The following is a 60,948-nucleotide window of genomic DNA, read 5'->3' as shown; positions in this document are numbered from 1 at the left end:
TGATTTATTTTTATAAAAACAATTAATCTGCCTTCCCAATGGAAGCGAGATAGAAAATTCAAACGTTTATTTTAGATTTTTTTGTATTTCGACGAAGAACCATGCTGCATTGTTGTCAAAATGTTAGATTTGTGAGGGCACTCCTCCTTGCTTTCGCCCGATGATGTCACATATTTTGGCAGGGCCAATGTAAAATGACTCCCCGCGCACCCAATGACGTCTGTTGATTGATATATCCAATTGGTTAATTTGCATCCTCTTTTTATCATCAACAATTGGAGCTCTTGGATGTCAATCATATGTCTTTCTCCCTCAACTGACTAATCAGGAGATTTGTTTTTGAGTTGGAGTGGGCGTGCTTGTGCAGGAGAGGGCTGTCAATCGGAGTTGGTTTAGTTTGCACGTTTCCTCATGAAGTCGTGAACACGAAAGTCAAGACAAGGTAATTTTGTGAATTGCTTAATCTTTGTCTCACTGCAACTGAATGCAATACTGTGCATAATTTCGTGTGAATTTGTGCTTCAGACTATTCCTTTGCTATCAAGTATCATTAGTTGACTAGGTTTTGGCCGCACATCACCAAAGTTAATTTAGCTAGTAACGTTAGCGAGTAGCTAGCACCAGTGCAACGTTAGTTGCTTTTTGAAGTGTGTATCCCGCTCCTCCTAAAATGTACCTATAGAAATGACACGGGTTACGAGTGGAAAGATAACAGCTGATTCTGTCTACTGATCTATCAGCTGAGGTGAGGATAGCAACCACAGAATAAAGCAATAATTTAAACAAACGATAGATTATTCAATTAGCTACTCATATTTCTGCAGTAAACAAATATTATTTTGTAAATTTGAGTTTTAAAAGAGTTCTCATTAGGTTGGACAATCATGATTTAGAGAACACATACATCTGACACAGTAATGTGTCTTGTTTCCCTGCATGGGAATGAATTTCAAAGAATTTAGTTAGGGTGACAGTTGTTTAAAGTTGTAGCTACAGTAGTAATGTTTCTTTCCTATTTGAAGACGTCTAAAGAGATGAAACACCTGTATCAGTGCATGTTAGAAGTAATATGTATCTTGCAATTTAAGTTAAATGCAGTGTCTGCTCTATGTATATATGGATTAGATATTGTTGTAGTTGAACACTATTCTATTGGTTCGAGTGCTTGTGGTATCCGCTGTTGCTTTCTAAAGCTGAGTTCATATCAGAAGCAACTTTTTTTATGCAGTTAACATAATGTCGTCAAACATCAATGTTGAAAACAACAATTCTGGAGATGGGGGGGTGAAGCAAAATTGAGACTGCGAGCGTTCTGTGCTCTTGTGGCTGTAGTAAAAACTAAAACCTGCTAGTTTATTCAGATTATTTATTTTGAGCGTTTGAAGCATGTTATATAGTTAGTTACATGTTTGGTCAAATATTTCACCTCGTCTACGGCAATAAATTGAGAGTAAGAGTGTGGTACTCGGATAGTGAACAGTTGAGCTGCGCAGAGTTAAATTCAGTCACAGCTTGAGCGAGGTGAAGATAGTCGCGGCTAGACCCTGTTCATGCTTTGAATATGCCCAATTTTATATACTGTTGCATACCAAAACCGTCGGGTCGATGGTGAAAAGAAAGAGCACATCGTCTGCTGTCGAAGAGCATGAAAATGGGTAACCTTGTCTGATAAAGAAGCACTTTAAATAGAGGTCGATTGTATAGAAAAGGTTTTACATTGTCGTTTCAGCGGGCGCTAAACTCAGGGGCGCTCGCATTTGAATTTCGGATAAAAAATAAACCTATGTAAACTGTTAGAAGTTTAAGATGACTAACAAAAACACACGAACAAGGTATAGTAATATTTAGCTTTCAAAATGTAAATGAAAACATGCAGACAATGTTCGTGTGTCGATTGGACTGAGGGGATTTGAAACCAGCAGCGGCGGCCATGTTGAGAGAACGAACGTCGTCCTTTTAAAGTTGATTTGCGTTGTGATGTCTTTTAAATGTCAAACATTTGTATTGATTGTGTTTTGCCAGGATGACAGTTGTGCTTAAAGACGGTGTCGATGACACGAATAATTCGGGCAGAAAGCTTGACGGTTGTGACGAGGAGAGCGGAGATCAGGGGAGCGATGAGCGAAGTACAAAGAGAGACGGAATGGAAATCCATACTCTATCAACTACGGGCTGCACCAGTTCAGCACCGGTTATTACCACCTCCGTATCGAACCCGTCTGGACCTTGCTCGAGCCAACAGCCCCGGTCCTCGACAGCACGGAGTCACGACCAGCATCATTTTCTGAGATCCAGCGTTCGACCCCCAAGCAAACGAATCCGGAAGGATTCCATCGCCCCAACTATCAATGGTCACAACGGGGCGAAATCGAAAGGTATGATGTGAAAGTGTTTGTGCCAGGGGTCACCTGTTTTATGTGTTATAGGAGTACCCCATCCCTCTACTCCCCGTTTGTATTTGGCAAAAGTAGCTAGGTCCATCTATTGGTGGTGGTCAGTGTTCTGATTGCAGGATATTGTGTTTATGCTGCCCCTATCTATACAAAAGGGACACTTTAATTGTTTAGATAGCAGGAGCCTGGAAACCACTTAATTGCATTCAAGTTGTGAGGCCTTCCCATATTATTGCTTATGAGAGGGAGACTGATGTAGGATGTCAGCATTTTAAATATTTTATTGAATGCCCATTTTGCGGTATTGGTATACTACTCAACATAAAATAATTATAACTCAACATAATATTTTTTAGAAGCAGTGCTCACTCTGTTGTCCAGGATTGGGTTGTGTGTCTGTCTCTCCTGACTTGCACATTGAGGTGGCGGCCAGTGTTGCTCCAAGCCAGCCTCACATGTTGTTTTTGGAACTTTGCTCCACTCCTCATTGCAGACCTTACGATGATGTTGTGACACGCTGGCCTCAGTCTGACTGTTTGTGCTAAAACGGGCATTCTAACCAGTTCTTTTTATTTTTAAAGCTATTGGTCTCTTTCTCCTCTGTTGCTATAGGCGTAGGGACTAGAGGTTGGCCGATTTTAATCGGCATGGCAGTTTTCAAGTTTTCATAAGTCGGTAATCTGCATTTTTGGACACCGATTATGACCGATTACATTGCACTCCACGAGGAGACTGCGTGGCAGGCTTGACCACCTGTTACGCAAGTGCAGCAAGTTGCTAGCTAGCATTTAACTTATATATTAAAAAAAAGCAATCTTAACATAATCACTAGTTAACTACACATGGTTGATGATATTACTAGTTTAACTAGCTTGTCCTGCGTTGCAAATAATCAATGGGGTGCCTGTGCAACAGTATAACTTTACACCGTCCCCTCGCCCATACCCGGGTGCGAACCAGGGACCCTCTGCACACATCAACAACATTCACCCACGAAGCATCGTTACCCATCGCTCCACAAAAGCCACGGCCCTTGCAGAGCAAGGGGAACCACTACTTCAAGGTCTGAGCAAGTGACGTCACCGTTTGAAACGCTATTTAGCGCGCACCACCGCTAACTAGCTCGCCGTTTCACATCCGTTACACCTGTTAATTTATCATCGAATCACAGCCTACTTCAACTTCGCCAAAACGGGTGATTTTATTAACAAAAGCGCATTGTCGACAAAAGCACTGTCGTTGCACAAATGTACCTAACCATAAAGATCCATGTCTTTCTTAAAATCAATACACAGAAGTATATATTGTTTTAACCTGCATATTTAGTTGAAAGAAATTCATGTTAGGGGGCTATGTTAATGAGGGAAGTCGTCACTTGTCTTGCGTTCAGTGCAAGCAGAGTCGGTATACGCAGCAGTTTGGGCTGCCTGGCTTGTTGCGAACTGTGTGAAGACTATTTCTTCCAAACAAAGACTAATTCATTTGCCTGAATTTTACATAATTATGACATAACGTTTAAGGTTGTGCAATATAACAGCAATATTTAGACAAAGGGTTGCCACCCATTCTATAAAATACGGAACGGTTCTGTATGCCACTGAAAGAATAAACGTTTTGTTTTTGAAAGGACAGTTTCCGGATTTGACCATATTAATGACCTTATGTCTCGTATTTCTGTGTGTGTATATTATTATAATTAAGTCTATGATTTGATAGAGCAGTCTGACTGAGCAGTGGTAGGCAGCAGCAGGCTCGTAAGCATTAATTGAAACGACACTTTCCTGCGTTTGCCAACAGCTCTTCGCAATGCTTGAAGCACAGCGCTGTTTATGACTTCAAGCCCATCAACTCCCGAGATTAGGCTGGCAATATCTATAGTGCCGATAAGAACATCCAATAGTCAAAGGTGTATGAAACACAAATGGTAGAGAGAAATAGTCCCATAATAACTACAACCTAAAACTTCTTAACTGGGAATATTGAAGACTCATGCTAAAAGGAACCACCAGCTTTCATATGTTCTGAGCAAGGAACTTAAACGTTAGCTTTTTTACATGGCACATATTGCACTTTTGCTGTCTTCTCAAACACTGTTTTTGCATAATTTAAACTAAATTGAACATGTTTAATTATTTATGAGACTAAATAGATTTTTATTTATGTATTATATTAAGTTAAAATAAGTTAATTCCGTATGGTTGTAATTGTCATTATTACAAATGTAAATAAATCGCCCGATTAATCAGTATCAGCGTTGAAAAATCATAATCGGTCGAACTCTAGTAGGGACAAGTTACTTAAGCAATGTAAACAACCCCCCCCGCCGCCATCTGCTTCTTCTGCCCCTCTACTCAACGTGAGCATTTGGTATGATATTTAGGTTGTTGACACTTGCTTTTCTCTTGTTCATTCTCCTACCTTCTTTCACTCACACAACTCACTCTCGCATGTACATTCAATCACTCACGGTCTCTAAAACACTCATACACTTAACAAAAATATAAAAGCAACGTGTTGGTTACATGAGCTGAAATAAAATCCCACATGTTCCATATGCACAAAAATCTTCTCAAATGTTGTGCACAAAGTTGTTTACATTCCTGTTACTGAGCATTTCTCCTTTGCCAAGATAATCCATCCACTTTACAGGAGTGGTTTATAAAGAAGCTGATTATACAGGTGCATCTTGTGCAGGGGAAAATAAAACGCCACCAGGACAGCTGATGAAACTGTGGGTTTGCACAACTGAATATTTTCTGCACAAGCCATCTCAGGGAAGCTTCTCTTGCGTACACGTCGTCCTCACCAGGGTCTTGACCTGACTGCAATTCGGCGTCGTAACAGACTTCAGTGGGCAAATGCTCCCTTCGATGGCCACTGGCATGCTGGAGAAGTGCCCCTCACGGATTAATCCCGGTTTCAACTGTACTGGGCAGTTATGTGGACGAGCGGTTTGCTGATTTGAGTGGAGGTGTTGTTACACGTGGTCTGCCACTGCGAGGACGACCAGCTGTCCGTCCTGTCTCCCTGTAGCTCTGCGTCTCACAGTACGGACATAGCAATTTATTGCCCTGGCCACATCTGCAGTCCTCATGCCTCCTTGCAGCATGCCTAAGGCATGTTCACACAGATGTGCAGGGACCCTGGGCATCTTTCTTTTGGTTGTTTTTCAGAATCAGTAGAAATGCCTCTAGTGTCCTACGTTTTCATAACTGTGACCTTAATTGCCTACCGTCTGTAAGCTGTTAGTCTTAACGACCGTTCCACAGGTGCATGTTCATTAATTGTTTATGGTTCATTGAACAAGCATGGGAAACAGTGTTTAAACCCTTTACAATGAAGATCTTAAGTTTTGGGATTTTTGCGAATTATCTTTGAAAGACCGGGTCGTGAAAAAGGGATGTATCTTTTGCTGAGTTTATTTGGTGCTTGTGACAAATCAAATTTTATTTGTTGCGGTTTATATTTTTTGTTCAGTGTACTTTTCCTCACCCTCTCTCTCACACAGGTTCAGAGAATGGTCCCTTTCACCAGGTATCGGCTGGTCAGTCCGGCTCCACGTCGGGCTCTACGGGGCCCTCAGGCAAGGCTGCCCCTCGAGGCCAAGGACCCGGGGACAAGGAGAAGCCAGTGGGCAGCCAGAAGAGACCCAGGAGACAGTGGGAGTCCTGGAGTGCAGAGGACAAGAACAGCTTCTTCGAAGGGCTCTATGAGGTAAGTCAACTTGTTGAGTAGTACGAAATATAAGTGTAGGTGCAGTGGAAGCGCCTGTGCATCTGAAGACAATGTCTGAAAAATACAGCTAATGTTTTCTTTCCAAAGAGCTTTTTTTTTTATGAGCTACTTCATAAAAATAACACTTATTTTATTTTTAGTGCCTTTCCTGGACTCATTCAAATATAGTGTTTAATAATAGCTAGATAGGAACTTTACGTTAAGTAATATTGTGGGGCGTGCTTTAGTATTTTTGTAAGAAGTTAAAACCGTTTTACTTTACTATTTGAAGCAAAGCATCTACATAGTCTTAAGTTACATTTAGTAAAATATTTGGTCTGATTACTTTGATATACTACTAAACTAATTCAGAATTACATTGATTAGGCATATGCATCCTACCTTTGAAGCATCTCTCCTGCGCCATCCAAATGTGCATAACATGGTACCTTGGCTATCTAACTTAGCCAGGTAACATTACTAAACAAGGTAATTGTTATCAAACCACAAGTGAACTCAGGAAAAAAAAGATGCATCCCTTTTTCAGCACCCTGTCTTTCACAGATAATTCGTAAAAATCCAAATAACTTCAGATCTCCATTGTAAAGGGTTTAAACACTGTTTCCCATGCTTGTTCAATGAACCATAAACAATGAATGAACATGCACCTGTGGAACGGTCGTCAACACACTAACAGCTTACCGGCGGTAGGCAATTAAGGTTACAGTTATGAGAACTTAAGACACTAGAGGCATTTCTACTGACTCTGAAAAACACCAAAAGAAAGATGCCTAGGGTCCCTGCTCATCTGCGTGAACGTGCCTTAGGCATGCTGCAAGGAGGCATGAGGACTGCAGATGTGGCCAGGGCAATAAATTGCCATGTCCGTACTGTGAGACGCCTAAGACAGTGCTACAGGAAGACAGAACGGACAGCTGATTGTCCTCGCAGTGGCAGACCACGTGTAACAACACCTGCACAGGATCGGTACAGCTGAACACCACACCTGCGGAACAGGTACAGGATAGCTACAACTGCCCGAGTTACACCAGGAATGCGCAATCCTTCCATCAGTGCTCAGACTGTCCGCAATAGACTGAGAGAGGCTGGACTGAGGGTTTGTAGGCCTGTTGTAAGGCAGGTCCTCACCAGACATCACCGACAACAACGTCGCCTTTGGGCACAAACCCACCGTCGCTGGACCAGACAGGACTGGCAAAATGTGCTCTTCACTGAGTTTTGTCTCACCAGGGGTTGGATTCACATTTATCGTTGAAGGAATGAGTGTTACACCGAGGCCTGTACTCTGGAGCTCGATCGATTTGGAGGTGGAGGATCCGTCATGGTCTGGTGCAGTGTGTCACAGCATCATCGGACTGAGTTTATCATTGCAGGCAATCTCAACACTGTGCGTTACAGGGATGACATCCTCCTCCCTCCTGGTACCCTTCCTGCAGGCTCATCCTGACATGACCCTCCATCATGACAATGTCACCAGCCATACTGCTCGTTCTGTGCATGATTTCCTGCAAGACAGGAATGTCAGTGTTCTGCCATGGCCAGTGAAGAGCCTGGATCTCAATCCCATTGAGCATGTCTGGGACCTGGCAGTTGCCTTGGTAGAAGAGTGGAGTAATATCTCACAGCAAGAATTGGCAAATCTGGTGCAGTCCCATGAGGAGGAGATGCACTGCAGTACTTAATGCAGCTGGTGGACACACCAGATACTGACTTTTGATTTTGACCCCCCGTTCAGGGATGCATTATTCCATTTCTGTTAGTTACATGTCTGTGGAACTTGTTCAGTTGTTGAATCTTGTTATATTCATACAGATATTTACACATTAAGTTTGCTGAAAATAAATGCAGTTGACAGTGAGGACTTTTAGTTTTTTGTTTTTTTTGCTTAGTTTAGTTGAACCTTACTTTGGAATGTGGGGCTTTGAAATGTTAACTCATTTCATCAGAAATAACTCTACTTTGACTTCTTCACTTTTATGCACTCTCCCGCTTGAATACAAACCCTAATAATAGAGTACAGAAGACGGGCATTGTTGAGGTTTTAAATAAATTACAACTTAATTTTTTCACAACCTATTAGGACGACAGTAGGATGTTCATGACGTCCTCTGGGTTGGCATGGGCTACTTTGTAGTTAATGCTGCAATAAGTAACTTTTTGGGTGACTTCACAAAATTCACAAATGTGAGTTATTGAGCTGTAATTCTCAATGAAAGCAAGTCTAAGTAGGATATCTGTTCTGTGTGCTATTTCTATGCTTCCCATTCTTAAGTTTAGTTTTTGCATATTTTACTTTTGTTTGTGTTCACCAGCTGAAAATGCAATATTTCTTGGAATGGAAAATATTTCATAGCAGTTTTTGATAGGACAATTTTTATTTAACTAGGCAAGTCATTTTAAGAACATATTCTTATTTACAATGACGACCTACTCTGGCTAAACCCGGACGGCGCTGGTCCAATTTTGCGCTGCCCTATGGGACTTCCAATCATGGCCGGATGTGATACAGCCTGGATTCGTACCAAGAGACTGTAGTGACGCCTCTTGCACTGAGATGCAGTGCCTTAGACCGCTGCGCCACTCGGGTGCCCAATGATTATCTACACTGCATGCTTGTTTTGTCACTAACTGAAATTAGGCAAACTATTTTGATTTTTAGCAACCAGGAAATGGAAGAGCGATTTTCTTCATTGTGAAACATTTAGGGGAACGTCTTTCGATCTCTACCAAAAGAAGGTTATCATTATCATCATTGCTAACAGCTACACAAAGTGTAGACATACGTGCACACACAGACGAGTATTCCTGTGCTGTTTTAGAAAGTTGCAGGAAAATAAGTATCACTTATGCTGACTGACTGTACTGAATAGGCTACTCAGCTCTCATTTGAATTAAAATGTCTAAACTAAAGTTGTTGTGTGTGAGAACTGAAAAGTTTACATGGATATAAAATATTTTATACCTGTTTCCTCCTGCATCTTCACAAGGTCCTTTGCTGCTGTTCTGGGATTGATTTGCACTTTTCGCACCTAAGTACGTTCATCTCTAGGAGACAGAACGTGTCTCTTCCTGAGTGGTATGACTGCTGCGTGGTCCCATGGTGTTTCTTCTTGCATACTGTTGTTTGTACAAATTAACGTGGTACCTTCAGGCATTTGGAAATTGCTCCCAAGGATGAACCAGACTTGTGGAGGTCTACAATTTTTCTTGGGTGATTTATTTTGTTTTTCCCATGATGTCAAGCAAAGAGGCACTGAGTTTGAAGGTAGGCCTTGAAATACATTCACATGTACGCCTCCAATTGACTCCAAATGATGTCAATTAGCCTATCAGAAGTTTCTAAAGGCGTGACATTTTTTTTTTGAATTTTCCAAGCTGTTTAAAGGCACAGTCAATTTAGTGTGTGTAAACTTCGGACCCACTGGAATTGTGATAGTGACAATCTGTCTGTTAGCATTTTGTTGGAAAAATTACTTGTCATGCACAAAGTAGATGTTCTAATCGACTTGCCAAAACTATCATTTTTTTAAATGTTATAAGTGCCTTAATTTTGCCGGACCACAGGAAGAGAAGCTGCTGCTTTCCAGGTGACTACCTCATGAAGCTGGTTGAGAGAATGTCAGGAGTGCAAGGCTGTCATCGAGGCAAAGGGTGGCTACTTTGAAGAATGTCAAATATATTTTGATTTTACAGTGTTGGGTTACGACATGATTCCATATGTGTTATTTCATAGTTTTGATGTCGTCACTATTATTCTACAATGTAGAAAATTGTAAATAAAATAATATAAAAATAATAGCTAAACCTTTGAATGAGTAGGTGTGTCTGAACTTTTGACTGGTACTGTACTTCCAATCATTTTTTTCAACTCGTACCGGGGGACCTTCAGATGATTCTTGTGAGGCCTGTGGGCTTCTTAGAGCAGAATGTACGTGTTCGTGAGAGTCTTGTCTTTCCATAGAGGGGTCATAACCTTTTGGATGCTACAGATGATTTTGTGAGAAGACTGGTTTTTGGGATGCCTCATGGTCTGAAAAACACCTCTCTCACCACAGATGCGGAAGTGTGACATCGACAGTTGCGTAGGATTGAGACATCCAATGCAAAAAAAACTGATGTCTCTACCTTAAACTGACAGAATTTTGTAGGGAATATTTTGCTATGCTAATCTGCAGGTGCTGGTCCTTGAAGGCATTCAAAATGCAGCTTCTGCTATCACTTTGTGGCTTCAATGGCAGGAAGAGGGGAGCTACGAGTGTACCAGGGCGTGTGGACTGAGTTGTAACTCATTTGAAAGCGGGTGAAGTTAAGGCCACCCGAGAGGGTGTGTATTCGTAGTGGATGCAGGGCAAAGAGTGGGAGATGTGTAGAAACCACCTTTCCGTGCTCAACGTGCTCGTGCCACTTTGCAGGATGAGGCTGCACTTCCAGGAGTTCCATGACATGTAGGCTAAAGGCGAACACTAAAGTGACGGTGTGAAATAAGAATTTCTCATACAACAGACATCTTTTCTCTGAACAATTATCTTATCTCTTCATCTGTCTCTTGTACTCGTAGCATTCACTGAATTGTTGTCAAAGTAAGCTATTTCTACATTTTGTGTCTGGCCTGGTATGTACCAACTATACGAATAGTTGTTTGCATTTTTACATTGACAACGGTTCTTACTTCTGTAACAATCAAATTGCCTACTTCGTGTGGGTTTTGAAATGCTTTTGGAATATTATCCTCTAGTCACGTTTTTGGATAATTTCTATGTACATATTTATAAGTATAATATACTTTGTTCATTTTGTGTGTAATTTTGTCAAGTTTACTACAATTTAAATACTCTAGGCTTTTTTTGATGTATTAGGTGTTTACACAATGGAAGATAAGGTGAGTCTTATTCCCATAGACTTTGCTGTGGTGTCATATTAAAGAGGAGGTTGTGCTCTTTTAAAACTGTTTGAAATGTGAGAATTAGCTTTATCTAGAAAATTCTCAGTGATCTATGCAAGCATTCTATTGAGGTCTGAAGAGTTAATTCAACAGTGGAAAGTTAGCTCATTTAGGTAATGTGGTTACTAAAACAGCTGTACCTCTTGATTGGTAGTAGATAATTCTGTTCTGATTCCAGATTTAAATAGCAGAGTAGTAGACCAAGATGTCATACCCTTAAGTTTTTGTCTAAAGTGCTGGGTAAGTGATCAACATTAGTTTACAAAAAGTTAGAATATGATGCGGTTACTTAAAGGGATACTTCGGGATTTTGGCAATGTGGTCCTTTATCTACTTCCCCAGAGTCAGATGAACTTGTGGATACTTTTTATGTCTGTGTCCAGTATTAAGGAAGTTGGAGGTAGTTTCACAAGCAAATTCGGATACCCATAGACTTCCAGTCATTACAATAACACTTATTAGCAATTGTGTGCCCCCTACTCCAACAACTTCGATATCTCTAGTGGTGTGTCTCGCTCTCTGTAGCATGGGAAGGACTTTGAGGCGATCCAGACAAACATAGCGTTGAAGCATAAGAAGAAGGGGAAGCCAGCCAGCATGGTGAAGAACAAAGAGCAAGTCCGACACTTCTACTACCGCACCTGGCACAAGATATCCAAGCACATCGACTTCGCCAATGGTAAGCTAGCTTATCTCTCTGTCTCGCTCTCTTCTCTCGTTATTTCTCAAATCGAAATCTCCACTCACCTCTTGCTTGTTAATTTACATGTTTTATTTAACCAGGTAGGCTAGTTCAGAACAAGTTCTCATTTGCAACTGCGACCTGGCCAAGATAAAGCGTAGCAATTCGACACATACAACAACAGAGTTACACATGGAATAAACAAAACATAGTCAATAATACAGTAAAACAAAATAAAAGTATATACAGTGAGTGCAAATGAGGTAAGTTAACAAAATAAATAGGCCATGGTGGCGAAGTAATTACAATATAGCAATTAAACACTGGAATGGTAGATGGGCAGAAGATGATTGTGCAAGTAGAGCTACTGGGGTGCAAAGGAGCTAAATAAATACCAGTATGGGGATGAGGTAGGTAGATAGCCCATCTGTAAACAGCCCATCTATGTGCAGTGATCTGTGAGCTGCTCTGACAGCTGGTACTTAAAACTAGTGAGGGAGATGTGAGTCTCCAGCTTCAGAGATTTTTCCAATTCGTTCCAGTCATGGGCAGCAGAGAACTGGAAGTAAAGACGACCAAAGGAGGAATTGGCTTTGGGGGTGACCAGTGAGATATACCTGCTGGAGCGCGTGCTGCTATGGTTACCAGTGAGCTGAGATAAGGCGGGACTTTACCTAGCAGAATCTTGGCGACGAGTATGAAGTGAGGGCCAACCAATGAGAGCGTACAGTTCGCAATGGTGGGTAGTGTATGGGGCTTTGGTGACAAAACGGATGGCACTGTGATAGACTGCATCCAGTTTGTTGAGTAGAGTGTTGGAGGCTATTTCATAGAGGACTTCACTGAAGTTGTGGATTAGTAGGATGGTCAGTTTTACGAGGGTATGTTTGGCAGCATGAGTGAATGATGCTTTGTTGCGAAATAGGAAGCCAATTCTAGATTTAATTTTGGATTGGAGATGCTTAATGTGAGTCTGGAAGGAGAGTTTAGTCTAACCAGACACCCAGGTATTTGTAGTTGTCCACGTATTCTAAGTCAGAGCTGTCCAGAGTAGTGATGCTGGACGGGCGAGCAGGTGCAGGCAGTGATCGATTGAATAGCATGCATTTAGTTTTACTTGCTTTTAAGAGCAGTTGGAGGCCACGGAAGGAGAGTTGTATGGCATTGAAGCTCGTCTGGAGGTTAGTTAACACAGTGTCCAAGGAGGGGCCAGAAGTATACAGAATGGTGTCGTCTGAGGTAGAGGTGTATCAGAGAATCACCAGCAGCAAGAGCGACATCAATGATATATATACAGAAAAGAGAGTCGGCCTGAGAATTGAACCCTGTGGCACACTATAGAGACTGCCAGAGGTCCGGGCAACAGGCCCTCTGATTTGACACACTGAACTCTATCAGAGAAGTAGTTGTAAACCAGGCGAGGCAATCATTTTGAGAAACCAAGGCTGTCGAGTCTGCCAATAAGAATGTTGTGATTGACAGAGTTGAAAGCCTTGGCCAGGTCGATGAATATGGCCGCACAGTAATGTCTCTTATCGATGGCGGTTATGATGTCGTTTAGAACCTTGAGTGTGGCTGAGGTGCACCCATGACCAGCTCTGAAACCAGATCGCATAGCGGAGAAGGTATGGTGGGATTCTAAATGGTCAGTAATCTGTTTAACTTCTTATGGCTGAGATCCCGTTACCGGGAGCAATATAACAACAACCAGTGATGGTACAGGGTAGAGGTCGACCGATTATGATTTTTCAACGCCGATACCAAATATTGGAGGACCCATATATATATATATTTTTTTAAGTGTGTATATGCACACATTTTTGTAATAATGAAAATTGCAACATTACTGAATGAACACTTATTTTAACTTAATATAATACATATGGGCTTTTGGATGGTGATTCCACAGGTTGGTGGTATTTTTTTTTATTTAGCTGTTGCTGACATCTTTATCACAAATAAGACACCTTGCTCCATGTAATAGTCCCACACTGGTGCTCTGCTTTTCTCTTCCATCTGTAAAACACACACACAGCTCTGAAGTGACAATGATACTGGAGAGTCTGCTTAGGAGACAAATACTCTCAACTGTTTGAATAAAAATAGAGTTTAAGTTACCTGTAATGAATGTTGAAAACAAACTGTAATTTCTATATGCAGGAAATCCTATTTTAATAATAATGGACATGGTAAGAATTGACGACCAAAGTGGGAGTCATAATTGCCATGACACCTAGCAAAATCTGAAAAGCGGTTCCTTCATTTATTACATAGGATATTTTTAGATTCACTTAAAATAAGGTCTGTTTCGTGTAGGCTTACACCACCGTGCCAATTTTATAACTGTAGATATCCATAGGACAAGGTAACTCTGATCAATATTGGCTAAATATAAGTGAAGATATTTTTTTGTAGAGTGAATTTATGAAAATATCTGGACAAACGTTAACTTTATCCGAGTGAGATTTACACAGGTGTCAAAACGCAGAGGCGGTTTATTTAAGCCTGCACGAAACACAGACCTTATTGGATGTAGATCAAGACATTCTCTATGGAAGACATGGACGGTAAAATAACGAAGGAACCCCTTTCAAGTTCAGCTGCAAGTTATTACAGGAATTATAACGCGTCGACTATTTCTCTCTAAACCATATACCTTTGACTATTACGAGCCTGCTGCTGCCTACCACCCCCTCAGTCAGACTGCTCTATCAAAAATCAAATCATAGACTTAACTATAATAAACACACAGAAATACGAGCCTTAGGTCAAATCCGGAAACTAACTTCAAACAAAACGTTTATTCCGTTCCGTATTTGATCTAACGGGTGTCATCCATGAGTCTAAATATTCCTGTTACATTGCACAACCTTCAATGTTATGTCATAATTACGTAATATTCTGGCTAATTAGTTCGCAAAGAGCCAGGCGGCCCAAACTGTTGCATATACCCTGACACAATTTCACCTGGATAATATTGCCTGCTAAACTGGATTTCTTTTAGCTAAATATGCAGGTTTAAAAATATATACTTGTGTATTGATTTTAAGAAAGGCATTTATGTTAATGGTAAGTACACACTGGAGCAACGACAGTCATTGATTGATTGTTTTTTATAAGATAAGTTTAATGCTAGCTATCAATTTACTTTGGCTTACTGCTTTTGCGTAACAGGATGGCTCCTCGTGAGGCAGGTGGTTAGAGCGTTTGACTAGTTAACTGTAAGGTTGCAAGAATGGATCCCCGAGCTGACAAGGTAAAAATCAAACTGACTTGCCTAGTTAATAAAATATTTTTAAAAGGTGTAAAAAAAAAAATTAAATTAACGGCAAAATCGGCGCCCAAAAATACCGATTTCCGATTTGTTATGAAAACTTGAAATCAGCCTTAATTAATGGGTCAACCTCTAGTACAGGGCGCCATATTCAAAAGAACAGAAATCTCATAATTCAAATTCCTCAAACATACATGTATCTTATATCGTTATCAAGGTAGTCTTGTTGTTAATCCCACCACAGTGTCCGATTTCAAATAGGATTTACGGAGAAAGCACCACAAACGATTATGTTAGGTCACTTCACTAAAATACACAGCCAATTTTACCAGCTAAAGAGAGAGTGAAAAAGCACATATTGAGATAAAATCAATCAGTAACCTTTCATCATCTTCATCAGATGACACTCATAGGACTTCATGTTACACAATAATGCATGTTTTGTTTGATAAAGTTCATATTTATATCAGAAAATCTGAGTTTACATTTGGCGTATTAGATTCACTAGTTCCAAAAACATCCAGTGATTTTGCATAGCCACATCATTCAACAGAAATACTCATCATAAATGTAGATGATAATACAATTTATACACATGGAATTATAGATATACCTCTCTTTAATGCAACCGCTGTGTCAGATTTTTAAAAAAACTTTACGGAGAAAGAAACGCATGCAATAATCTGAGACGGTGCTCAGAAGTAAAAAACACCACAGCCGCAAAGATGGCGTCAACATAAATGAGAAATTACATGATAAATATTCCCTTACCTTTGATTATCTACATCAGAAAGCACTCCAGGAATCCCATGTCCACAATAAATGTTTGTTTTGTTTGATAATATCCTTTATTTATGTCCAAATACCTCCTTTTGTTAGCGCGTTTGGTATACATATCCAAACGCTAATTCTGGTCAGCGTTATATCGGACAAAAAGTGATATTACTGGTTGACGAAACATTTAAAACTAAGTACAGAATCAATCATTAAGATGTGTTTAACATATAGCTTCAATAAAGTTCCAACCGGAGTACTCCTTCTTGTCTTCATGAGCAATGGAACGCAAGTGACTACCATGAGGAATAAACATGATCAGAAAATGGCTGACTGCCTGACACCTGACTGATTCTGCTATCATTCACTCCCACAACATCATAGAAGTCTCATTATAATTTCTATTGATGGTTGACATCTAGTGGAACCCCTAGGCAGTGCAACATCATGTCTCAAGGGGATTTCATTGGGGACTCTGGTGAATAAAAACAAAGCTCAGATTTCTGACTTCCTGTTTTGATTTCTCAACTCAGGATTTTGCCTGCCAATATGAGTTCTGTTATACTCAGACATCAATCAAACAGTTTTAGAAACTTCAGTGTTTTCTATCCAATACTAATAATAAAATGCAAAAATTTGAAACTGAGACTGAGCAGGCAGTTTACTTTAGGCACCTTATTCATCCAAGCTACTCAATACTGCCCCCCCCCCCCCGCCCCCCAGCCATAAAAAGTTAACTTGGCTTTGAAACACAGGGTAGGGTAGGATAGATATAGGTCTGTGGCAGTTTGGGTCTAAAGTGTCACCCCCTTTGAAGGGGGATGACCGCGGCAGCTTTCCAATCTTTGGGAATCTCAGATGATACGAAAGAGGTTGAACAGGCTAGTAATAGGGGTTGCAACAATTTCGGCATATAATTTTAGAAAGAGAGGGTCCAGATTTTGCAGCTCTTTCAGAACATCTGCTATCTGGATTTGGGTAAAGGAGAAATGGTGGGAGCTTTGGCGGGTTGCTGTGGAGGTTGGTGGATTTATCGGTGGTGACAGTGTTTCCTAGCCTCGGAGCAGTGGGCTTCTGGGAGGAGGTGCTCTTATTCTCCATGGACTTTACAGTGTCCCAGAACTTTTTTGAGTTAGTACTACAGGATGCAAATTTCAGTTTGAAAAAGCTTGCCTTAGCTTTTCTAACTGCCTGTGTATATTTGTTCCTAACTTCCCTGAAAAGTTGCATAATCAGGGCCATTTGATGCTAATGCAGAACGCCACAAGATATTTTTGTGCTGGTCAAGGGCAGACCGGTCTGGAGTGAACCAAGGACTATATCTATTCCTAGTCCTACATTTTTTGAGAGGGGCATGCTTATTTAAGATGGTGAGGAAGGCAATTTTAAAGAATAGCCTGGCATCATCTACTGACGGGATGAAGTCAATGTCATTCCAGGATACCTTTGGTAGGACGTGAGTACATTGGAGGTAAATCTAGGCATTGAGTTATGAAGAGAGAGATATAGTCTCTCGAGATGTTTAAACCAGGTGATGTTATCGCATATGTAGGAGGTGGAACAACATGGTTGGTTAAGGCATATTGAGCAGGGCTAGAGGCTCCACAGTGAAATAAGACAGTAATCACTAACCAGGACAGTAATGGACAAGGCATATTGATATTAGAGAGAGGCATGCGTAGCCAAGTGAACGTATCGGTCCAGTGAGTGGTTGGGCTGGCTGGGGACACGGCGATTCAGACAGTTAGCAGGCTAACAAGCTAACAGTTAGTAGGCCGGGGCTAAACAAGCTAGCAGTTAGTAGGCCGGGTTGGCAAGCAAGCAGTTAGCAGGGGCTAGCAGTTACAGATCGGGCAGGCAAGCTAGCAGTTTAAGTCTGTTTTTGCCTCTTTGTGCGATGATGTCGATAGACCAGTCGTGGAATTAGTAGGGTTCCAAGTAGCTCTAGGTAGCTAGCAGGCCTAGCTGGTTAGCAGAATGGGCCTTCAGCGGGCGTCGCGCCTGAGGGGCCTGTTGGAGTCCTCGGGCAGATTGTCGGTATTCCAGTCGTAGGGGATCTGCGGGGTTCCGTGCCCCGTACCGGCTGTAGAAGGGGTCCGGATATTGTATCCCAGGCTCGTTAGGCTCTGGTTAGTCACGTTGTTCGAACTGGCGAGAGCTTTCCGAGCTGAAGGGTTAGCTGATGACCGCTGGCAATGGTTTGCTGGTAGTTAGCTGGCTTGCTTCAGTTGAGGGATTCCAGATCGAAAGTAAATATAAATACTTCAGGGGAAAAAAGCAGATCCACGCCACATTGGGTGAGGCAGGTTGCAGGAGAGTATTTAGAAGTTGAGGTTTAGCAAAATATTTTAAAAGATTGGCAAAGAAAAATATGTAAAACGATATATACAAGGGACAGGACAAAGACGTCTGACTGCTACGCCATCTTGGATCATACGCTTGTTTAGTCTCTTTTTATGTTTCAGTTTGTTGACAAAAACATCAACCTTCAAAATCAGTGTGACACTTTGCAAGCAATCTGCTTTTTATGAAGACCAGTTGACATTCGCAAGTGAAACTTTGCCTGCAATCTGCATTAATTTCTTCTTTTGAATACTATTACGTTTCACACACACACACACACACACACACACACTCATAAGCGACTCATTAAATGTGCAAGAGTTAAACTGTCTTTCAATCCTACCATCAGTGTGTGACCCATTTTAGGTTTGTGGGGCACCCAAGATCACTGGTGTGCTGTAGTTTTTGTTTTTGTACCATAACATGCCCATTTCCTCCTGTCACACAGTGTACTCCCGTGTGCTGAAGAAGTCCTCTCAGGAGCTGTACGGTCTCCTCTGCTACGCTGAGCTAAGGAAGAAGGTTGGAGGATGTAAGTCAAGCAGGGTCTGTGTGGGGTGGTGCGATGTGTTTGACACACCTCAGTCTGGCTCTGTTTCTGCTGCTGGGACTGGTTGGCCGCATGGGAGATGATTTAAGTGTTGCGCCGGGCCGGGGTCATGAAGGATGTTCTGTTATTAATGTCTGTGTTTGTCTTGTGTCCAAAGATGGCTGGCTTTTCTACCTCTGTTGGAGGTCATTACAGATGTTATGTTAATGTCTTTCTTCACAAAGCAAGAGCAAGGAGGTACGCACACAGCTTTTCTAACTCTGTTGTTGTTTATAGTGATGGACGATAAGAACGTGGCCAAGCTTAACGAGCTCATCCAACAAGGGTAAGACTGAGATGAAAAAAATGATACCAATGTAATTTTTTTGAAATATACCTATTTTTCCCCCAAGACTTTAGGGTTATACGTGGTTGATTTGTATAAAAATAGTTTATACATTTGAAATAACCGTTATATACACCAGTTTATTATGTACACCAATTTAGTACCTGGTCTGTACCCCCTTTTGCCTCTAGAACAGCCTAAACCCTAAACTGTCGTGCATGAAAATCCCATGAGGGCTGCCGTCTCTGAGTTACTGGATCCGGCAAGCCTGGCACAGATGATCATACCACGCTCTTGCTTTGCCCATTCTAATGTTCAATCGAACAGTAACTGAATGCCTCTGTCTGCCTGCTTTATATTGCAAGCCACGGCCACGTGACTCACTGTCTGTAGGAGTGAGACATTTTCATGAACAGGGAGGTGTACCTAATAAACTGGCTGGAGTGTGGTTATATACTGAACAAATATATAAGCGCGACATGTAATGTGTTGGTCCCATCTTTCATGAGCTGAAATAAGGTTTGGCATATCAAGAAGCTCATAAAATGGCATGATCATTGCACAGGTGCACCTTGTTCTGGGGTCAATAAAAGGCCACTTTAAAATGTGCAGATTGGTCACAACACAATGCCACAGATGTCTCAAGTATAGGGAGCTTACAATTGGCATGCTGACAGCAGGAATGTCCAACAGAGCAGTTAGCAGAGAATTGAATGTTCATTTCTCTACCACAAGCTGCCTCCAACTTTGTTTTAGAGAATTTGGCAGTACATCCAACTGGCCTCACAACCGCAGACTACATGTAATCAAGACAGACCAGAGTCTCCACATTCTCCATTTGCGTGATTGCCTGAGACCAGCCAACCGGGTAGCTGATGAATCGGAGTAGTATTTCTGTCTGTAATAAAGCCATTTTGTGGAAAGAAACTTATTCTGATTGGCTGGGCCTGGCTCCCCAGTGGGTGGGCAGCTTATGGTAAAGAAATTAACATTAATGTTTTCTGGCAACTGCTCTGGTGGACATACCTGCAGTCAGCATGACAATTGCATGCTCCCTCTCAACTTGAGACTTGTATTGTCCCCAGCACAAGGTGCACTTGTTTAATCAGCTTCTTGATATTCCATAGTCAAAATTTTTTTTTTAAATAAGCTCTTTGTGCAAATGGAAAATTTCAGGACTTTTAACATTTATTTCAGCTCTTGAAACATGGGATCAACACTTTAGATTTAGACTTTTATTTTTTATTTTTGTCCAGTGTAGATAGTTGTGCAAGTGTTATTTGGGTGTAGTTTGTGTTTTGCGGTTCTCTCATGGTTCTGCTGAATTCTCCCAGGGCGACCACAGTGCGTTCTAAAGGCAGGAATCTGCGCATCAAAGCTCCCATGTGCCGTGCGCTCAAGAGGCTGTGTGACCCAGATGGTGAGTGTACACACAAACAGACACACAGTGACAGACACTCACACAGCGGGAAGAAGGGTATGAATGGGGATGTTGCGGAGTCATGCAGGAGGGGATGGATTTCCATGGTAGTACTCAGGAAAGGGGCGGTATGAGTAAGGGAGAGTAAGTGGTGATTATGATGCTGATCATCTCAGGACCAGAGAGAACAAATCTTATCCTCCTTTCCTTTAACTACCTCCCTTTCTATCTCGCTCACTCACTCTCTCTAGGAGTGAGTGATGAAGAGGACCAGAAGCCTGTGCGTCTACCTCTGAAGGTTGCTGTGGAGCTGCAGCCACGTAGCAACCACTCCTGGGCCCGTGTCCAGAGTCTGGCCCATAATCCTCGCCTCAGGTCAGTGTCAACTGACTAAAGACCATGTCCTTTCCAATGCCTTCGACACTGTTGACAATCACATTCTCATTCAAAGGTAGGCCTGGATCTGGCTTCTTGCAAGGGGTTTTAGCATTATGTCAGACAAGACACTGTTTTCGGATGGTGTTTAGTCTAGCTTCCTGGATATTACGAAAGGTGTACCGCAGGGTCAGTATTGGGATCTGTTCTCTACACTATTTAAATGAATAAATGTGTTAACTTGTAATATTGCCTCCCGGGTGGCACAGTGGTTAAGGGCATTGTACTGCAGCGCCAGCTGTGCCACCAGACACTCTGGGTTTGCGCCCAGGTTCTGTCGTAACCGGCTGTGACCGGGAGGTCCGTGGGGCGACGCACAATTGGCCTAGCATTGTCCGGGTTAGGGAGGGTTTGGCCGGTAGGGATATCCTTGTCTCGTCGCGCACCAGCGACTCCTGTGTCTGGCCGGGCTCAGTGCGCGCTAACCAACGTTGCCAGGTGCACGGTGTTTCCTCCGACACATTGGTGCGGCTGGCTCCCGGGTTGGATGCGCGCTGTGTTAAGAAGCAGTGCGGCTTGGTTGGGTTGTGTATCGGAGGATGCCTGACTTTCAACCTTCGTCTCTCCCGGGCCCGTACGGGAGTTGTAGCGATGAGACAAGATGGCAGCTACTAAACAATTGGATACCACGAAATTCACACCAAAAAATAAAAAAAACTTGTAATATTACAGATTAATATCTGTATGCAGACAATACTGTTATGCATTCCATTGCCCCAACTGTAGATGAGGTGTTGCGCTGCAATCTGACTTTGTTGCCTTACAACAAGCACTGGTTGGTTTAAAACCTCTATGTAATGTGGGCAAGGCTAAATGCATGTTCTTGAATTCTTGCAAAAATCTTTCAGATGGACTACATATTTATTCATTGAGTGTTTGTCCCATAGATGGGTTTCCCGCCTATAAATGTCTGGGCTTTTGGATTCATGTAAAAGTTTCTTGGTCACAAACACATGGTTAGCAGATGTTAATGTGAGTGAAGCGAAATGCTTGTGCTTTTAGTTCCGGCAGTGCAGTAATATCTAACAAGTAATCTAACAATTTCCCAAGAACTACCTAATACACACATCTAAAGGGGTGAATGAGAATATGTACATATAAATACAGTGGGGAGAACAAATATTTGATACACTGCCGATTTTGCAGGTTTTCCTACTTACAAAGCACGTAGAGGTCTGTAATTTTTATCATAGGTACACTTCAACTGTGAGAGATGGAATCTAAAACAAAAATCCAGAAAATCACATTGTATGATTTTTAAGTAATTAATTTGTATTTTATCCACATACTCAATCAAACAGACTCCAACCTCTCCACAATGATGTGGGGCATCAATGATCATGAGGAAGGTGAGGGATCAGCCCAGAACTACACGGCAGGACCTGGTCAATGACCTGAAGAGAGCTGGGACCACAGTCTCAAAGAAAACCATTATTAACACACTACGCCGTCATGGATTAAAATCCTGCAGCGCCTGCTCAAGCCAGCGCATGTCCAGGCCCGTCTGAAGTTTGTCAATGACCATCTAGATGATCCAGAAGAGGAATGGGAGAAGGTCATGTGGTCTGATGAGACAAAAATAGAGCTTTTTGGTCTAAACTCCACTCGCCGTGTTTAGAGGAAGAAGGATGAGTACAACCCCAAGAACACCATCCCAACCGTGAAGCATGGAGGTGAAAACATCATTCTTTGGGGATGCTTTTCTGCAACGGGGACAGGACGACTGCACCGTATTGAGCGGAGGATGGATGGGGCCATGTATCGCGAGATCTTGGCCAACAACCTCCTTCCCTCAGTAAGAGCATTGAAGATGGGTCGTGGCTGGGTCTTCCAGCATGACAACGACCCGAAACACACAGCCAGGGCAACTAAGGAGTGGCTCCGTAAGAAGCATCTCAAGGTCCTGGAGTGGCCTAGCTAGTCTCCAGACCTGAACCCAAAAGAAAATCTTTGGAGGGAGCTGAAAGTCCGTATTGCCCAGCGACAGCCCCGAAACCTTAAGGATCTGGAGAAGGTCTGTATGGAGGAGTGGGCCAAAATCCCTGCTGCAGTGTGCAAACCTGGTCAAGAACTACAGGAAACGTATGATCTCTTTAATTGCAAACATTACATTACATTACATTACATTTAAGTCATTTAGCAGACGCTCTTATCCAGAGCGACTTACAAATTGGTGCATTCACCTTATGACATCCAGTGGAACAGCCACTTTACAATAGTGCATCTAAATCTTTTAAGGGGGGGGGGGTGAGAAGGATTACTTTATCCTATCCTAGGTATTCCTTAAAGAGGTGGGGTTTCAGGTGTCTCCGGAAGGTGGTGATTGACTCCGCTGTCCTGGCGTCGTGAGGGAGTGTGTTCCACCATTGGGGAGCCAGAGCAGCGAACAGTTTTGACTGGGCTGAGCGGGAACTGTACTTCCTCAGTGGTAGGGAGGCGAGCAGGCCAGAGGTGGATGAACGCAGTGCCATTGTTTGGGTGTAGGGCCTGATCAGAGCCTGGAGGTACTGAGGTGCCGTTCCCCTCACAGCTCCGTAGGCAAGCACCATGGTCTTGTAGCGGATGCGAGCTTCAACTGGAAGCCAGTGGAGAGAGCGGAGGAGCGGGGTGACGTGAGAGAACTTGGGAAGGTTGAACACCAGACGGGCTGCGGCGTTCTGGATGAGTTGTAGGGTTTAATGGCACAGGCAGGGAGCCCAGCCAACAGCGAGTTGCAGTAATCCAGACGGGAGATGACAAGTGCCTGGATTAGGACCTGCGCCGCTTCCTGTGTGAGGCAGGGTCGTACTCTGCGGATGTTGTAGAGCATGAACCTACAGGAACGGGCCACCGCCTTGATGTTAGTTGAGAACGACAGGGTGTTGTCCAGGATCACGCCAAGGTTCTTAGCGCTCTGGGAGGAGGACACAATGGAGTTGTCAACCGTGATGGCGAGATCATGGAACGGGCAGTCCTTCCCCGGGAGGAAGAGCAGCTCCGTCTTGCCGAGGTTCAGCTTGAGGTGGTGATCCGTCATCCACACTGATATGTCTGCCAGACATGCAGAGATGCGATTCGCCACCTGGTCATCAGAAGGGGAAAGGAGAAGATTAATTGTGTGTCGTCTGCATAGCAATGATAGGAGAGACCATGTGAGGTTATGACAGAGCCAAGTGACTTGGTGTATAGCGAGAATAGGAGAGGGCCTAGAACAGAGCCCTGGGGGACACCAGTGGTGAGAGCGCGTGGTGAGGAGACAGATTCTCGCCACGCCACCTGGTAGGAGCGACCTGTCAGATAGGACGCAATCCAAGCGTGGGCCGCGCCGGAGATGCCCAACTCGGAGAGGGTGGAGAGGAGGATATGATGGTTCACAGTATCGAAGGCAGCCGATAGGTCTAGAAGGATGAGAGCAGAGGAGAGACAAAGGTTTCTGTACCAAATATTAAGTTCTGCTTTTCTGATGTATCAAATACTTATGTCATGCAAATTAATTACTTAAAAATCATACAATGTGATTTTCTGGATTTTTGTTTTAGATTCCGTATCTCACAGTTGAAGTGTACCTATGATAAAAATTACAGACCTACATGCTTTGTAAGTAGGAAACACTACTGATTTGTCAGGTTATCAAATACTTGTTCTCCCCACTGTATATGGATGAGTGATGGCCATGAGTAATGTAAGATATGTAAACATTATTAAAGTGGCATTGTTCAAAGTGACTAGTGATCCATTTATTAGTGGCCAGTGATTGGGTCACTTTAGTGATCGCAGTTAGTGATTGTTGTTTAGCAGATGTTTAAAAAAACATACTGATGAGCTAGTTAAAAGGCTAAGATTTAAAGTGGGATCATTTTTTTGAAGTACTGTAGATCTTGCCTCTCCCTAAACCGCAAGAAGCAGATTGTACAGTCAACTTTCCTGCCAGTTCTTGACTCTTGACACCATTTAGCAGAATGCAGCAGCCACTATTCTTAATTCTTTGGATGCAGTCGTAACATGGCGTCCTTCGCTTTATCACAGGTGACAGTTTTAATACTCATCACTGCATCCTGTATCAAAAGGTTGGCTGATTTTCATTAATTTCCCGTAGATCACTTCACTATTGTTTACCAAGCTCTACTACACAAGACAAGACTTGCCTTACTTTGTTGTTGAAGTAGAAAACATGCGTTACCAAACCCGTTCACAGGGTTGGTTAGCTGTTGAAGTTCTCTGGGTCTCCATCTAATTAAGTAAATCTGCTTTTAGTTTGAATGCACCTCACTGCTGGAACAATTTACAACAATTTACAAAACACATTACAATTGGATGTTCTGGTGCGCTCAGGCAATTTAAAATGTTTATTTGAGGACCTTGTAGCTGAGGAATGTAACTTGGGTTGTGGCGGTCTCTAAATTTTATCAGCTGGTTATTGTCACGCAAATAACTGCAGATCTCATGGTAATTGCCCGATAATTAACATAAACCCATTTAGCATCTCCTGGCATCACACACAGCCTACAAGCCACTGATGCAGTCATTTGGAACATCCCACATTTTAAAAAGTCTAATAAATCAATTTAATATAGCCTACACATCACAATAAATCAATTGTTTAATTTAGATATGAAGAAAATGTAATCCTATTTCAGAAGAACAGAATAACACTGAGAATATTCTGCGTTGTCCTTTATGTTAGGCTCTGGTCTGACTATGCCATATATGGTTGTGGGCTACATTAGTTTATTTAGCTGACAAGATTTGCTTTGAAATCATGGCATTATTTTATAGTAATGAAGAGTCAATTTAACAGCTGAATAAAATAAAGGATATCTTCTTAACGATATGAGGGGGTGTGTATATGCAGCTATTGTGTTGAGCTGTTAACAAAGACTATTTTTATATGCTTAATTTAGAGTTATTTCTGGAACTTTAATTGTGATGAACATTGGACTATATGTTTAGATTTTGAATACATTCTAAGGCTGCATGATGCAACTCTAATGATTTGAGAAAACATACCATGGAAGGCATGAGCTCTGCTTTGTTTTTTTGCGCAGGCTGCACACTCCAACAGTCTCTCATTCACAATTTGACAAGGACTTGATAATATTCTCACCAGGCCTCGACATTCCCGGCTGCATCCCCTTTGTGTCGCCGTAATGCCCCCCCCCTTTTCACCCTGAAAATAATAATAATAATTTCCTTCTCCTGGCTGCGTGCTCCGAAGCACCTAATTCTTAGTAGACAAAGCCCATCACGTGATCTGGTCCACATTTTACTTTTCGTCAGCAAACAAGATGAGTAGGCCTAACAAACAGCAAAAGCACTAGCACTAGCACTAGCCTATGTCAATCTACTAACCCCCATAGTACAAAAGTTGACCTATTCTGTGCATTTTAAATAAATATTTCAAACATTGCCTGGGATAGTTGTGGGATGCGATAGATCCAAAACTAATACAACCACGTGCTGTTTAGACATGCTGTTTCTTGCCTTACTGCACACAAGCTGGGCATTATTCACAAGTGATAGGCTAATATTGTCACCCATCAGACTATTTTTTAATTTAATATTGTCTTTACATATATACTAAATCATGTGTCAATTTCGATTTAAAATGGACTATTATGCACCTGTCTTAAAATACATGTAATCTATGCACTTTAGTGAATGGAGGACGCTTTTCCAGTGGTTCATTTTCATGCCAGCAAGGTATGCTATACTCCTGTTGTGCAGAGAAGCAATATGCTTAATATTAAGAAAATGTATAAATAAATAGAGTAGGCCTAGCCTATTGAAAGTAGCCTCTATTAAAAAGAGGATATCAAAACTCATGCAATTGCATAGCCTATAGAAATATTGCTTAACGAGACTGGTCTCATGAAGTGTTTTTAAATGTTCTATTATATTTTGCAATGTCAGAGTGATTAGTGACAATAGAGTGCTGAATACCAGGCAGTTAGCAAGTTTGGTAGGTTACTAATGCCGCTTCAGAGCTTGGAGAAGCCTAATTACTGTGACTAAAAGGTCAAGTGGAATTTGACTGCGGTCGTAACTTGTGACCACCGGTGTGGAGGTAATACGGTCACCGTAACAGCGCTAATTGTAACTGTTCTTCCCAAATTTTGTGTTGTATTTTTATTTTTCATTGTATTGATTGCTGTATTACTGTGACCAGGGCACCCTGAGAATGAGCCTGGTCTGAATGGGTTTTCCTTGAATAAATAAGAGATTATATTTTTTATAATAGAACATTAGGTGTGATTGACCATAACATGGGCTTTGCAATCTTTATGCTTCTAGGACACACAACCCTGACTGTTTGTAATCCCCATACATAGTGGCCATTACATGAAGTTTATTGTCATTATCATATTTTGGTTTAAAGATAGGTTTTGCTAGGTTGTATCCTGTTGAACATGCCCCTGTCAGTGTTTGAGCTCTGTCGACAAGAGCTGTCTTTGCTGAGAAATGTAAATCTTTTCTAACATTGTCCATTCTTCTGTGGGGTGATGCAGGATGGTGGTGGAGCTGCATAGGAAGGTGTCCAGCCTGATTGAGTTCCTGAAACAGAAGTGGGATGTCCAGGATCAGCTCATCGTATCCTTCCACATCATAGCAGTCATATCATGCCCATCTTATAGCACTTAGACCACAACCTAACTGGTACATTTTTTAAATTTTATTATCTTGTCGAGTATAGAATCGCATGAAATTAGCACCAGACAACCAGCCGGTAAAAAGTCTCAATTGAGCTGATCCATAGTACTTCAAGGGATCATCGGATATATTTAGCCTAGTTGATGCTCAGTTCTTGTTTTTGTTTATTTTACTTTGAATCTACCGCTTCTCTGCTGACCCTCCCTTGACCATACTGTGTTCAGCTGAAGAGCGTGCAGGAGCGCGAGGCGTTAGAGGGAACCCAACAGCACAGTGGTAGCGGCAGCCCTGCTCTCCCCTGCAGCGCAGACGAGGACCTGTTCCTGTACCCAGCTGAGACCAGCACCCTGACCGCCCTGCCCAGCGTAGCCCGTGTGGTCCACTCCAAGGCCTCCTGCACCGTCCACTGGCAGGAGAGCAGCAAGCTCCGCTCCGGCCCCAAGGAGCTGATCCCCACTGCCCAGATTCTGGGCATCCAAGGGGCCCCGCTCCTCCTCCTCCCCCGGGGGGGTGTGGCCAAACCGGGGCGGGGCGGTGGTGGTGGGGATGCTCGACGGGTAGGGGGCGAAACCCCTGTATCCACGCCTGAAGGAGGAACGTCGGGAGGAGGAGCAGGACCAGAGCACAAGAATCTGAACCAGACAACATCTCCTCCTCCTGTATGTCCTCTTCCTTCTCCTTCATCTTTGCTGCTGTTGTCTCTGGCTCAGAAACAGGAGGGTAGTGCAGCCGTGGGGCAGGTGGAAGGGGAGAAGGGGCTGGGGGGAGGACCAGGGGTAGGGAAGGCCTTGGGGGCCAAGGAAGGAGATGGGGACTCCAGTTCTCAGGGCCAGGAGGGAGGTTCTTGCTCTGCTACTGAGCCATGCAGGCATGACGAGCGGACCCCAGGGGTTAATGACAGTGCCTCTCCAGAGAGGAACTCCCTCCCCCTGTTGGACCCCCTGGTTCCCACCACACCTCCACACACAATGGTACCGCGACAGGTTGAGGACGTCCCTCCTGACCAGGGGCAGGGGTGGACAGCAGCCCCAGGAAAAGAGGAGTGTGATGGAGGCAGCACCCCAACCCCGGTGTCAGGCGGTCGGTCGGCCCAGCGGATCTGTGATGAGGGCTGGAGCTCGCGGGGGTCAGACAGCAACGTGACTCTGGCAGAGCTGTACCTGATGCTGGGGAAACCTGGGAAACTGCAGCTGGTGTACGAGTGGCAGCCGGCTGCTGTTGCAGGCCCGGAGCTGGGGGAGGAAGGGCTACAGGGACCAGGGCAGACATACCCACAGCTACAGTCACCACGCCCTCTGCCCCCACTCTCCACTCACCGCGTCCTGCACTGTTTGCTCCGGCTGGTGTCATCAGAGGTCAACCCCAAACCTGTGAGTCAACACCGCCTAGTGGGGCAAATTCTTCATAGCCCCTGGACACATTCAAATTCTCCACACTTCGCCCGACGTGTTCACTCCTGCACTCTCCCTCATGGATTTAAAAGTAATTGACTGATGTGAGGATTATGGTGGTAACTCCCTCTAGCCATGCTTACACCAAACATTTTAAATGCATGAAGGGGAGGGAACGAGTGCACACTTCTGGAGAAGGGTAGAGAATTGGGATGAAGACACTGTTGAAGACTTTGTAAACAGATTATGCAATGTATAGCCGTATTAAGTCATTTTTTATTTGAATGTTCTCTCCCATCTTCTTTCCTCTCCTCCAGGCTCCAGAGCTGTGCTCCACAGCCACGTCTCCGGTAAAGCCATCCCAGGAGGAACAGTTCCTCACCCCCCCAGGCAAGGCCCCGGCTGTGGGGGTACGTAGCCCCAACTGTGGACGACCCCTGGGGGTCAGAGCGGCAAAGCTGATGTTACCAAACACTGGATTGTCCGGTAGCTTACCAAACTCCTCTCCTAAGAAAATGCACATAAACACACAACCTACACTTATCGAAACTTCTCCAGTAAACTCAAGTTTTAGGTCAGAGGACCAATTCTTGAAGTAGTGTTTTCTCTTTTACCTGTATCTTTGTAAGACATCTCGTGTATTCCAATACTAATTAACTGTAACCTTGGCTTTGAATCCCTCCTCAGGTCGTAACCTCCCGCGGCCTCTACTGGTGTCCGGGGGGGACTCAGATGGTGGGGTGTTTGCCGTTCCAACCACCCTGCCCCCCAACAGCTCTCGACACTCCCGCATGTTCTCTCCCAACAAGGAGGCCGAGCTCGCCTTCCGACAACAGCTCAACTCCATCAGCGTAAGGACATTTTGCGTACTTTCTCCATATTGTCTTTCTCAGAAAAATAAGCTGGACTCTTCATCCCTTCTTATAATTGTATTTTCCCTCTTCAGGGATGCAAACTCACCTCTTATCAGTGATTTTCCAATATACAGTGCATTCGGATTCAGACCCCTAGATTATTTACCACATTTTGTTACGTTACAGCCTTATTCTAACATTTATTTAATGATTATTCTTTTCTTTTTCCTCAATCGACACACAATACACCATAATGACAAAGCAAAAACAAGCTTTTGGAAAATTGAGAATGTATTAAAAATAAAAACAGAAATTCCTTATTCAGACCCTTTGCTGTGAGATGTGAAATTGAGCTCAGGTGCATCCTTTTTCCATTGATTGTCCTTGATGTTTCTACAACTTGATTGGAGTGGACTGTGGTAAATTCAATTGATTGGCAATGATTTGGAAAGGCACACACCTGTCTATATAAGGTCCCACATTGGACAGTGCATGTCAGAGCAAAAACCAAGCCATGAGGTGAATGAATTATCCGTAGAGCTCTGAGACAGGATTGTGTAGAGGCACAGATCTGGGGAAGGGTACCAAAAATGTCTGCAGCATTGAAGGTCCCCAAGAACAGTGGCATTCATAATTATTAAATGGAAGAAGTTTGGAACCACCAAGACTCTTCCTAGAGCTGGCCGCCCAGCCAAACTGAGCAATCGTTAAAGGGTCAGGGAGGTGCCCAAGAACCCGGTGGTCTTACTAACAGCGCCAGAGTTCCTCTGTGGAGCTGTTTATCCTTCTGGAAGCTTTTCTCATCTCTGCAGTACTCCACCAATCAGGCCTTTTATAGTAGTGGCCAGACGGAAGCCACTCCTCAGTAAAAGGCACATGACAGCCAGCTTGGAGTTTGCCAAAAGGCACCTGAAGGACACTCAGACCATGAGAAACAAGATTCTCTGGTCAGATGAAACCAAGATTGAACTCTTTGGCCTAAATTCCAAGCGGTGAAGTATGGTGGTGGTGGCAGCACCATGCTGTGGGATGTTTTTCAGCAGCAGGGACTGGGGAACTAGTCAGGATTGAGGCACAGATGAACGGAGCATAGTACAGAGATCCTTGATGAAAACCTGCTCAGGACCTCCGACTGAGGCAAAGGTTTTACTTTCCAACAGGACAATGACCCTAAGCACACAGCCAAGACAACGTATGAGTGGCTTCGGGATAAGTCTCAATGTCCTTGATTGGCCCTGCCAGGGCCCGGACTTGAACCCGATCGAGCTTCTCTGGAGAGACCTGAAAATACCTTTGCAGCAAAGCTCCCCATCCAACCTGATAGAGCTTGAAAGCATCTGCAGAGAAGAATGGGAGAAACTCCCCAATACAGGTGTGCCAAGCTTGTAGCGTCATACCCAAGAAGACTTAAGACTAATCGCTGCCAAAGGTGCTTCAACAAAGTACTGAATAAACGGTCTGAATACTTATGTTAATGTGATATTTCAGAATATTTTTAATCTTTTTTTTGCGTTGTCATTATAGGATATTGTGTGTAGATAGATGAAGAAAAACTATTTAATCCATTTTTAGAATAAGGCTGTAACGTAAAATGTGGAGAAAGTCAAGGGGTCTGAACTTTCCGAATGCACTGTAATTATAGGGCGGCAGCGTAGCCTAGTGGTTAGAGCGTTGGACTTAGTAACCGGAAGGTTGCAAGTTCAAACCCCCGAGCTGACAAGATACAAATCTGTCGTTCTGCCCCTGCAACTGAGATAATCCCACTGTTCATCCAATATCACGTGTGACAGCTGTCAGCAGCCAAACCAGCAATTAGCCTACTCAGCTGTTTCTCTCTATCCGGTTCTTTCAGTTTTCAAATGTTATTTACTGTGATGGTGAGCTATGGTTTGCAAACAGTGATGGGGTTTCTGTTGCATTTGTTTAATTATTGGAGCAGCTTGCTGCGTGAGGAAAGTGGATACTTTCAGGTCTATAAGTATTTGGAAAGTGACACAATTTACATTATTTTGGCTCTGTACACCACCACAATGGATTTGAAAGGAAACAATCAAGATGTGCTTTAAAACTTCTTATGGCTGCAATCCCGTTAATATGACAACAGCCAGTCAAAGTGTAGGGCGCCAATATCAAAACATCAAATCTCATAATTAAAATTCCTCAAATATACATGTATCTCATACCATTTTAACCTCTTAAGCCCACCTGACACGCAGGCGCTCCATCTAGCCATCTGGAAATGCAAATGCGCTACGCTAAATGCTAATAGCACTCGTTAAAACTCAAACGTTCATTAAAACACACATGCACGGTACTGAATTAAAGCTACACTCGTTGTGAATCCAGCCAACAAGTCAGATTTTTTAACCTGTTAAGTCGACCCTCTACTTTTTCTAACATTCTGTTAAAAATCGCGCAACATTTCAGCGCCCTGCTACTCAGGCCAGGAATATAGTATATGCATATGATTAGTATGTGTGGATAGAAAACACTCAGACGTTTATAAAACTGGTTAAATCACGGCTGTGACTATAACAGAACGTGCGTTTCATCGAAAAGTGCAGGAATATCTGATCACTGAAAATGGAAATAAATATCCATCCACGACTTCAAGGAATTGTTCAAAGTGATTCAAATTAAATGAGGCCGAGGTTGCAGTGCCTACAGCTTCCACACGTTGTCTAGAGTCTTGTCATTTGATTCGCAATTGATTCTTGGTCTAACCGAATCAAGGGAATCGATTCCCTCCGGTCTCCGACCGGATGTTTTGGTCGAGCTCTCTCCAAGACATTTTTTCGAAACAGACACCTATAGAATTGACATCGCCTCCTGATGAATTGTATCGCTTATTAACGTGTACTAATACCTAAAGTTGCATTACAAAAGTATTTCGAAGTGTTTTGTGAAAGTTTATCGTCGACTTTATGAATTTTAAAAAATGACGTTACGTTATGAAACGCAATTTTTTTCCGTTTATCACAGTCTTCATAGATCGATATCTAGGCTATATATGGACCGATTTAATCGGAAAAAAGACCCAATAGTGATTATGGGACATCTAGGAGTGCCAACAAAGAAGCTCGTCAAAGGTAATGAATGTTTTATATTTTATTTGTGCGGTTTGTGTAGCGACGACTATGCTAATTATTTTGTTTACGTCCCCTGCGGGTCTTTTGGGGTGTTACATGCTATCAGATAATAGCTTCTCATGATTTCGCCGAAAAGCATTTTAAAAATCTGACTTGTTGCCTGGATTCACAACGAGTGTAGCTTTAATTCAATACCCTGCATGTGTATTTTAATTTAACGTTTGAGTTTTAACTAATACTATTAGCATTTAGCGTAGTGCATTTGCATTTCCAGAGCTCTAGATGGGACGCCTGCGTGCCAGGTAGGACCAAGAGGTTAAATGCTTTTCGGCGAAAGCATGAGAAGCTATTATCTGATAGCATGCAACACCCCGAAATACCTGAAGGGGACGTAAACCAAATAATTAGCATAGCCGGCGCTACACAAAACGCAGAAATAAAATGTAAAACATTCATTACCTTTGACGAGCTTCTTTGTTGGCACTCCTAGATGTCCCATAAACATCACTATTGGGTCTTTTTTTCGATTAAATCGGTCCATATATACCCTAAATATCGATCTATGAAAAGTGTGTGATCCAGGAAAAAACACAGTTTTAAAACGCAACGTCATTTTTTTAAATTAAAAAAGTAGACGATAAACTTTCACAAAACACTTCGAAATACTTTTGTAATCCAACTTTAGGTATTAGTAAACGTTAATAATCTATCAAATTGATCACAGGGCGATGTGTATTCAATAGCTCCACTTCAAATCATGGTCGGATATTTCTCTTCCAAAACATCCTGTCGGAGACCGGAAGGAATGGGCTCTCTTAATCGTTTGACCAAGAAACAAAGCCCAGGCAATGGACAAGACTGGCGACATCGTGTGGAAGCTGTAGGACTTGCAATCTCAGCCCCATGTAATTTGCTTTCCCATAGACAATACATGCAAGTGGTGCATTGATATTTTTTCCAGTTTTCGGTGATCAGTTTTTCTTGCGCTTTTCGATGAAACACACGTTCTGTTATAGTCACAGCCGTGATTTAACCAGTTTTAGAAACGTCAGAGGGTTTTCTATCCACACATACTAATCATATGCATATACTATATTCCTGGCATGAGTAGCAGGACGCTGAAATGTTGCGCGGTTTTTAACAGCATGTTCGAAAAAGTAAGGTGTAGGCTTTACACTCCACTTACACTCCACTGCCGTCCAATGAGTTTTGATGCATTTGGCTGAATCTGAGCTGATAATGTAGCCCTAAACACTTCAGAGTTCATAGTGCTGCTTTTGTCAGCAGTCATATAAATAAATACAAGGGAACTAGTTCCACTGGCAGCCAGACATGCCCATGCCATAACACTACCTCCACCATGCTTCATAGATGAGGTGGAATGCTTCGGATCATGAGCCGATCCTTCTCTTCCTATCATTCTGGTTCAAGTTGATCTTTGTCTCATCTGTCCATAGGATGTTGTTCCAGAACTGTACAGGCTTTTTAAGATGTTTTTTGGCTAACTCTATTCTGGTCTTCCTGGTTTTGAGGCTTACCAATGGTTTACATCTTGTGGTAAACCCTCTGTATGTACTCTGGTGAAGTCTTGATTTTTGACTTTGACACTGATATGCCTACCTCCTGGAGGGTGTTCTTGATCTGGCCAACTGTTGTGAAGGGGGTTTTCTTCACCAGGGAAATACCTTTTCTGTAATCCACCACAGTTGTTTTCCTTGGTCTTCCCGAGTTCACCAGTGCCTTTCTTTTGTACCAAAAAGTGGATTTTTGCCACACCTGTTGTTTTTTTCTCTCTGATGGGTTTCAGATTTATCAGCCTAATGATGGCTTGCTTCACTGGCAGTAACCGCTCTTTGGACTTCATATTGAGGGTTAACAGCAACAGATTCTAAATGCAAATGCATTTTATCTGCTTTACTTGTAAATTAACTAGTGAGGGAATAACACACACCTGGCTGTGGAACAGCTGAGCATCCAATTGTCCAATTACTTTTGGTACCTTTAAAAGGGGGAGGACCACGTTAAAAAAATAACAAATATTTTTTTTAAGTGCTGTAATTCATACACTGTTCACCCGATTTGGATGTAAATACCCTCAAATTAAAACAGTGTGCACATTCAGCTCATATTCATTATTTAATTTCAACTCCAATATGCTGTGGTAGACGGGTACAATAATAACTTAGTCAGGTCAATAAATATTTGGACATTGACCATCTTTTTTATTTCGCCTGTAAGTTTTGCCTATAAGGCCTCTGAGTGCCACTGCCGTAGAGGAAACTGAGTACAGTGACAGTCACACTTGTCTTTACAACAGTTTAAAAAGTTTCTAGCCCAAACCCCTTTCTATAATTTTATAAAGTATGTTGCGGGCCGTTTTAAACTAAACTCAGCAAAAAAAGAAACGTCCTCTCACTGTCAACTGTGTTTATTTTCAGCAAACTTAACACGTTTAAATAGCTGTATGAACATAAGGTTCAACAACTGAGACATAAACTGAAAAAGTTCCACAGACATGTGACTAACATGGTATAGTGTGTCCCTGAACAAAGGGGGGGTCAAAATCAAAAGAAACAGTCAGTATCTGGTGTGGCCACCAGCTGCACTAAGTACTGCAGTGCATCTCCTCCTCATGGACTGCACCATATTTGCCAGTTCTTGCTGTGAGATGTTACCTCACTCTTCCACCAAGGCACCTGCCAGTTCCTGGACATTTTCTGGGGGGAATGGCCCTAGCTGTCACCCTCTGATCCAACAGGTCTCAGACGTGCTCAATGGGATTGAGATCTGGGATCTTCGCTGGCCGTGGCAGGACACTGACATTCCTGTCTTGCAGGAAATCAGGCACAGAACGAGCAGTATGGCTGGTGAACATTGTCATGCTGGAGGGTCATGTCAGGATGAGCCTGCAGGAAGGGTACCACATGAAGGAGGAGGATGTCTTCCCTGTAACGCACAGCGTTGAGATTGCCTGCAATGACAAGCTCAGTCCGATGATGCTGCGACACACCGCCCCAGACCATGACGGACCCTCCACCTCCAAATCGCTCCAGAGTACAGGCCTCGGTGTAACGCTCATTCCTTCGACGATAAACGCGAATCCGACCATCACCCCTGGTGAGACCAAACTGCGACTCGTCAGTGAAGAGCAGTTTTTGCCAGTCCTGTCTGGTCCAGCTACGGTGGGTTTGTGCCGATAGGCGTCGTTGTTGCCGGTGATGTCTGGTGAGGACTTGCCTTACAACAGGCCTACAAGCCCTCAGTCCAGCCTCTCAGCCTATTTCAGACACTCTGAGCACTGATGGTGGGAGTGCGCGTTCCTGGTGTAACTCGGGCAGTTGTTGTTGCCATCCTGTACCTGTCCCGCAGGTGTGATGTTCAGATGTACTGGTCCTGTGCAGGTGTTACACGTGGTCTGCCACTGCGAGGACGATCAGCTGTCCATCCAGTAGCGCTGTCTTAGGCGTCTCACAGTACAGAGATTGCAATTTATTGCCCTGGCCACATCTGCAGTCCTCATGCCTCCTTGCAGCATGCCTAAAGGACGTTCATGCAGAAAGCAGGGACCATGGCATCTTTCTTTTGGTGTTTTTCAGAGTCAGTAGAAAGGCCTCTTTATAGTGTCCTACGTTTTCATAACTGTGACCTTAATTGCCTACCATCTGTAAGCTGTTAGTCTTAACGACCGTTCCACAGGTGCGTGTTCATGAATTTTTGGTTCATTGAACAAGCATGTGAAACAGTGTTTAAGCCTTTTACAATGAAGATCTGGGAAGTTAATTCGTAAAAATCCAAATAGGGTCCTGAAAAAGGGATGGATCTTTTTTTGCTGAGTTTACTTGTGGTTTGATAACAAATGACCTTGTTTAGTAATGTTACCTGGCTAGTTAGATAACATGGTACCTTGGCTCTGCACACATTTGGATGGTGCAGGAAAAACGGAAAAGGGGATAGATAAACTACTCAAAGAGATGCTTCAAAGGTAGGATACATATGCCTAATCAATGTCATTCTGAATCAAAAATATATTTTAATGGTGTTCCTTAAATTCTGTTCGCTCCCAAAAGTGTTAGGGAGAGTAGGCTATGTGTGGAAAGTTGTCTGAACAGTAGGCTAAAGATGATTTCATATAGGCCTAATCTGATTGTAACCCTAACCCTTACTGCCACAATGAAAATATTGTGTATCATTATACATTGGTATTCCTTCAACATTCCTCTCTTCCTCTTGCCCAATCACAGGTAGGCCTTTTGGATATGAGCAAATCAGATATTTTCTGCAGTAGCCTTTTCTATTATACAGTAAAAAGTATGACGTTTAATCCAATGGGTTGTGTTGATTAGAGGTGTGAATATCAGGGACAGGTTTTTGTGCAGCACTTTGCAGAACGTATAGAAAATGTGAACAGGGTGCCTGGCAAACCTTGTGGTATCACGATTCTACTCGGTATCATGATACTTGGCCTGGTATTATGTCTTGAGTAAAAGTTGGTGTTATGACAACCTCATTCTAAAAAAGGGCACATTTTCTCCCAGTTCACACATCTTTTTCTTCACCTTTTTGGGCCCTCACCAGTTTGCATCTCTGCCTCTTACAGATGCAGTCAGACATTTTCCTGCCGAAACAAAGGAAAAACAGGAGCCGGCCACTTCGAAAGCCGCTCGTGGTCCAGGTAAGTCTCATCTTCGTCCGTTGTTTGGTGTACATCTTGAGATCTGAACAGATTGTTTTAATGTGAAATTGTTGTTTGTTCCTCCTCAGAGAACCCTGCTCCCCCGGACCACTGGAGACACTCCTCAACACGTCTGCTCCTTCTCCATCCTCTCCAACTCATCTGCCACTGGTATGTCACCTGTCAACTAACCCATACACCTAGTTAAATTATCTAACTTATCTAATTACATGAAGGAAGTAGGTATGTTTGAAGTATCGTAACAACATATTTGTTTGTAATTATGCTGCAGGAATAAAAAGCACTGGAGAGCAGTAATATTCTGTGTTCAGGCCCAAAAATGTTTTATCCAACTATCTGAACAGGGCTAGAAATACTCAACCACTCACCTCCATAGTTTGGACTTGACTGACTTTCTTTGTTTTTTTACCCTCTCCCTCAGGAACAGGCTCTTTCCGGCCAATCCAGCCCCGTCTCTCTCCCTCCACCCATCCCCTCCTCCCCAGGACTCCGCCCATCACCTCTGGCCCTAGGATGTCCAGTCGGCTCTCCAGTACGTACCTCTTCTCTCTACCTGTTCAGGGCCTGAAACTAACTTTTTGGTCCACCAGCCACTGTGGCAGGTAGATTTAAGAATCCACCAGCCACTGTGGCAGGTAGATTTTAAGAATCCACCAGCCACTGTGGCAGGTAGATTTTAAGAATCCACCAGCCACTGTGGCAGGTAGATTTTAAGAATCCACCAGCCACTGTGGCAGGTAGATTTTAAGAATCCACCAGCCACTGTGGCAGGTAGATTTTAAGAATCTGTTTTGCCAGTCCTACAAAAATTGTTCACCAAAAATAATAAAACGGATGAGCATGTTTTGATGTTTCTAAAACATCTGTATTACTAGTAAGAAGTAATGTGGTATATTGCTTTATTATGTTTCATTGTTTGTTACTGGAGTCGTTTAACCAAAATATCAAATCAATTTTTATTTGTCACATACACATGGTTAGCAGATGTTAATGCGAGTGTAGCGAAATGCTTGTGCTTCTAGTTCCGACAATGCAGTAATAACCAACAAGTAATCTAGCTAACAATTCCAAAACTACTACCTTATAGACACAAGTGTAAGGGGATAAAGAATATGTACATAAAGATATATGAATGAGCGATGGTACAGAGCGGCATAGGCAAGATACAGTAGATGTTATTGAGTGCAGTATATACATATGAGATGAGTATGTAAACAAAGTGGCATAGTTAAAGTGGCTAGTGATACATGTATTACATAAGGATGCAGTAGATGATATAGAGTACAGTATAAACGTATATCATTTTCAGATGAGACTGAAAATGTCACCTGCCCCTTTAAGAGGTGGAGGTTACCATGGTAACGTGACTCATGTTTGTGACTGTGAGATTAAGAGTTGTGACTCGTAGTTCATACTGCACCCCCTGGCTTTCTGTCCGACTCCCACATGCAACCAGAATAACTGGTCCCAAACCCAACCACAGTCCTGCAATGTTATTTTAGGCATATGTAACACGCTCATTTGCCAGCAATGGTCCCAGTAATTTTGCGCCCTATAGGCAATATCAAAATGCACAAAAACAACCTAAGAAATAGGTTAAATGACCTGAGATTCTCTTGTGGCCCAGTAATACAGATACTCTAATATATCAGCCAATATGCTAGGCATCGTTTGAAGAGCGCGGAGTTGTCGAGACTTCCATTTTCTCTTTGAGCTACGTTTTAGAAGTGGGACTATTTTCAGACTGATACAAATATTGGTGATCAATACATATTTCTAGGCAATGCAGTAAGCTATATCCTAATCATATTTAGGAAGTACATTTCCTTGGAACGATAACTGCTTCGCCGCCCATGCATAGGCTATAAGAGTATGCGATTTAATTGAGACCACACTCGCAACTGATCTCACACACATGGCTACTGACACTTTCTCTTGAGCTATGTTTTGCATATAGGCTATAGCGTACCTTCTTTTAGGAGGACGATTTGCAAGCAGAGACAAATGAGTTGCCAATATTTATTGAAATGAATGCTTGCTCACTATGGTAGCTTGTGCGCGTGTTGCGCCTTTTTGTTCTCAATTATCACTTTTTTTTTTTATTGCATCTCAATTTGTGAGTTGAGCACCCTCCACATTCCATTATCAATAGTAAACTAATCATATTTAAGTTAATTTCCTTGGAAAATTAACAATTCCATTTCAATGAGACCACACATACTAGGCACACTCGTACACCCAACTCGGAGAGGTAGGCTACTGAAGTTGAAGCAGCGCGTGAACAATGCGACAAAGATGAGCTTTTAATACAAATGGAAGGCTAACGCATACAAAGCAGAAAGACTACTGTTTCCAGATCCCAGTCTTCTTCCTGTTCCCTAAAAACTGCTTTGTAGTGAATTTTCATTAATAATACAAAAAAGGGACCTTGGAAAATGCGAACTGCAGCGCAATGATCTGTCGGTACCTGCAGCTCTCTACCATGTCGTCTTCTCTTTTATACCAGTTGAAACTCAAACATTGAAAAACAACTTAGCTTGTGAACGAAACAATGTAAATAGCCAAGAAACACAAAAACACTTGAGTAGACTTTCAACAAACTTTTATGCCTGTGCATAAGTGTAGTGTTGCTGCGCATTTCAGGATTTGTGGATTTGTGGTTCTTTGACTTTGTGCAATTAATTTACCAGCTAAGAAACAAAACGGCAGAAAAACTTTTGAAAACAGCTACTGCAGCATTTACACTATATATACAAAAGTATGTGGGTAACACTTAAAATTGGTGTATTTGGCTATTTCAGCCACACCGGTTGCTGACAGGTGTATAAAATCAAGCACACAGCAATGCAATCTCCGTAGACAAACATTGGCAGTAGAATGGCCTTACTGAAGAGCTCAGTGACTTCCAATGTGGCACCATCATAGGATGCCACCTTTTCCAACTAGACAGTTCGTCAAATTTCTGCCCTACTAGAACCTCCCCGGTCAACTGTAAGTGCTGTTACTGTGAAGTGGGAATGTCTAATGGCAACAGCGACTTAGCCGCAGAGTGGTAGGCCACACAAGCATACGGGACTGCCGGGTGCTGAAGCTCGTAGTGCTTGGGACTGCCGAGTGTGGTCCTCTGCTGCAACACTCAGCACAGAGTTCTAAACTGCCTCTGGAAGCAACATCCGCACAAGACCTGTTTGTCGGGAGCTTCATAAAATGAGGCTAAGATCCCCATGTGCAATGCCAAGCGTCGGCTGGAGTGGCGTAAAGCTTGCCGCCATTGAACTCTGGAGCAGTGGAAATGCGTTCTCTGGAGTGATGAATCACACTTCTGGGTTTGATGGACTGCATAAGGGTCTGGGGCTGTTTTTCATGGTTCTGGCTAGTCTCCTTTACTTCCAGTGAAGGGAAACATTAACGCTACAGAATAAAATGACATTATAGACAATTCTGTGCTTCCAACTTTGTAGCAACAGTTTGGGGAAGGCCCTTTCCTGTTTCAGCATGACAATGCCCCGTGCACAAAGCGAGGTCCATAGAGAAATAGTTTGTAGGGATCGGTGTGGAAGAACTTGACTGGCCTGCACAGAGCCCTGACCTCAACTCCATCGGGATGAATTGAAACGCAGACTGCGAGCCAGGCCTAATCCTCCAACATCAGTTCCCAACCTCGCTATTGCTCTTGTGGCTGAATGGAAGCAAGTCCCCGCAGCAATGTTCTAACATCTAGAGAAAAGCCTTTCCAGAAGAGTGGAGGCTGTTATAGCAGCAATGGGGGCACCAACTCCATATTGATGCCCATGATTTTGGAATGATATGTTTGATGAACAGATGTCCACATACCTTTGGTCATTTAGTGTATATTGCTATAAATATGATCATACTTGGTTATTTGTATTCACTAATGTGAGTGTCCACCCCCCCAATGTGGCTGGTGAAGTAGACCTCTTACCTACCCACCAATGCCAAATCTACTCTTTGGCATTGGTGGGTCATGTTTTTCTCTTTCATCTTAAAAAAATATATATATTATTTTAAAGCCCCCTAGGCCAGGCCCACTGATGCTGGATATTGGCGCAAGCTAAAACATGATGGTGCAATTAATCTGTAATTTATTTACAATTCAATGTGTGAGTCTATATTTTTCCATCCAGGTGCCATTGACCTGGCAGCCAAGTCAGCAGGCATCATCCCAGGCAGCCCCTGTCGGGAGTTGGAGGCCCCCAGTCCAGACGGAAGGTCCCTCTCGACCTCTCACCCTGGAGTGGTGCATACTAGTCCTGGTCCTCCCCAGACACAGCTCATTCAGCAGGCCTCCTCTGAGGTGAGTGGAACACTGAAAGAAGAGAAAGAGAAACATTGATGGAGAGAGATCTACCTGGATCGTGTTCAAGATGTTTTGAAAGAGTGAGGTGCCACAGGAACGTATCCAAAAAGAGCACATATTTTCATATTTTCTATACATTAATTCTAACCCTGTATCATTCTTTCACTAACCCTCCACCAGGTTTCGCTGCAGAACAGCCTCCCCCCTCTGTCTCCAGGAGTGGCAGGTGACTCTCTCCTCTCCCCGCCCAGCGTGGCCTCTCTGCTGGACATCTCTCTCCCGGGACCCCTGGAGGAAGCCATGGCTCCTGGAGGGCCACAAATGCACATCAGTGACTCAATCATTGAGCTGGCCATCAACTCGGCACACTACGGTAAGTGAAGGGGGCGTTATAAAAATACGATTTTGTACTGTTTTTGTCATGTAGCCTGTATCTGTTTACATCTCATGTGCTGTCTCTTTCGCTCGCTCTCAGGTGATGAGGCATCCCTCTCTCCTGCCAAGCTGAATGGTAGTGAGTGCTCTAAGCTCCTACCCTGTACCTCAGTCAGCCCCTCCAGAGGCTGGATCCCTTCCCCAAGCCATGACCCTCAGTGGTACCCCAACGACTCCACTGACTCTTCATTTGGCTGCCTGCTATGTAAGACACACACACTCACAGTATATATGCACACGCAGCCACTATCATCAGTATCTGGCAAAGATTTCCAATTGAACTGAACATGATGAAGCCAATTGAAACAGAATTACTCTGAGCCCAGAAGCATAAGCTCAACTGAGATTTAGTTTTTATTGTGTCGTCTCAATTTCAAACAACTTTAACCCCCCCCTCCACACACACACACACACACAGCAAGCCTGGTGTCCCCTGATAAGGGTAGACAAAGCTCCCTGGCCCGCTCCAGCCCCTCCAGTGGAACAGCCCTCTTCGGACCAAGATTTCTGGACTGCAACTCCCATGATTCCTTTCAGTCCCGCGGCCTGCCAGACGTAGCAGAGGTAAGACCACCCCAGTAGGAAGAATATTGCTACACCCCTCCCTTGCACAATTTTCACCTTTTCGTTTCCTTAGTTTAAATCAAATCTAATTTTATTTGTCACATGCACCGACAGGTGTAGACTTTACCGTGAAATGCTTACTTACAAGCCCTTAACCAACAATGCAGTTTTATTTATTTTTTTCATTTTACCCCTTTTTCTCCCCAATTTTGTGGTATCCAATTGTTTTTAGGAGCTACTATCTTGTCTCATCGCTACAACTCCCGTACGGGCTCAGGAGAGACTAAGGTTGAAAGTCATGTGTCCTCCGATACACAACCCAACCAAGCCGCACTGCTTCTTAACACAGCGCCATCCAACCCAGAAGCCAGCCGCACCAATGTGTCGGAGGAAACACAGTGCACCTGGCAACCTTGGTTAGCGCGCACTGCGCCCGGCCCGCCACAGGAGTCGCTGGTGACAAGGATTTCCCTACCGGACAAACCCTCCCTAACCCGGACGACGCTAGGCCAATTGTGCGTCACCCCACGGACCTCCCGGTCGTGGCCGGTTACGACAGAGTCTCTGGTGGCCTAATGTGCCCTTAACCACTGCGTCACCCGGGAGGCCCCAACAATGCAGTTTTAAGAAAAATGCTTACTAAATAAACTAAAGTAAAAAAATAAAAGGGCAACAATAAAAAAATTAGGCTATATACAGGGGGTACTGGTTAGTCGAGGTAATATGTCCAGTACCAGTCAAACATTGACACACCTACTCATTCCAGGGTTTTTCTTTATTTTTACTATTTTCTACATTGTAGAATAATAGTCACATCAAAACTATGAAATAACAAATGGAATCATTTCATAACCAAAAAAAAGTGTATATTGTCTTCAAAGTAGCCACCCTTTGCCTTTGACAGCTTTGCACACTCTTGGCATTCTCTCAACCAGCTTCACCCTGGAATGCTTTTCCAACACTCTTGAAGGAGTTCCCACATATGCTGAGCACTTGTTGGCTGCTTTTCCTTCACTCTGCGGTCCAACTCATCCCAAACCATCTCAATTGGGTTGAGGTCAGTTGATTGTGGAGACCAGGTCATCTAATGCAGCACTCAATCACTCTCCTTATTGGTCAAATAGCCCTTACACAACCTGGAGGTGTGTTGGGTCATTGTCCTGTTGAAAAACAAATGATAGTCGCACTAAGCACAAACCAGATGGGATGGAGTATCGCTGCAGAATGCTGTGGTAGCCATGCTGGGTAAGTGCATTGAATTGTAAATAAATCACAGTGTCACCAGCAAGGCAACATCACACCACTTCTTCCATGCTTCACGGTGGGAACCACACCTACTCTCAGAAAGACACGGCGGTTGGAATCAAATCTTAAATTTGGACTGATCAGACCAAAAGACATATTTCCACCGGTCTAATGTCCATTATGCATCTTGGACCAAGCAAGTCGCTTCTTCTGTTGTCCTTCAGTAGTGGTTTCTTTGCAGCAATTTGGCCATGAAGGACTGATTCACACTGTCTCCTCTGAACTGTTGATGTTGAGATATCTGTTACTTGAACTCTGAAGCATTTATTTGGGCTGCAATTTCTGAGGCTGGTAACTCTAATGAACTTATCCTCTGCACCAGAGGTAACTCTGGGTCTTCCTTTCTTGTTGAGGTCCTCATGAGAGCCAGTTTCATCATATGCTTGATGGTTTTTGTGTCTGCACTTGAAGAAGCTTCAATCATTGTTGTCGGTGATCAGGCCTACCACCGTTGTGTCGTAGGCAAACTTAATGATGGTGTTGGAGTCGTACTTGGCCACACAGTCATGTGTGAACAGAGAGTACAGGAGGGGACTAACCCTGAGGGGCCCATGTGTTCAGCGTTGCAGATGTGTTGTTGCCTACCCTTACCACCTGGGGGTGGCCCGTCAGGAAGTCCAGGATCCAATTGCAGAGGGAGGTGTTTCGTCCCAGGGTCCTTAGCTTATTGATGAGCTTTGAGGGCACTATATTGTTCAACACTATGGTGTTGAATGCTGAGCTGTCGTCAATGAACAGAATTCTCAAATGGGTGTTCCTTTTGTCCAGGTGAGAAAGGGCAGTGTGGAGTGCAATAGAGATTGTCATCTGTGGATATTTTGGGGCGGTATGCAAATTGGATTGGGTCTACGCTTTCTGGGCTGATGGATGGTGTTGTGAGCCATGGCCAGCCTTTCAAAGTGCTTCATGGCTACCAACGTGAGTGCTATGGGTCATTTAGGCAGGTTACCTTGGTGTTTTAAAGCACAGGGGACTATGGTGGTCTGCTTGAAACGTAGGTATTAGACTCAGCCAGGGACAGGTTGAAAAATGTCATTGACACTTGCCAGTTGGTCAGCGCATGCTCGGAGTACACGTCCTGGTAATCCGTCTGGCCTGTGAATTTTGCTCACATCGGCCACGGCGAGTGTGATCACACAGTTGTCTGGAACAGCTGGTGCTCTCATGCATGCTTCAGTGTTGCTTGCCTGGAAGCGCTCATAGAAGTAATTTAGCTCCTCTGGTAGGCTTGTGTCACTTGGCAGCTTATTTATAGTTTGAATCCATTATGTCGTTTTTTTAAAGCAACATCAAATTCATTATTTTGGGGCAAATGTGGCAAAAATAATATTCAAATGTTGGTCACCCCCTTGTCAATACTCTGGAAGCGTGTTCTTCAGTCATTCTGTGACAATCTAATATGTGGTTATCTTCATCCTTGCAGGTAGACACCCAGCTGGCCTGCATGATGAGTGAGAGCAGCGTGGATTACATCGCCCGCTTCAACGATTTGGCACAGGAGCTGGCTGTCACAGAGCCGCACCTCCTGCCACCTTGAGTTTGAATAGACTGAAGAAATGTCTGTCAGTTGCCCCTCCCACACCTTCAAAAGTGCAAGGACAAAGGGGGTGGAGAAACACTCCTTCCCCTATATAGTTTGTGAAAGAAAGTGCAATGGCAATGGCCTGAACAGAAGAAGCACTCAGATCTACCTTGGAACAGTCCAACTGGAACAGGTTTAAACTCGTTCTGATGGTTTCAACTGGTTCTGAAATGGTTACCTCTGGTTCTGACGGTCTGTGGTCTGGTTTCAACGGCTTCTGAAGGAACGTGGACTAGTTTCAACTGGTTTGATGGCCTGTGGACCAGTTTCAACTGGTTCTTATGGGTTCTGACCAGCGTCAACTTGTTCTAACGGGTTCCAGCTGGCTTGTTTGTTTGAACTGTTCTGCCTAGCGAGCAGGCCTTTTTTTTATATATATATTTTTTTAAACACTTAAGATTAATCCTGTTTACAGAACACAACCTCATGTAAAGTATAGAACAATGCCATATATGAACAAGAGACTGGGTCTCCATTTCTGTCCTTTTGTCTCCGTCTTCTTCCCTCTGAGAAATATCAACCCGAAGACATTGGGTTGAAAATGTAAATGTCAGACTAACTTTAAAATAACTACTGATGAACTGCTGGTAGCGTGTCCTTCTCCATCTTGTCTGTTCACGCGTACAAATTAAACTAACACATCACTTAATCATTTAATTTGTTTAAACTGAATAAGACATGAGTGGAACTGATGTGAATTTGTGTCCCAGGCCAAACATACGTGTCGGAGTGTCTTTGTCCCTCCCTCCATATCAATGCAAACAAGTGACAGTCCACTTGAACATCTACTCCAACTAACCCAGCTACATCTGTGTTAGTCTGTTTTTTTTCTTCTCAACCAATGCTTTGAATTGACCTGAAAGCTAATTTCAGTTTTCTGTAGCAAAACATTTTGTAACACCACACCAGGCTCTCCCTCCTATGATGCCTGGTTGGTTGTCAGTCAAGCTGCGTGTTTTAGAGCTCCCCAGCTGACGAAAGAACCAGTCATATTATGTGGGGCTTTAGACACAGAAATATGGTCACGTTCCAGGATGACCTTGTTGGAGATGTTGCATTGTATCAACCAATGTTTGTGTGCCACATCATCGACTGCAGTCTGGCATCGGATTACTACGGTTGAGTAGTAATGCCTGACTACATTGCAGCAAATGCCAGAAATGAAGATGCGTGTTTCCAGTACAATCCGTGTCCAAAATGGCACCCTATTTCCTATATAGTGCATTGCTTTTGACCAGAGCCTATAGGGCCCAGGTCAGAAGGAGTATGCTATGTAGGGAATAGGTTGCCAATTCAGACACACCCAATGCCTAGATGTCAGCTAAGGATTTTGTTATGAGAAATCACATTGACGCAATGATCAAATACTAAATGTCAGATTTTTATTGTTTAACACACTAAAAGAAATGTTCAAGCTACAAATGTGGATTATGTCTAAAGATTTTTATATAGCGGTTGTCTTTAAATTGGGGCATGGAGTCCTTTCTCTTTAACTTTAATCTATAACAATTCCAGTAATCTCTCTATGCTTTTGTAACATAATCCTGTAAATTATTCTTATTTGGACTATTTATTAACAGGTTGAGAAAAAAAGTGTTGGTTTTTTGCATTGTAATTTCAGAAAAATACCTTAATATATCAGCAGTAATAGTGGAGTGTTTAACAATGTTTAATAAAAAATTGAGCCCACACAAAATTGGTCGTCACTAGTTACTTTAGCCACAAAGTCTTAAGGCCTGCTTACTTGACCAATTTGGATCAAGTGAGTGTGATATGACTCGTATGCGGCTTACGTTTCGCTGGCAATGACCAACCAGATGAGGGGGTGTGTGTATGCAGACCGGCTTGCAGGGGAGACGTGAGGCATGCATTTAATTTTTTTTATTAGCTATAATAAATCCAACCATTCTAAATGCAAAGGGATAATCGGATGTCTTAATCAGTCAGCTTGCAAGCGTATCATGTTTTCCCTTACTCATAGTTAATAATAATAATATATGCCATTTAGCAGACGCTTTTATCCAAAGCGACTTAGTCATGTGTGCATACATTCTACGTATGGGTGGTCCCGGGAATCGAACCCACTACCCTGGCGTTACAAGCGCCATGCTCTACCAACTGAGCTACAGAAGGACCACATAGTTACTTGTCTTAACCCAAAATAGGTTTATTCCAATATCTGTATTGTTTTTAAAATGACTTGTGAAAAGCAGAATCAACAACCTCTGCATGGTTGCTTTGTGAGAAGGTGTTAGTTCAGTTAGCTATTGTTATGTAAATCTGAAAAGTACAAATGGCTTTCGCTTTGACCCCAAGTGAGACAGATGCTGGTCTGCGTAGTTGGAAACAGAAGAATCTGAGCACTAGGGTAAATGCTGTATGGAAATGTGCCATTACATACTCTATTTTATTTTTATTAGCCCATCCAACCTCTTCAGAGGACAAAAGTTCATTTGTTTTACATTTAGGTTTCACAGATATTTGGTTACATAATTTGTTCATACAGTACTGCATACAATATGAAACGTATACACACTACTAAGTCGCTCAAGATAAGTGTCTGCTAAATAACATGTAAATTACTATTTATTTTTTATACACAGTATTATATAATAGGAATACAGTTTGATGTCATGACATACTCTTGCAATATGTGCCATAGGATCTGTGGTGACCACAGAGTTGGGACACTTGTTTAAAGTCCGTCAGCCCCATCTTCAATTTTATTGAAGAACATTCCATTATTACAATTAAATGTAAAAGTGCATGGTATAAATGACAAAGATCTGTCTTAACTTACTACCTTGCTCATTTCAGCAGCATGTTTGTCTTTTGTCTTTTCTTTGACTTTCACCTCATGGCATTCATGTCTTCGTTCCAACAACTTGAAACGGAACACAATTGAATGGGAGACTTTTACTCTCCCAAATTAGTTTTTTTTTCCTCCAACTTGCCTCCCTCATCTGATTGGTCGAGTAGGGGGGCCTTCTGACTTTGGCTGTGGTAACTAGTGACATCCCACAAAATTGTTCAGCCTTCCTATTGTTCAACAAAAGCTGGACCAGCTCTTTTCTCTTCCATCAGTGTCACTCAGAGGTTGGTTATTTCACAAACAGAATCATCAATGGCAGAAATCGTCCTGCCATTACCTAGTTGTGAAAAGTAGTTTATATTCAGCACAAGTATTGCAATTCACCTAGCTTCCACTGTTGAGTCTCTGAAAACTCCTAGCTTCCATTGTTCAATGCCATACAACTCTCCTTCTGTGGCCTCCAATATTGCTCTTAAATACAAGTAAAACTAAATGCATGCTCTTCATTACTGCTCTGACTTAGAATATGTGGACAACTATAAATACCTAGGTGTCTGGTTAGACTGTAAACTCTCCTTACAGACTCGCATCAAGCATCTCCAATCCAAAGTTAAGTCTTGAATTGGCTTCCTATTCCGCAACAAAGCATCCTTCACTCATGCTGCCAAACACCCTTGTAAAACTGACCATCCTACCAATCCTCGACTTCGGCGATGTCATTTACAAATAGCCTCCAATACCCTACTCAATAAATTGGATGCAGTCTATCACAGTGCCATCCGTTTTGTCACCAAAGCCCCATATACTACCCACCACTGCGACCTGTACGCACGCTCTAGTTGGCTGGCCCTCGCTTCATACTCATTGCAAAACCCACTGGCTCCAGGTCATCTACAAGACCCTGCTAGGTAAAGTCCCCCCTTATCTCAGCTTGCTGGTCACCATAGCAGCACCCACCTGTAGCACGTGCTCCAGCAGGTATATCTCTCTGGTCACCCCCAAAACCAATTCTTCTTTTGGCCGCCTCTCCTTCCAGTTCTCTGCTGCCAATCACTGGAACGAACTACAAAAATCTCAAACTGGAAACACTTATCTCCCTCACTAGCTTTAAGCACCAGCTGTCAAAGCAGCTCACAGATTACTGCACCTGTACATAGCCCATCTATAATTTAGCCCAAACAACTACCTCTTTCCCTACTGTATTTATTTATTTTTCTCCTTTGCACCCCATTATTACTCTCTACTTTGCACATTCTTCCACTTCAAATCTGCCATTCCAGTGTTTTACTTGCTATATTGTATTTACTTTGCCGCCATGGCCTTTTTTTGCCTTTACCTCATCTCACCTCACTTGCTCACATTGTATATAGACTTATTTTTCTACTGTATTATTGACTGTATGTTTGTTTTACTCCATGTGTAACTGTTGTTGTATGTGTCGAACTGCTTTGCTTTATCTTGGCCAGGTCGCAATTGTAAATAAGAACTTGTTCTCAACTTGCCTACCTGGTGAAATAAAAATAAAATGGGTGAGACATTCTGCATGTACAGTATATAAGGAAAGTATTGAACCTTTTTTCCACTTTTTGTTACGTTAGTCTTATTCTGAAATTGATTAATTGATAAAGATTGTTTAAAAAACATCTACAAACAATACACCGTAATGACAAAGCAAAATAATGTTTTTTTAAAACATTTTTGCCTATGTATTACAAATAAAAAATGGTTTCAAATTGATCATCCTTGATGGATCTACAACTTGATTTGGAGTCCAGCTGTGATAAATTCAATTGATTAGACATGATTTGGAAAGGCACACACCTGTTTATATAAGGTACCACAGCTGACAGTGAATGTCAGAGCAAAATCCAAGACTCGAGGCTGCCAAAAGTGAATGAACAAAGTACTGAGTGAAAGGTCTGAACTTATGCAAATGTGATATTTCATGTTTTTATTTGTAATAAATGCAAATATTTATAAAACCTGTTTTTGCCTTGTCATTATGGGGTATTGTGCGTAGGTTGATGAGAGAGAAAAAACTATCCTTTTTAGTTTAAGGCCGTAACCTAACAAAATGTGGGGGAAAATCAAGGGGTCTGAATACTTTCCGAATGCACGGTAGCACCTTTAACTTAATATAAGATGGTGGTATCTAAAAAACACAACCTGCTGTATTGAGATTTTTCAGTTTGTTAGATGCATTTTTACTCATCTGTATAAACGTACATAGTTTTAAAAATATATATACTGGCATGTGTGTGTGAACATGAAGGGGCGAATCCCAAATTCCACATACCGAAAGTGAAATTTTCACTTCATCATGCATTGATGTCAATTGAAGACAGTCAATTCACCATCTTTAGGACGTTCCAAGTTATGAAATGTCCCGTAAGAGGTCACCTTGGCTGATGACGCCAGCGGATCAGCAATCAAATACTGACTGTCAGTTACTGTTACAAACTAGGCAACCAGTGACTCCCAGGAAAGACTGAGCGACAACCAAGACGAGAATGGTGACACTGGAGAAACCAGTGACTACTTGGAAAGTCTAGTGCAGGGGGGGGAGTTGGGCTAGCACCCCCAACTCACCGTCCTCTAAAAGGGGGCGACCCGAAGCAACTACAGAGAACCGTAAGTAACCATACCCCCAGAGCCTTCCGAGAGGGGGGAAAGAATGAAGCGTTTCCATGGATGGATAACACCAACAACAAGGTTGTATGAAGGATTCTGACTGGAGCAGTAGAAAGTGGAACAAGATGCCACTCCCATAAAACTGTACATACGAAGACTACGAATCCACCAAACAAAGACAAAGTGCCTACCTGAGCCAACAAAGCAGCAGCGCACAGACTTTCTATCTGGTGAGACGTAGGAGGTTTCTAGCCAGCACCATAGTGTTGAAGACTTCTCCGCATCTGAACGACTTGAGGCTGCCACGCCTTCAAAGGAGGAGAAAGTCAGAGACTCCAGAGGATGTGGAACCCAGAGCAAGGAATGTCAAGTGGCCACAACAACAACGCAGCCTGGCAACAGCTGGATGACGACCTGGACAACAACCTAGAAACAACACTGGTGGGAAAAAGACACTCACTTCCCTGTCCAAGCTTGTGCCCGTGGTGAACAGTGAAAGATTTGACAATGAAGAGAGCAACAATCAACCCAACAAACCGAAAATTTAGGCTTTTAGGCATCGCAAAGAACTGCAGTCATTCATCAAGCACTTCAGAGAGGCAGATGCCACACAACGCAAAGCGCTACAGGAACTGCAGGACACAGAGTAACCTGATGTCACTCCAGAATGCGGAAAGGGTAAGAACAAGGAGACAAAGACAGCAAAGCAGAGAGCCAACCCCTTCCACTTAATTTAATTTACACTGGAAGCGGAGAGATCTGGCAACCTTCAGGCAACTATAATAATAATATAATATATGCCATTTAGCAGACGCTTTTATCCAAAGCGACTTACAGTCATGTGTGCATACATTCTACGTATGGGTGGTCCCGGGGATCGAACCCACTACCCTGGCGTTACAAGCGCCATGCTCTACCAACTGAGCTACAGAAGGAACTAAGGTGGAGAGGTACTCAGACCAGGGAAGGAATGAGGAATGAGAATTTGTCAGTACGTCCAACCATCCTCACAACCGCAGACCACGTGTAACCACAACAGCCCAGAACCTCCACATCCAGGTTCTTCACCTGTGGGATAGTCTGAGACCAGCCACCTGGACTTGAAACTAGGTTTGCACAACCCAAGAATTTCTGCACAAACGGAAACTGCCTTAGGGAAGCTCATCTGTGTGCTCGTCATCCTCACCAGGGTCTTGACCTGACTGCAGTTCGGCGTCGTAGGCAACTTCAGTGGTTAAATGTTTACCTTCGATGGCCACTGGCACACTGGCGAAATGTGGTCTTCTTGGATAATTCCCGGTATCAACTGTACCGGGCATATAGTATGGCGTTGTGTGGGCGAGTGGTTTGCTGATGTCAACGTTGTGAACAGATGTCCCATTGTGGAAGTGGGGTTATGGCATGGGCAGACATAATTGCATTTTATCGATGGCAATTTGAAGGGGGGCACTTGTAGGATTATTTAAGATACTCTTTGAAGAGATTGGCTTGGACTGGGCTGAGTGGGACCTGTCCTCCGGTAGGGGTGCGAGGGCCATGAGACCAGAGGTGGCAGAACGGAGTGCTAGGGTTGGGGGTGTAGCGTATGAGTATAGCCTGAACTAAACAAAGAAACTAGGGAGGTTATTGTGAACCTTTGAGCATATTTACATGCAAAAATGTAATATTAGACTAAACATGGTCATGAAATAATATTTTATTTATTTGCTTGCTACTTTCAGAACCAGAGTGGGGCAACTCCCTAGCTCTGCTACTGCAAGCATTAGGGCTCAGAATTGACATGGGCACAAACGTTTTGCATACACATTTCAACAACATTCTAGTTATTGTGGTTCCAAATGTTAAATAGTTACACAAATCTCTGGGGTGAAGCATTCATTCAAAAGATAGAAATAGTTTTTTTTTAACGGATCTAGGAAAAAATAATCAAGGGTACAAGACTATGTACATACCGGAGTTAGAAGGCAAACAAACTACTAATCCCATACAGCATTGAGGTCTGTGTCATCCAGTCACATAGCAGACGTGATTGTGTTCGCTTGTAGATCACGTGACTTGGATCTGCTCTGTGATTGGACCATAAAGACTGCAAGGCTCAAGGTTAGTGTTGTTTTTGGTGCTCTTTGCATGATGGATGTCAGAGCCAGTGATTAGTAAACCGGCAACGTCGAGGCGCCAGGGAGTGGTAATAGACGTGGCATTCCACCCCCTGACCACAGGACGACGCTGGCCAGGGAGACTGCCCAGAGGGCGAGGAGCGGGCGGGCCAGCCCTGTGGGAGAAGGTGGAAATCACGGATGAGGTTGGGATCCAGAATGTCCTCCACCGGAACCCAATACCGCTCCTCTGGACCATACCCCTCCCAATGCAGCAGGTACTGGAGCCGACCCCCATGATGTTGGGAGTCCAGTAGGGATCTGACTGGGCTGGATCCCTCGACATCCATGATGGAACACGGGAGTCTCACTGCGGTTCGCCTGCTCCTTCTGAAGGTGGAGGACGTGCTGGAGTCTCATGTGGGCATCGCTCCACACTTTTTCTGCTCACCTGAACCACTCATCCACCGCAGGAGCTTCGGTCTGGCTCGGGATCCATGGAGCCAGGACCAGCTGACCAGCTAACTCACAACACACTGGAAGTGAGTCAGCTCGGTGGAGGAGTGACATAACGAATTATGGGCGTATTCCTTCCATGGGAAGAGTTGGGCCCACTCTCCCTGCCGGTCCTGGAAGTGGCTCCTCAGGAACCTCCCCAGCTCCTGGTTCATCCTCTCCACCTACCTGTTAGACTGAGGCCTATACCCGGAAGTGAAGCTGACCATGACACTGAACTTCTCCATGAAGGCTCTCCATACCCATGATGTGAATTGGGGGCCACGGTCAGAGACTATGTCCTCTGGAAGACCTGCTGGAACAGTGCCTCAGCGACCTGGAGACCAGAGAGAGGGGTAAAACGACAGGTTTTGGAGAATCTATCCACGACCACCAAAATGGTGATGAAACCGTTAGAGGGGAGATCAGTGAAAAAATCAAAGGATAGATGAGCTGAGGCACGGGAAGGCGAAGGAGTTTCCCTGGTGGAGCATGCCGGGGGGGATTTAGTTTGAGCCCATACGGAACAGAAGGTGACTTAGCGAATAACGTCCTGCCCAAAGGTGGACCACAAATTCTTCTCTGAGATGGATTGAGTAGTTTGAGTAATACCTGGATGTCCAGCGATGACAGCTGTGTGCACCTAGATCAGCAGCCAATCCCTTATCCCTGTGGGAACATAAATGCACTCAGGAGGAAAGCTAGTGGGTGCGGGTTCCATCTCCAGAGCCTGGCGTAAGACCAAAGCTACGTCCCAGACCCCAGGGGCTACGACTCGAGAGGGAGGAATTATGGGTGCATTACGGACCCTCCCCCGAATCGTATTGACGGGACAGGGCATCGGCTTTGGTGTTCGTTGAACCTAGGCGATAGGTCAGCGTGAAGTCAAATCTAGTACAGAAAAGGGCCCACCTTGCTTGGCGCAGGTTCAGCTGTATGTACTCCAGGTTCCGATGGTTGGTGAGGATGACAAATGGGTTCTTGGCGCCTTCCAGCCAGTGTCTCCACTCCTCTAATGCCAACTTCACCGCCAGGAGCTCTTGATCCTCGATGTCATAATTCCTCTCTGCAGGAGACAGTTTCTTAGAGGAATACGCACAAGGATACATTTTTGTGGATTCCCTTGTCATTGAAACAGGACAGCCCCAAGCCCACCTCGTCGATCTCTACCACAAAGGGTAACGTAGTGTTTGAGCGATGGGGCGGAGGTGAAAGGCGAAAGGCCTCGTCAGCTGCTGGACACCACACCAACCTACGGAGACCACCCTTGAGGAGGAAGGTGTGAGGAGAGGCGATGAAGCTAAACCCCAAATATCGTTGTAAGCCCTTTATGGTCATTGGGACTGGCCTTGACCTGACTGCATCTACCTTCTTAATTAAGATCCATCATCACTCCTTGCAGGCTGATCTGGTAGCTTAGAAAGGAGACAGCTTCCTGACATATAGTTGGTTGGCCAGAAGGCGTTCCATGACTACTCGGACGTGAGAGATGTGATCCTCCAAAGTAGCCGAGTAGACAAGGATATCGTCGATATACACGACCACCTGGCGTCCGAGCATGTCCCGGAACATCCCATTGACGAATGACTGGAAAACGGACGGAGCATTGTCTAAGCCAAAATGCATCACCAAGTACTCGTAGTAACCAGACATCGTGCTGAATGCGGTCTTCCATTCATCCCCCTCCCGGATGCGGATGAGATTGCATATACTCCGCAGGTCCAATTTGGTAAAGAACCGGGCCCCACACACCTTCCAGACAGTAGCAGCATCCAGTGGATGGAATGAGCCGGCACTTCGTACGCTATTCGGAAGAGGTTTGCGCGAAGAGGTCCAGACGGAACTGGCATGTCGAGACGACAACCTCACCCTGGCCGCACTCATTGCAATGGCCATCTGTCTGGATAACCTACTTTGGGAGCACTGGTCCTCTCATCGCTTCTTTCCCTCCCTCAGTGAACACTGGATCAGAGCCTGAACCCATGGTGGTAGGGGCCACACGCCTCACCGTGGCACAGCACCACAGACGGATACAGCTGGGGCTCTGTCTGTACTGTGAATAAGGAGGGCACAAGCTCAAGAAGTGTCCGGCAAGGCCGAATCCGGGATTCACAAGAGCAATGAAGGTAATTTGTTAAATTCTAGGTAGGCCTTAAGTGTGAAATAAGAAACCATTGTTGAAATACTATAAAAGCCTGAGATAATGGGAATTTGAATGAGAGATGGCTGATCTTGCTCTGTTGGAAGTTTTGGCATACGCTGCATTTTGCAGAGAGCAAGATTTTAGAAAAAGGTTGGACTTTTCTGCAGAAAGTACAGATTGGCTCATCAGATAACGTTTCTCAAAACCATACGAATAGTATTTTTCGAGGATTCAAGACCTAGTTTAAAAAGGCAAATACATGCCATTCCGGTGCACATTTTAGTGCTATTCATCCTCAGGTTTTTGTCAGCGGGAGCTTGCCGATCGGCATCTCACAGCACTTGATGTGCCAATATTTTGGATGCAATCATCAGCAAAACGAACAGTAACACAATTTCCATACACCATCACACAGGTTGAACTCTAGGGGTTTCTTTACCATGATACCATCAATTGGTTCCCGAATACGAACGGAGCAATAGACAGCACCCACCACATCGCTATAAAATCACCATCCCAAAACCATCCCATTGCCTGCTGCACTGCTACTTGGATTCCACCTGGCGATCTGTTCACAGTCTGCCCTGGCTTGTCTCCCCCTGTCTGGTACAGGTACCCCCACCACACACCCCCCCTCTCCCAAGCTTTCGCTCGCCTCCAGCACACAGTGACTCTGAACTTACAATGGCTAGCCCCAAGTCGTTTATTATTTGCCTCATGACTCCTGCATGCTTTGTTTACTATGAACTTTCTTATTTACTCAACCGTGGGATAGACTGTTTGTTCCCACACTCGGGACTCTGACTCTCTATTGGTTACAGACTCTTGGCCTCCCATTCTATTCTAACCACCTCTCGCCGGCTTTATATTCATTTTACCTGATGAAATTGCTGTACAATATGTTCTTGTTTCCATCTAATGCACATTAAAATGTCATAATTCAACACTGTAGAGCTCTCCGGTCCTATGCCGTGCCTTGATTGTATTACTGTTGATGATATCTGGAAATGTGCATGTACACCCTGGCCCATCTACTGTTGCTAGTCCGAATTCTGCTTCACTGATTTCTGCTCTTGTAAAAGCCTGGATTTTCTGCACGTTAACACTAGAAGCTTATTATTTAAAATGGATCAATTGAAAGTGTGGGTTCACAGCTCCAATCCAGATGGGTTGGTCATTACTGAGAAGTGTTGAGTCCCACCTGGCAAACATCCAGTGTAAATGCAGAGCTCCAAATTCAAATAAATTACTATAAAAATTTAACTTTCATGAAATCACACATGCAATACACCAAATTAAAGCTACACTTGTTGAACCCAGGCAACATGTCAGATTTCAAAAAGGCTTTACGGCGAAAGCAAACAATGCTATTATGTGAGTACAGCACCCCAGCAAACAAACACAAATAAAGATATAATTCATGCCTTACCTTTGACGAGCTTCTTCTGTTGGCACTCCAATATGTCCCATAAACATCACAAATGTTCGATTTTGTTCGATTAACCTTTTGTTCGATTAATTCTGTGGATATATATCCAAAATGTCAATTTATTTGGCGTGTTTGATCCAGATAAACACCGGTTCCACACACGCGACAGGACTACAAAATATCCCATAAGTTACCTGTAATCTTTGTCCAAACATTTTAAACACCTTTCCCAATACAACTTTAGGTATTTTTTTATCGTAAATAATCGTTAAAATTTAAGACGGAATAAACAGCGTTCAATACCGGAGGAAAACGAAGTGGAGCGTGCTTTTCAGGTCACGCGCCTCTAACAAAGAGTACACTTCTCTCTACCCTTGTACTGAACAGTGCTACTTCTTCATTTCTCAAAGGAAAAACCTCAACCAATTTCTAAACACTGTTGACATCCAGTGGAATCGATAGAAATCTTGATTCCCAATGAAAACCCATTGAAAAGAGTGACCTCAAAAAAATATAATTCTGAATGGTTTAACTTCTGGGTTTCGCCTGCCAAATAAGTTCTGTTATACTCACAGACATTATTCAAACAGTTTTAGAAACTTCAGAGTGTTTTCTATCCAATATTCTATTCTATACTAATAATATGCATATATTAGCTTCTGGGCCTGAGTAGCAGGCAGTTTACTTTGGACACGCTTTTCATCCGGATGTGAAAATACTGCCCCCTATCCCAATGAAGTTAAAGTTGATGATGTGGTTGTTATTGAAAAGAAGCACATGACTGAGCTCTTTAATCACCACTTCAATAAGTCAGGATTCCTATTTAACTCAGCCAAGACTCCTTGCCGTCCAACATTTCCTCATCTCCCACCGCTTCTAATGCAACTAGCCCGAATGCTCCTCCCTGTTTTTCCACTGCCCTGCTACAAAGTTTTTCACTGCAGATGGTCACTGAGTCCGAGGTGCTAAAGGAGCTCCTTAAACTTGACCCCCAAAAACCATCTGGGTCAGATGGTTTAGACCCTTTCTTTTATAAGGCTGCTACCCGTATCATCTCCAAGCCTATCTCTGACCTTTTCAGCAGGTCTCTGCTCTCTGGGGAGGTTCCCATTGCTTGGAAGGCAACCACGGTTTGTCCTTTATTTAAAGGGGGAGCTCAAGCTGATCCTAACTGTTATAGGCCTATTTCTATTTTGCCTTGTTTATCAAGTGTGTTAGAAAAACTTGTCAATAATCAAATGACTGGCTTTCTTGATGTCTATAGTATTCTCTCTGGTATGCAATCTGGTTTCTTCCCAGGTCAAGGATGTGTCACTGCAACTCTGAAGGGTCTTTGGCCTCGTTTGCTAACTACCTCTCTCAAAGAGTGCAGTGTAAAATGTCAGAACATCTGCAGTCTCATCCACTGCCTGTCACCAAGGGAGTACCCCAAGGCTCGATTCTAGGCCCCACGCTCTTCTCAATTTACATCAACAACATAGCTCAGGATGTAGGAAGCTCTCTCATCCATTTATATGCAGATGATAGTCTTATACTCAGCTGGCCCCTCTCTGGATTTTATGTTAAACAGTCTACAACAAAGCTTTCTAAGTGTCCATCAAGCTTTCTCTGCCCTTAACCTTGTTCTGAACCCCTCCAAAACAAAGGTCATGTGGTTTGTTAAGAAGAATGCCCCTTTCTCCACAGGTGTGATTATTACCTCTGAGGGTTTAGAGCTTGAGGTAGTCACCTCATACAAGTACTTGGGAGTATGGCTAGACGGTACACTCTCCTTCTCTCAGCACATATCAAAGCTGCAGGCTAAAGTTACATCTAGACTTGGTTTCCTCTATTGTAATCGCTCCTCTTTCACCCCAGCTGCCAAAATAACTCTGATTCAGGTGACCATCCTATCCATGCTAGATTACGGAGACATAATTTATAGATCGGTAGGTGAGGGTGCTTTCGAGCGACTAGATGTTCTTTACCATTCGGCCATCAGATTTGCCACCAATGTTCTTTATAGGACACATCACTGCACTCTATACGATTCTGTAAACTGGTCATCTCTGTATATCTGACGCAAGACCCACTGTTTGATGCTTATTTATAAAACCCTCTTAGGCCTCACTCCCCCTATCTGACATATCTACTGCAGCCGTCATCCTTCACATACTACATCCATTTTGCCAGTCACATTCTGTTAAAAAGTCCCCAAAGTGCACACATACTTGGGTCGCTCGTCTTTTCAGTTTGCTGCAGCTTGCGACTGGAACGAGCTGCAACAAACAAAGACTCAATCATGGACACTCTTACTGACATGTCACTGCTTTGCGTGATGGATTGTTGTCTCGACCTTTCTTGCCCTTTTTACTGTTGTCTGTGCCCAATAATGTTTGTACCCTGTTTTGTGTTGCTGCCATGTTGTTGTCATGTTGTGTTGCTGCCATGCTATGTTGCTGTCTTTAGGTCTCTCTTTATGTAGTGTTGTCTCTCTTGACATGTGTGTTTTGTCCTATGTTTAATTTAATTCAATTTCACAACTTGTTAATTCTGAAGAACAGCAATGTTGGCCTATACAGGCCGGAGCTGTTGAGGATGAATGGCTTATTGGTGAGTGTTACCTACTCACTTGTAGTATATTTTACATTGCTAAAGCAACTTGAAGTGTCTTAATTGTCCTCTCTTTGTAGTGATGTTTATTTAAATTTTCACAACTGAGCGAGCCAAATAAAATGTTTTGGTTGTACTCAATCTCTGATACTAGCACCTCTATTTCAGAATCTGAAACGTTTTTGTTTTTTTTCATAGCTTTTTCTGGTTGTTCCGTTGTTTTTCATGGTACGGCGTCATATAGTCCCCACGGGATAAAGGGTTAATTTTGACCATATGGTTAATTAGGGGCATTTCGAAATGCAAACATTTATGGTTGTGCACGAGTGCTGAGCACAATTGTTTGGCTATTTATCAGTGGTTATCTTCCAACGGGCACACAACGTCATTTTGATGTCTTATTCTGGGTATATTCTGGTCCCGACGTCTTAATAATGACAAGGAAATACTTATTTTGCCTGTAGTCTTCCCAACTGACTCAAACAAGATGCCATATTACAGGTCTCATGGCAGTCATTATTTTAAACAAATAAAAAATATTCTTAGGTACATGCACTGGCCTGTTTGGGTCAGGTTACCGCGGACCACAATCTTACAGAGACATCTCTCACACCCACCAGAGGAGGAGAGATTGAGAGGTATGGAGGTGGGGGCTTTTATGACACCTCACACCCATTGTAAATCTTAAGGCAGCAGACAAAATCCAGTTGTCCTCCCTGTGTGGAGGAATGGAATGTATGATGGGCCTAAGAAGAACCTACCTCAGAACAGTAACATGTAATAAATGGACTTTGGGACAATATGTTTTGTCAGCCAAAATGGTGGTAATGACGATAGATGGAATATGAAAATGAATGCCATTTTTGTCATGTTATTTAAAAGTTATATGATGACGTTATAATGAAAATATTGTAACTTTAAGAGTTTTCATAATATATAACTGATGTTTGCACACTGTACGTTGTGTGGAAAATGTCCAGATCAAAGATAATGTTTTTGTAATGATGAAATGTGAAGTT

At 43.3% G+C, this 60,948-nt stretch overlaps 1 protein-coding gene across 4 annotated transcripts; it reads left to right on the top strand.

Annotated features, from left to right (window-relative positions):
* The first annotated feature begins 285 nt into the window (after nucleotides 1-285).
* On the top strand, nucleotides 286-50,074 carry LOC118358960 (protein cramped-like). Of its 4 annotated transcripts, none has more exons than XM_035737013.2 (20): nucleotides 286-442; nucleotides 2,023-2,375; nucleotides 5,902-6,107; nucleotides 11,596-11,749; nucleotides 18,592-18,675; nucleotides 18,970-19,018; nucleotides 20,353-20,438; nucleotides 20,690-20,813; nucleotides 27,359-27,440; nucleotides 27,725-28,870; nucleotides 29,209-29,377; nucleotides 29,579-29,742; nucleotides 37,432-37,506; nucleotides 37,596-37,677; nucleotides 37,949-38,059; nucleotides 41,673-41,842; nucleotides 42,026-42,218; nucleotides 42,321-42,485; nucleotides 42,699-42,844; nucleotides 45,573-50,074. In XM_035737013.2, exons 2-20 carry the CDS (start codon nucleotides 2,024-2,026, stop codon nucleotides 45,684-45,686), a joined length of 3,672 nt encoding a protein of 1,223 aa, XP_035592906.1. In that variant the 5' UTR covers nucleotides 286-442; nucleotide 2,023; the 3' UTR covers nucleotides 45,687-50,074. The 4 variants fall into 4 exon arrangements, 3 of the variants coding, with proteins under 3 accessions (XP_035592906.1, XP_035592907.1, XP_035592905.1); XM_035737014.2 differs by lacking the exon at nucleotides 286-442 and adding an exon at nucleotides 597-745; XM_035737012.2 differs by lacking the exon at nucleotides 286-442 and adding an exon at nucleotides 1,472-1,655.
* Nucleotides 50,075-60,948: the final 10,874 nt, after the last annotated feature.

This window comes from Oncorhynchus keta, chromosome 26 (genome assembly GCF_023373465.1).
Source record: "Oncorhynchus keta strain PuntledgeMale-10-30-2019 chromosome 26, Oket_V2, whole genome shotgun sequence".
NCBI classification, from domain to species: Eukaryota; Metazoa; Chordata; class Actinopteri; order Salmoniformes; family Salmonidae; genus Oncorhynchus; species Oncorhynchus keta.
This window is presented reverse-complemented; position numbering and strand designations above follow the sequence as displayed.

Bases quoted from the DNA above. Each gene is read 5' to 3' on its own strand.
- LOC118358960 (XM_035737012.2), top strand. From the start codon at position 1,606: ATGGTGAAAAGAAAGAGCACATCGTCTGCTGTCGAAGAGCATGAAAAT. The intron at 20,814-27,358 runs GTCAGTGTCAAC...GGGGTGATGCAG, and splicing joins GCCCATAATCCTCGCCTCAG to GATGGTGGTGGAGCTGCATA. The intron at 42,219-42,320 runs GTAAGTGAAGGG...GCTCGCTCTCAG, and splicing joins CATCAACTCGGCACACTACG to GTGATGAGGCATCCCTCTCT.